Here is a 70921-nt window from a genome sequence, read left to right on the forward strand (position 1 = left end):
CAATATACCTTTGAGCATTTGGGTGTCCACTGTGCTGTGCAAGTATAGCGCCTAACCCAACTGGGTGAGCGTCGACAACAACCTCTGTATGAAGCTTTGGATTTAATTAGGCCATTTCAGCACCAGTTTCAATGGCTTGTTTGTTTTTCTTGAAACTTCTCTAACATTCTTGTGACCACTTGAATTAAACATTTTTAGGTCGGGCCTAGCGGCAGTGCGCATGCGCTGCTCGCTCGCTCTGCGAGGCATGCTGTATTAGGATTTGCACTAGCACCCACTCTCTGCCAACATTTGTCATTGTCCTTTTTAAATGGTGGCTTCTGATTCGTAAATAGGCTTGTTAGTCCCGTCTTGGTAACGCCTTGTCTCCATTTGTTACCGCCCATAACGACTGGACCTTTTACTTGGCTCATTACAGGGCCTGCTTTATCTAGTGGGTGAGCACTATTTTTGTTATTGCCACTGATGGGGAAAATGGCGGCTGCTTTTTTGGGTATTTGCATAATGAGCGCAGCACCAGCTTTAGGGACACCGCGATCATTTTAAATATTACTTTTATTAAACTTTCATGTTGAGTGCGGCGTCCACTTCTGGGACATTGTGCTCTGTTTAATTTGTTTTAAACTTTCATAATGAGCGTAGTGCTTGCTTCAGGGACACCGTGCTCTGTTTGTTTATTTTTTTTTTTACTTTAAAACTGACCACAGCACCACTACAAGGACACCATGCTCGGTTTCTTTTCGTTTTTTTTTAACTTTAACACTGAGCATGGCACCCGCTTCAAGGACTCCGCGCTCAGTGTTAAAGTTTAAAAAAAAGAAACAGAGGGCGGTGTCCTTAAAGAGGGCGCCGCGCTCAGTGTTAAAGTTAAACAACCGTTTGCATTGCAATAGGTCTCGCATTTACGTGAGTTTAAGCTATTGGCATTATAAATGACAATGCCTTTTATTTATGTTTTAAAAACCAAAGCAAAAATAATAGGCATTGTCATTTACAATGCCAATATCTCAAACTTGCGTAAATGCGAGACCTATTGCATTGCAAATGCTTGTTCTTTATTGCCTCTCATGATGGATCACTTATAGTAGCAACGTCTTGTATGTATCTTGAACAGTAACTGGCCATGCTAAGAAATTAACATATCATAGACACATCTTGTGGGAGATCACCATTTGACAGTACTTTTGCAGGACCAGGTGTCATACCCCGATCTGAAAAGATATGGCCAAAGAAATGTAATTTTGTCTTGTGAAACTCACACTTGTCTGCATTCAAAGTCAAACTTGCATCAGTACGTAAATGGCATACTTGTGTGAGGGCTTTGTCGTGCTCCTTATGTATAGCTCTAAACATTAATATATCATCGCTATAATTGAATGCATTTACAACAGGCTGTCTGACACGTCTTGGAAAAGTTCTGCAGCCGATGACTCACCGAAGTTGAGTCTCTTGTATTGAAACAGACCAACTTGTGTAGAAACGGTCACAATATACCTGCAATCTTCTTCAAGTTCTAACTGATGATAACCTTTATTTAAATCAAGGCGAGAAAAGACATTTGCACCATTTAATTGTGTTAGTATGTCAGCAATGTGAGGACCTGGATGTTGTTCTCGTTCAATTGCATTGTTTGCTTATTGCATGTCAACCCATATGCGCATAGCTCCTTCATTGCATTTTTTGGGCACTACCACTAAGGGAGAAACCTATGGCATCGGACCAGTTGAATGCTCAATAATTTCATGCTTAAGTAACGATTCAAGTTGTTTTTTCAACAGTATTTTGTAAATGAAAAGCAATTTGTCTTGGTCTCTGAGCATAAGGACCGACATCTTCATTATCATGCAACTTTACTTTCATAGTCTTAAGCTTTACTAAACCATGAAACAACAAAGGGAATTAACTTACTATTTTGTGGTGAGCATTCTTGTTGAAATTCACAGAAACCAGTCCCATATCAACAGCGTAACTGAAATTGAGCAGACAGGCACTTGACGCTGTATCTTGAAGCACATGGATGGGTGCTTGTACCTTCGTTTTCTTGTGTTTCATTGTCGCTACAAATGAACCTTGACTTTTATGGGCGTCGATGCAGCCCTTGTGTACACCTTGGATTTCGATTGTGTAAGTCAGTGCAATGGAGATAATTCATTGTATTCCTCTGCAGGCATGATGTTTTTCAATGCACAACTTGTCGATGATAAAATTTATCAAGCAACAATTTAATTTCGATGTAATCTTCGGACAATGTTTGTATGACTTTGGTGCTTCAACATGTCGACTTTTCTTTGACTAACATTTTTCCTCACATGCAGCCAGTCTGACATGCGCACGTTTCTCTGAGGTACACATGGCACAACCTTCTTCCTCACTTTCACTTGATATTGACACGGAAGAACTGTTTGACGAGGATTTCGTTTATGATCAAATTCATTCCGTGTCGATTTACCCCAATTGATGTCGCCACTTGACCTTGTGAGTGTGTGTCGAACGTTACTTCTGAAATGTTCTGGCGGCCATTTTGTTTTTGCGCCATGACGCACTTACTTTTGCCTTCACTTTACAAATCTTCACAAAATGGTTCTCTTTCCCACAACCTTTACATATTTGCCCAATGGCTAGACATTTACCTTTGTGTGGAAACGAAAATCCACATCTAAAATAAAACTTCTTTTTAGGTATAGACATCACTTTGTGTCCTTCAGTCTTTTGCTTTGGCTTACTTTTTATAATCATGACGGATTCACTCCAGGCACCTCTTGCCTCCATAGGCAATTGCAAAACAGGGAATCACAATTTTTGCGATTACCTATTTTGCTAATGCTTTTAGAGTATTGCAATTTGCGATTCCCTTAATGCAATGTAGGGAGTGCTTTTTAAATTGCGACCCTGCTTTAAGGAATCGCAATTTACCACCAACTTCAAGTTGGCTGTAAATTACAAATCCTTAGAAAAATGCTCAATTTAGCATTTTTCTAAGTGCCATGTGGCGCACATAAATGCCCTTAGGGTATGTATGTGCGCCACATAGGCACACATGCATGTTTCAGGGGTGCAACAGGATGTCCTTTTGGCACCCTTGAAATTGCATGTGCAATTTACTAGTACCAATTGGGTACTCGCAAATTGCTTATGCAATTCCCATTCATTCCTATGGGCCTCTAGGCCCATAGGAATGAATGTGAAGTCATTCCTTAATAGCGAATCGCAATTTGCGACTCGCTATTAAGGAAAATTTAGGAATCGCAAAATATTTGCAGAAACCTACATACATTGCATTTTGCGGGTCTTTAATAGCAAATCGATAAAACTGGCTATTATAGACTCGCAGAATGTTATCTTGATACATCTGGCCCCATATTAGCAGCTTGTCTTTCCGCATACTACTCAGCTCTGGCAGCCGTCAACACTCGCTCCAGACTAAGGGCCAAATTACGAGTCTGGTGGATTTTTACTGCCAGACTCGCGGCGGCGGACCTGCGGCTGCTGTATTATGAACCGGCCATTTGGACCGCCAACGCTGTGCTGGCTGCGCCAAGGAACCGCCGTTCCTTGGCGGTGGCTCTTCGGACAGGGGTATGCAATATGCAAGGTGGGACTGCCGCAGTCTGCCGAGCATATTGAGTTTCCCCATCGCCAGCCTTTTCATGGCGGAGAGCCTGCCATGAAAAGCCTGGTGGTGGGGAAACAAGAAGGGGCCCTACAGTGCTCCCAGTCACCATGGGTATGCATTAATGGGGGCTCAACATGTGCCTCCCTGTTTGCATGCACCCCAAGTTCCAGCATGGCATGGACTTAACAGTCCATGCCGTGCTAGAACTGCTTTTGTGTTCCCATTGCAGTACCTGTTTTCAGGCCACCACCATGGGAACGGAAAAAGAAAAGCCCGCCAAACACGAGTTGAACTCGTAATCTGGCAGGCGAACCATGTACAGCTTTGGCGGTGCTGTGCCGGTGCGAACTTTGCGCAGCGCCACCAAAATCGTAATCAGGCCCTAAGAGTTTCTCTCAGCATATGTCGTTATGCTATGTTATGCTATTTATTAGTTTTTATTGAGCGCATATTTCACCCGGAGTACTCAAAGCGCAAGCCTTGCGATATTCGCCTGTATGAGTCTGACATGCATCCATCAGTAACTTTTTCAGACGCATTGCTTCTTCATAATTAAACTCATTGAACTTAAAGTGTTTGATTAGTGTATTGAGTCTCTCCACAAATTCATCAATAGTTTGTTAGAATGGGTGAATACGATGTCGATGAATACCATATGTGTAGGCCCGACAACGGCAATACCATTAAATGCAATATCAACATATGCCATAACCTATGCAGCATACCAACGTCAATACCCATAAATGCAATGTCAATTTATGCCATAATCTATGCCCGCACAACAATGTTGATACCAGTAGAAACAATTTCAATGTATGCCATAATCCATGCACGCATAACAATGTTGATACCAGTAGAAACAATGTCAATGTACGCCATGATCTAGGCTCACATAACAATGTTAATATTAGTAAAGACAATGTCAATGAACGCTATGACAACTTTACACACAATATTGAGAATGTCGGTAAATATTATATCATTGACTGCCACATTATGTGTAGAAGTTCTAAAGAACGTGTATCATTGCTGTCTGATTTACCCAAGATGACCTCCCCATCAACCCCTGCGACCCCAACCCAACCCACGCCTAACAAGTGACAGGTAGTCACAGGTGGGGTCTCACTTAGCTCAAAGGTAAACGCGCACCCAGGGAAAAGCCCAATTAATCCCACAGGTAGATGGTTGCACCACAAACAGGTCCAATGAAATTGGCCCCAATAAAACGAATTCAGCCAAAAGCGCCCATTCCCCCCAAAAACCTCAAAGCTAGATGCAACATGTAAATAGAAACACTCAGCCAATCAGGACACAACATGTACACCACACATAATTATCATGCGTTCCCCACACCAGACATCTGGCACATATACACTGGCCCACAAGAGCTCTATCCGAGGTCGAGAGCCATCTGTGTCCTTATCAGATGTCCAAACTTGTTATTTACGACTAAGATGCTTTTTCAAGAATGGAGAATTGGTTTATTGCACCTCCCAAGATGTCTATATTGTCAGACGAAACTTTGTACAGGGATAGACTTTCTTCAGACGCACTATGCTGATACTCTCCCGGCTGCTGCATGTAATCTTCAAGTTACATTCATATCCAAGCAACAAGTTTCATAAACTTTTCAGCTGTCTTAACTGAAAATGTATCTTGTCGTAATCAAAATTTGGTACTGGATTGAATTTGGGATTCTGCATTTCTTTAATCTGGCAGTATGTGATTTCTTCATCAGTTAAGAGAATTTTCCTTATGACTTTTTTCACACCATCACCAGCAAGATTTTTGAAATACTTGATAATCTTTTTGATATCACTTTCTTCAAGTGCATCAATGAAGTCATCAAATGTCTCTTGCTAAGCAGTCTATCTATCGCCAAAATTTTGCTTTTTTGCTGTATCAAAAGGTGGTGGTGGTTTCAAGAAGGAGGCAGCATGGTAACTAGTTATGGGAGTGGCTGACATTGAGGGTGGATCTCTTTCTACTACAGTTGGCTGTCTAGTTGAGCCTGTGTCATAAGGTTTGTTTCTGAGGCCTTAAGACGGACCGGCCTTAGAGTTGTCATGGACAATCAAGGGAACTGTGACCTCCTACTTTGTCTCTATTGGAGCCCCTTCACTTGTTAGAGACCTGTGGAGTTGTTCTGAGCCATCACCTGGCAGCTTCGGCGGTGGGCCACTTCAGGTATCGGGCATCTCAGTAAGCAAAACCCTTCTTGGGCCTACTTGCCCGGTGCTGAGGTCGGAAAGCTCGTCTTATTGAGACTCTGGTAAGTGCAATAATGATCTACTTCTTTCTTACTAATTCTGTCAGCCAGCATTTCTATATTTTGTTGGTATTTGGTTACTGCAGTGTTTTAGCTTTTTCCTGTATCAATATGTAAACCTCATTTTGCAGTATCGCTCCGTCTAATGTACGACTTTATCTTGCGTGAAGCGGTACCATCAACGTGTAGATTATTTGCAATACTTCCGTTGTCTTCACCTGCTTTACAGTGGCTGGAGTTGCATTTTAACTTCACATGCATGAAACGCAGATTCAGTACTTTGACAGTGACACACGTGGCACGCACAAGCAGTTTGTTTGGACCATGGCAAACTCTCTGTGAGAGCAAGGTCGTTCGTAGGGTTACTTATCCCCTACCTCATCACCATTTTTATCATCCTCCCCAGCCTGGATATCTGTCAATGACTATGCCACACACGGAACTTAATATTACACATCTTTATTCGACTGCGTGTAACTGCAAACTCAGCATTCTGAAACAAGCCTTCATTCCATTCTGCTCTGACACCTATGTCACAACTCTACGGAGTCCGTTAGAACCCAAAAGGGTTCTATTATAAAACTCACAACACACTACACCCTAATTGGAGGGATGCACACATGTCTGCATGAGTACTGGCCGTTTCCTCAAAACTCAGACTCATCCAGCTTAATTTCCTACATGCAACCTACTTGACACCTCTGAGACTGTGGCGCGCAGGCAACTCCCGCATAGGGAAGTGTTTCAGTTTAGTATATTAGCTCATTATAAACTTAGAAACATTTATTAACCCCTCTCCTGACTATGGTGCCATGAGTGAACCAAATGTTAGCTGGCTTTTCATCATGGCCAATATTACTGTTATAGAAGGAGCAACATTACAGGCTATTATAGCACATACAAGAGAGTATTTCTATAGCGCCTATCTTAAACTGAACTATTTGAAGGTGCTCTCAAAAGTGACGATCAGTAAAGTAATTTAACTAAGATAAGATAATTTGGTTGTACATGGAAGCCAGGATTTGAATTAGGTCTCCTGGTCGAAAATGGTTTCTCATCATCTCCTTGCTTGTTATTTCACCTTTGTTAGCGCCATTCGCCAAATCACTTGGATGCACCTTAGTTCCAAAACTCAATCTCAGTGAAGATGTTTATAAACTGGTTAACATTCCCCCCTATTAACTCCACCTCCTAAAGAGAACTAAGGGCCTTGTTTAGAGTTTGGCGGGTGGACACCCAATCATAAAGTGAGAGATATCCTGTCTGCCGTTGTGTACAAGTGCATTAGCTTTAATGCACTTGTAATGTGACGGATTGGGCATCTGCCACGTTTTGTGATGGAGTATCCTGTTTGTTAAACTCTAAATAAAACCCGTAGGCCCTGATTCTGAGTTTTCTGTAATCAAGGTGCAATACATCACACATCATGAATTACAATACCCCAGGGTACATTATTTACCTTTGGTAAATAATGCACCGATAAATTGCACCTATTGCGAGATTTGGCGGAACAGCAGGCAGATTTTGGTGGGTTAAGTAAATATTGTAAAATAACTGCCAAGTTTCTGAAGTCCATGGGTGATGTATGTAGGAGAGTAGGGTCTGCTTTCTATGTTCACCCCCACTTTTTGCTTTTGCTTTACTGGTTTTCGACTTAGATGTGGCTGTGGGCCTGCTTATCAGACCCACAGCCCTGCTGTTCTCTCTCTAAATTAATACTATGTACTTTAGGTGCATAACCCATTTGGATAGGATCACCTTATTGGCCCCTGTACAGTGTACCTTAGGTACCCAGGGCAAGGTGTACCCTAGGCCTACTGTTGAAAATTGAAACAACGATGTGATTAAGCATTCACTAAAGACATGAATTCCCCTTTAGGACCGAGTTTCTTCCGTTATGTTGACTAAAGTCTGGACTCCATTTTGTATTGTCATGTCTCCACGTGCTCAGCACGAGAAGAGTCCTATCTTCGTGTTAGTTGCTCTTGTAATCTTCCTAGTAACAGTCTATAAATAGCTCCTTTTTCCGTCTGGCGCATGCCCAGGCTTGACCACATCTGTTATCAGTTAATCCACGCTTGACCATGTTTTCGCGGGCTTAGAGATGTGCTAACTCCGCCCACATATTGATTCTGTATCGAAAATGTCCATAAAAGGTAATGTTCTTCGTCTCATGTTGTATCCACCCACTTATGAGCCCCTCTGTTGTGTATAAAAGGGGACTGTGTTCGCAAGTTCTGTGTGCTACTCTATGCAATACCGAAGGGTGTTGTATGGATTGTAGGACCACCCTTAAGGGTTTATAAACTTTGTCTTTGTACTTTGCAGTTTCCGTGCCAACTTCCTTGTAGATTCCATTACAGGAGAGCGAACCCTTGTGTCCTGCGGGCCTAGCTGGGGCCTGTATTCATCACTACCAGGGGCTGCAGCATGTATTATGCCACCCCTGGCCTGGCCTTCCATTATGACACAACTGGCTGATCACTCAGCTGGGGCAAGGTCGTGTAATCACCCCTATTCCTATACCTATCTTATATATAGACACATGTGCACCTATCAGCCACTCCTATGGCAGGCCTTAACAATCCTGGAGGCAGAGTGCTTGGTAACATGTGAGATGGTGCTCTAGCATGAGCTGAGCCTGTCTGCAGCTTTCGGAACCATGTCCTTACAGCTGTTCTATGATATAGCCTACCATATACTCTTAGAGTGCCTTATAATCTTAAACGGTTATGGTAACTATGGTTTGGCTTTATCAAAACATGTCGTGTAAGGTGTCTAACACTTTGGAATAATACCCCCATCCCATTTCTGGGGATGAGGATATTATCCCTCCCTTCTAGAGGGAGAAGACATGTTGAAACCTACTTACCCGGTTAAAGTTAACCAGAGCCCCAGCATCACAAAATGGATGCTGCTGCCACGACACAAGTCTGACCTCCTGCTGCTGGGAGTGATCCCGGCAAGGGAGGCTTGGACAATAGGTTTCCTGCCTTGGGAGGTGCGAGCACCACCCCAGACAGGCCTTAGTGTATTGGGGCAGGGAGGGATGAATGAAACGAGACACTGCCTGGGGCACACAAGGTGTCCCATGCATAGTCCAGTTCAAACCGGTGCTGGGGCACACCAGCCCCAGTCCTGGCGCGAAACTGGACAAAGGGAAGGGGGTGTAACCACCCCCCTCCCAGGTCCCACCCATAAGGCGTGACCTAGCAGGCAACCCAGCCCCCCAGATTAGTATAAGAGTGGTAGCTGGGCCCCAGGAGATTAGATTATCCTGAACCTGCAACTTGAACAGAAACTCTGGACCTTCGACATTCGACGAAAGAAGAAGACTGAAGAATCTCCCTTGTGGCCAAGGAGTGGCTACCCTGTGCAAACAGGCACCATCAAGAGACTTACCCTTTGCTTTGCTGAAGTTCTACGAGGAACCGACTGCAGAGCCTGACCAGAGCCTTGACTTCCAGACTTCTCCGACCCTGATCCACACCCATAGCCGAGATGAGATCCGTGGAGGCGACGAGAGACGTGGGACCGGCTACCTGGGAAAAGTGGTGAGTATCTTCCAGCGCAGCTTCTGAGGTACCCTCGAAGTTGTGCACCGGGGATTGAGAAGCCCCAACCCCAAGCACCATCTGCACCGAAGATCAGCCCCCCCACACTCCACGAGTCCTGCGTGGGGCCCTTCTGCATTTTCCTGCTTGCCGCGTCTGTCCGGTTGCTTGCCCGTTGGCTAGCGGCCTTTGCGACGACACACCTTTAAATCTTCACTGCTGGTTTGGCTCCTCCAGACTGGCTCCCGCTTCTTTGCAAAAGAGAAGCACCCCAGACCTTCCTGGTCTGCACCAGAAGCAAGTCCTTCGTTCTTCGTGGGTTCCGCTTGCCAAGGCTTGGTGAGTCCTAGTTCAACTTCGACGCCGCCGACAGCAAGAGCATTCGTGGGACAGCTCGCCTCCTGGTCCTGGTCGTCCTCGACGTCTCCTGGCACCCGTGGCTGCTGCGACAAGCTTCACCCTTCACCTGCAATCTTCACGACATCGCCTGGTTCCTTCCTGGTTCCACGTGGTCACTGGCTAGTGACCTTGACTCTGTCCCTTCTGCTTGCAGGTACCCTTCCTTCTTGATCCCGGCCTTGGGATCCACCGGACACTCTGCACTGACTACCTGTCAGCAACTTTGCTTCAGGCATCCATAGAAGTCCACGACGAAACCCGACGCAAGTTCACACCTATGCACCCGCAGCCTGTGGGCTAGGTAACTTGGGTACTTCGGTGCTCACAAGGGTAGTGATTATCCTAGGGTCTAGTTTCCGAGTCTCGACTTTCTAGCTTTACCAGAAGTGTCCTAAAACTGCTTATTTCAAAACTGTACTATTTCTATCGATTATAAGCATTACGCGTGAGTGTTTCCACTCTGCACCTGAATCCCGTGGGCCTCCCACTTCCTAACTGTTTGTAGTGTAGTGTAGCCCCAGCGATTCCCTAGGCCTAAGCCTATTCTATTTCCGTGACAGTGGTCCTTATACCACTTCTTTAGTATATGGTTTGCGTGGCCCCTAGGGCCTAACTGTATTACTTACCTGTGTGACTTAATGTATGCTTAAATAAGACTGTGTTGTACTTACCTCGAATCTCATAAAGAGTGCTGAGGGTTTGACTAGAATAAATACACTTTATTTTATATATATCTGTTGTGGTGTCCTTTCATTTGGTATTCAAGGGATTATATATGGTAGCACAGCTGGCTTCACATGCCATTCAGAGTTTAGCCTTAAACTGCTCTTGTCCATGCTACCACTAGGATAGCTGGTCTATAAGGTTGACTTTACAACCAATCACCATAAGGGTTGTTTGGACTGATATAAGGTGTACACTAGAACTAGTGACATCATACATCAGGCCAACTTCTCACATTGGTGAGCAGCGGTTGGGATCTGAGCTTGCTGTTGTAATACAATTGTAATCTTGAGATACTAAATTGAAAGATCACACAGATATTGTTTAGGTACATATAACATAGATTATAATTCTTAAGTCCTACTGGACTTAGTTGTTGTAGGTTGAAGGGATTAACACACCCTGACTACAACTACTAGAGAGGTTTGGTAGAAACAACTAGTGTAGGTAGGTGCACACACCACACCCTCACTAGATCATGTCTCTGGGAGGAGATCAAGGAGATTCTCTCTCAGGAGGGGCAGATCTGAGAAAGATCCCCTCTAGATATGATACCCTAACTTTTCAGGAGATGAGACAATTGTGTACCTCCAGAAAGTTAAAACAGGGTGCAAACCCTACCCTCCTTCAGCTAGTGCAGCTCCTAGAGGAATATGATGCTCTTAGGGCCTCACAGGCTGGTACCCTAGGTACAAGGGAGGGTCTACCCACCACAGATGAGTGAGAGGGGACTTCAGATGAAGAGGTAGACAGCCAGGGCCAAGTAGGAAGACTTAGCCAGGCTAACCTAAGCTTACATGGGAGTTTGCATGGGGTCCCCTCATACAGACCCCCAAGTGGGCTTAACCAGAGAAGCAGGAGAGACAGATCCCCTTCAAGGGAATCCATCCACTCCCATGTCTCTAGCATCTCTAATGCCTCTTCTCAAAGGGGAATGACTTCCCCCAGAGAAAAGAGCATGAAGCCAGAATGAGGGAAGCTAATCTAAGGATTGAGAGGGAAGAACTTGCCCTTGCCAAGGAGAAGCTTGCTCTGGCTAGAGAGCAAAAGTTAAGTGGGTTAGAACCCACTGGTGGCAGCAATATCCCTAAGGATAGAGACAGGCACTATGATAATAGAAACCTGAGCAAGATTGTCCCTCCCTACAAGTGTGGGGATGACATCCACAAATGGATAACTGCTTTGGAGAGGGCTTGCAAAGTACAGCAGGTACCCGAAAGTCAGTGGGCAGCTATCTTGTGGCTCTCCTTCTCTGAGAAAGGTAGAGACAAGCTCCTCACAGTTAGTGATGAGGATGCAGACAATTACACTGTCCTGAAGAGTGCTCTAATTGATGGGTTTGGCCTAACCACTGAACAATACAGGTTGTTGTTCAGGGATACCCAGAAGACACAGACTCAGGACTGGACTGACTTTGTAGATTGTGCCACTAAGGCTCTGGAAGGCTACTGCATCAACACCTGATTGATTCTGATCTGACTTCTCCCCAAGAATTGGGAAAGAAGGCAGATAGATGGGTCAGGACTAGAGTTAAGCAGAAAAACCAGAACCAGGGCGGTGATCAGAAAAAGGCAGACCAGAAGGGTAATGATCAGAAACAAAAAGACCAGAAGTCTTCACCAGGCCCCCAAAAGGCTCAGGGGGATGGTGGTCCCAAAAAGGATAAAAAGAAAGATGGCCAAAAGAAACCATGGTGCAACTATTGTAAGTCCAACTCACATTGGTTTAGTGAGTGCACCAAAAAGGATAAGCCCCCAGCCACCATTGCCCCTAAGGCAACTGTACCCCCTAGTTCAGCTGTAAGTGGTGGTTCCCAGCAAAAGGGTTAACCCTGGGAACTGAGGAGGATTCTGGCCTAGTCAGAGTACCTACTCAGGCTGTTCTGATCTGTGATGGGGACATAGCTTTGTCCTCTACTGTAGGCCCCAGTAACCTGGGCAAGTACAGACAGACTCCTTTTATTAACCAAAGAATGGCTCAGGCCTACAGGGACACTGGGGCTAGTGTCACAATGGTGACACCTGCCTTTGTGGACCCTGGACAGATCATACTAGGTGAGAACTACCTAGTGGCCAACGCTAGCAATGCCACTACCTCCCATAGTGTGGCTATTGTTAACTTCTCCTGGGGAGGGGTAACTGGCCTCAAGAAAGTTGTTGTTAGTTCAGACCTTCCTGTAGAATGTTTACTGGGCAATGATCTTGAAACTTCAGTTTGGTCTGAAGTGGAGTATAGGACCCATGCAGAAATGCTGGGGATAGATGCACATGTCCTTGCTGTGACCAGGTCACAGGCCAAAAAGTGCACCACTGAACAAGTGCTGGATCCTGAAACTATGGACCAGTCACAAACCAAGAGAAAGAGCAGTAGGGTAAAGGCTGTGCCTTCCCCCTGCCTCAGGCACTGGATCAGCCCTCACAGGAGGATGATTCTGAGAGCCCTGAAGGAACTGTCCTAGAAGAACTTGAACCTGATCAGGTTGAGTTTCTTGGGACAGGGGGACCTTCAAGGGCATATCTGAGGCAGGCTCAATTAGACTGCCCCTCTCTTGAACCCCTCAGACAGCAGGCTGCTGCTGAGGCTGCAGGGAATGCTCAAGGTACCCATAGAGTGTATTGGGATGATGGGCTGCTGTATTCAGAGGCTAGAGACCCCAAGCCTGGTGCATCCAGGAGGTTGGTCATACCACTGAAGTTCAGAGGCTTCCTTCTTACCTTGGCCCATGATATTCCCCTTGCAGGACACTTAGGCCAGAACAAGACTTGGGACAGGCTTGTCCCTCACTTTCACTGGCCCCATATGTCAGAAGATACCAAGGAGTTTTGTCGCTCCTGTGTCACCTGCCAAGCCAGTGGCAAATCAAGTGGCACTACAAAGGCCCCCCTCATACCCCTACCTGTGGTGGGGGTCCCCTTTGAAAGAGTGGGCATAGATATTGTAGGACCAATGGATCCACAAACAGCATCTGGGCACAGATTCATACTGGTGATAGTGGACCATGCCACCAGGTATCCAGAAGCTATTCCCCTGAGGACCACAACAGCTCCTGTTGTGGCAAGGGCCCTACTTGGAGTATTCTCCAGAGTGGGCTTTCCAAAGGAGGTCATTTCTGACAGAGGTGCCAACTTCATGTCAGGATATTTGACTGCAATGTGGAAGGAGTGTGGTGTGAACTACAAGTTCACCACACCCTATCACCCACAGTGCAATGGGCTTGTTGAGAGATTCAACAAGACCCTAAAGGGAATGATAAAAGGTTTACCAGACAAGCTTAGGCGAAGATGGGACATCCTTTTACCCTGCCTTCTGTTTGCTTACAGAGAGGTCCCACAAAAGGGGGTTGGCTACAGCCCTTTTGAGCTTTTGTTTGGGCATCCTGTAAGAGGACCCCTATGTTTAGTAAGGGAAGGATGGGAGAGACCTCTCAGACAACCCAAACTTGATATTGTGGATTATGTACTTGGTCTCCGCTCCAGGATGGCAGAGTATATGAAGAAGGTTTCTAAAAACCTTGAGGCAAGCCAAGAACTCCAAAAAGCTTGGCATGACCAAAAGGCTGTGCTGACTGTTTACCAGCCAGGGCAGAAAGTGTGGGTGTTGGAGCCAGTGGCCCCAGCAGCACTCCAAGACAAATGGTCTGGACCCCACACTATTGTTGAGAAAAAGGGAGAAGTCACCTACTTGGTGGACCTTGGGACTCCCAGAAGCCCCCACAGGGTGCTTCATGTCAACAGATTAAAGGCATATGTTGACAGGGCAGACATGGGCTTACTCATGGCTACAGATGAGGGGCAGGAGGAAGAGAGTGACCCTCTCCCAGACCTGTTGACTCAGAACCCTGATGATGGCTCAGTTGATGGTGTGGTCTTTTCTGACAGCCTCACTGTCCATCAGCAACAGGACTGCAGGCAAGTTCTGCAATCCTACAGACATATGTTCTCTCTGACCCCAAGTCAGACAAACTGGTGCACCCATGAGGTGGACACTGGTGACAGTCTGCCTGTGAAGAGTAAAATCTACAGGCAACCTGACCATGTCAGGGACTGCATAAAAGTTGAGGTACAAAAGATGTTGGAGCTGGGAGTCATTGAAACTTCAGAGAGCCCTTGGGCTAGTCCTGTAGTCCTTGTGCCAAAACCTCACACCCAAGATGGTAAGAGAGAGATGAGGTTTTGCGTGGATTACAGAGGTCTCAATGCTGTCACTAGGACAGATGCCCACCCAATACCTAGGGCAGATGAGCTCATTGACAGACTGGCAGCTGCTAAGTTTTTGAGCACATTTGACCTGACAGCAGGCTACTGGCAAATCAGACTAGCTGAGAATGCAAAGGCCAAAACTGCTTTCTCGACCCCAGGAGGACATTATCAATTTGTGGTAATGCCCTTTGGTTTGAAGAATGCACCTGGCACTTTCCAAAGGTTGGTGAATCAAGTCCTTACTGGGTTGGATGATTACTGTGCAGCTTATCTTGATGATATTGCTGTCTTTAGCTCCACCTGGGAGGATCACCTGGTCCACCTGAGGAATGTTTTAGAGGCCCTGCAAAAGGCAGGCCTCACTATCAAGGCCACTAAGTGCCAGATAGGGCAGAGTAAGGTTGTATACCTGGGCCACCTAGTTGGTGGGGGTCAGGTTCAACCACTGGAGAGCAAGATCCAGACCATAAAGGACTGGACTCCTCCAACTACCCAGACTCAGGTCAGAGCTTTCTTGGGCCTGACTGGGTACTACAGAAAGGTTGTTAAGAACTATGGGTCCATTGTGACACCACTTAATGACTTGACCTCCAAGAAAATGCCAAAGAAAGTTCAGTGGACAGTAAGCTGTCAAAAAGCATTTGATGACCTGAAGCAGGCCATGTGCAGTGCACCTATTCTGAAAAGTCCAGACTACTCCAAAGAGTTTATTGTCCAGACAGATGCTTCTGAGTTGGGTGTGGGAGCTGTTCTTTCACAACTTAATATAGATGGTCAAGACCAGCCCATTGCTTTTATAAGTAGAAGGCTGACCCCTAGAGAGAAACGTTGGTCAGCTATTGAGAGGGAGGCCTTTGCTGTGGTTTGGGCCCTGAAGAAGCTGAGGCCATACTTGTTTGGCACTCACTTAAAGATTCAGACAGACCATAAGCCCCTCTTGTGGCTAAATCAGATGAAGGGTGAAAATCCCAAACTTCTTAGGTGGTCCATTTCCCTACAGGGGATGGACTTCACAGTGGAACATAGACCTGGGACTGACCATGCCAATGCAGATGGACTCTCCAGATTTTTCCACTTAGAACATGAAGACTCAACTGGTCAAGGTTAGTTTAATGTCCCTAAGTTTGGGGGGGGGGGGGGGGGTTGTGTAGGAGAGTAGGGTCTGCTTTCTATGTTCACCCCCACTTTTTGCTTTTGCTTTACTGGTTTTCGACTTAGATGTGGCTGTGGGCCTGCTAATCAGACCCACAGCCCTGCTGTTCTCTCTCTAAATTAATACTATGTACTTTAGGTGCATAACCCATTTGGATAGGATCACCTTATTGGCCCCTGTATAGTGTACCCTAGGTACCCAGGGCATAGGTGTACCCTAGGCCTACCAGGGGCTGCAGCATGTATTATGCCACCCCTGGCCTGGCCTTCCATTATGACACAACTGGCTGATCACTCAGCTGGGGCAAGGTCGTGTAATCACCCCTTGCTTAGGTGTAGTATTCCTATACCTACCTTATATATAGACACATGTGTACCTATCAGCCACTCCTATGGCAGGCCTTAACAATCCTGGAGGCAGAGTGCTTGGTAACATGTGAGATGGTGCTCTAGCATGAGCTGAGCCTGTCTGCAGCTTTCGGAACCATGTCCTTACAGCTGTTCTATGATATAGCCTACCATATACTCTTAAAGTGCCTTATAATCTTAAACGGTTATGGTAACTATGGTTTGGCTTTATCAAAACATGTCGTGTAAGGTGTCTAACACTTTGGAATAATACCCCCATCCCATTTCTGGGGATGAGGATATTATCCCTCCCTTCTAGAGGGAGAAGACATGTTGAAACCTACTTACCCGGTTAAAGTTAACCAGAGCCCCAGCATCACAAAATGGATGCTGCTGCCACGACACAAGTCTGACCTCCTGCTGCTGGGAGTGATCCCGGCAAGGGAGGCTTGGACAATAGGTTTCCTGCCTTGGGAGGTGCGAGCACCACCCCAGACAGGCCTTAGTGTATTCGGGCAGGGAGGGATGAATGAAACGAGACACTGCCTGGGGCACACAAGGTGTCCCATGCATAGTCCAGTTCAAACCGGTGCTGGGGCACACCAGCCCCAGTCCTGGCGCGAAACTGGACAAAGGGAAGGGGGTGTAACCAACCCCCTCCCAGGTCCCACCCATAAGGCGTGACCTAGCAGGCAACCTAGCCCCCCAGATTAGTATAAGAGTGGTAGCTGGGCCCCAGGAGATTTGATTATCCTGAACCTGCAACTTGAACAGGAACTCTGGACCTTCGAAATTCGACGAAAGAAGAAGACTGAAGAATCTCCCTTGTGGCCAAGGAGTGCAAACAGGCACCATCAAGAGACTTACCCTTTGCTTTGCTGAAGTTCTACGAGGGACCGACTGCAGAGCCTGACCAGAGCCTTGACTTCCAGACTTCTCCGACCCTGATCCCCATCCACAGCTGAGATGAGATCCGTGGAGGCGACGAGAGACGTGGGACCGGCTACCTGGGAAAAGTGGCGAGTATCTTCCAGCGCAGCTTCTGAGGTACCCTTGAAGTTGTGCACCGGGGATTGAGAAGCCCCAACCCCAAGCACCATCTGCACCGAAGATCAGCCCCCCCACACTCCACGAGTCCTGCGTGGGGCCCTTCTACATTTTCCTGCTTGCCGCGTCTGTCCAGTTGCTTGCCCGTTGGCTAGCGGCCTTTGCGACGACACACCTTTAAATCTTCACTGCTGGTTTGGCTCCTCCAGACTGGCTCCCGCTTCTTTGCAAAAGAGAAGCACCCCAGACCTTCCTGGTCTGCACCAGAAGCAAGTCCTTCGTTCTTCGTGGGTTCCGCTTGCCAAGGCTTGGTGAGTCCTAGTTCAACTTTGACGCCGCCGACAGCAAGAGCCTTCGTGGGACAGCTCGCCTCCTGGTCCTGGTCGTCCTCGACGTCTCCTGGCACCCGTGGCTGCTGCGACAAGCTTCACCCTTCACCTGCAATCTTCACGACATCGCCTTGTTCCTTCCTGGTTCCACGTGGTCACTGGCTAGTGACCTTGACTCTGTCCCTTCTGCTTGCAGGTACCCTTCGTTCTTGATCCCGGCCTTGGGATCCACCGGACACTCTGCACTGACTGCCTGTCAGCAACTTTCCTTCAGGCATCCATAGAAGATCACGCCGAAACCCGACGCAAGTTCACACCTATGCACCCGCAGCCTGTGGGCTAGGTAACTTGGGTACTTTGGTGCTCACAAGGGTAGTGACTATCCTAGGGTCTAGTTTCCGAGTCTCGACTTTCTAGCTTTACCAGAAGTGTCCTAAAACTGCTTATTTCAGAACTGTACTATTTCTATCGACTATACGCATTACGCGTGAGTGTTTCCACTCTGCACCTGAATCCCGTGGGCCTCCCACTTCCTAACTGTTGGTAGTGTAGTGTAGCCCCAGCGATTCCCTGGGCCTAGGCCTATTCTATTTCCGTGACAGTGGTCCTTATACCACTTCTTTAGTATATGGTTTGCGTGGCCCCTAGGGCCTAACTGTATTACTTACCTGTGTGACTTAATGTATGCTTAAATAAGACTGTGTTGTACTTACCTCGAATCTCATAAAGAGTGCTGAGGGTTTGACTAGAATAAATACACTTTATTTTATATATATCTGTTGTGGTGTCCTTTCATTTGGTATTCAAGGGATTACATATGGTATCACAGCTGGCTTCACATGCCATTCAGAGTTTAGCCTAAGACTGCTCTTGTCCATGCTACCACTAGGATAGCCGGTCTATAAGGTTGACTTTACAACCAATCACCATAAGGGTTGTTTGGACTGATATAAGGTGAACACTAAAACTAGTGACATCATACATCAGGCCAACTTCTCACAATGTACTATTCCAATCCAGGATTTCTTCTTTCAATTTTGAGACTAGGAGTCCCATAAGTCAAAGAAAGAAACCTGGACAGGAGAAGAAAATCACGCATGGACCTGGTAAACCTGACAGTGCTGCTGCACACTTTTTGCGTTAAATTTTGACAGGCTTGACCTGTCGAAATTTAATGAAGGGTAAAGTTTAATGCACTCAGGGTTTTTGGGATCGTTAAACACCACCCAACTCCAGCACCCCTTCAGAGTTAAGGTCAGCAGCCCTACCACTGGTGTTTTCCACCTCATGGTAGTCACGCTCTAAACATGCATTGACATAGCCAATAGGTCTCACCTATGGCTTTGCCAATATGTTGTAGCCATGCTGTACTCTAGTGTGGCTGCTATTCAGTATAGCTAAAAGTTATTGGTGTAAAGAGGGGTAGAGTGAAGTGTTTTAAAGTTGAGCAGAGTGTAGTGTTATGGAGAGGTGTGGAGTAGAGTGGTATAGAGTTGAGTTTAATAGTATGGTGTGTTTTAGAGTGGCATGTAATGTTGTGCAGTGTAATGTAGGGTGTATAGTGTTGTTTAGTGAAAGGGCATACAGTTGAGTGGAGTAGACTGTTAGAGTGGAGTAGAGTTTTAGAGTGGAGTAGAGTGTTGTGGAGTGCTATAGAGTATTGTGGTGTAGAGTGTTGTGGAGTAGAGCAGAGTTTAGTGGCGTAAAGGGTGTTGTGTAGATGGGTGTAAAGTGTTGTAGTGTCTTGTAGACTATGTGGCCTAGAGTGGAGTAGATTGTGAGAGTATAGATACATTGAGTGGAGTTGCGTAGAGTGGCGTGCAGTTGCATGGAGTGGCACTACACAGAGTGGCGTGGCATTGCATAGACTAGCGTGGCGTAGAGTGTAGTGGTGCAGAGTGGAGTGCAGTTGCATGGAGTGTCATTGCATAGAGTGGAGTGACTTTGCATAGAGTGGAGTTGCGTAGAGTGTAGTGGTGTTGCGTAGAGTTGTGTTTTGTTGTGTGGAATGGCATTGCATAGAATGGAGTGGTGTCTGGGGCGGCGTTGCGTAGAATGGCATTGCATGAAGTGGGGTGTTGCATAGTGGAGTGGTGTAGAGTGGAGTTTTGTGGCGCAGAGTGGAGTGCGGTTGTGTTGCTCCTAGAATAAAGTCATTGCTGCCCTGCAACCTTCTAATAAATTGTGAAATGGTGTCACTAAACTAACCGCGTTCGAGCAAATAACCAGAAATTCTAGTAGTGCAGGGCAAAAGTGGAGGCGACATGAAAGACCTCTGAGACTGGGTGAACCTCACCGGTGGTGAAAATGGGGGAAGGGCCCTTTTCAGAGACTCCCGTTTCACAGACATTCAAAGGCTTCAGTCTAAATCAGGTGTTGCATAAAGGGCAGGGATGCAAATCACTAGAATCCATGTTATGCCCCTGTTGTTATCCAGAAACTAAAGCTCAACTTTTTGCAGTATTAAAAACCGGCGCGATGCCTGTCATGCACACAAATTTTGTTTATGCAGCTTTCAAGCTTATACCTGAACATTTCTTTAATGTCTTTTACTTCATTGAAAACCGTGCCCTGGTAACTAAGTTAAAACGAAACGGAATCTAGAACACAGACTTTGAAGAAGCAAAAGGCAGATGTGAAAAAATCATGCTCACCATTACTCAGCACTTTTCTCTCTCGCACAGCGTTGAGTCGGTGCAGGGTGGTGGCTGGCGCCTTAGGCAACGTAACATGGCAGACATTTTACCCGACACCGAGCTCGGTGCCAGGACTCAAGGATGCACCCAATGCAAATCTATCTTTGCTCAGTCAACACTACGGGTACAGTGGGGTGACCAGTATCAGGGACACGTGGCGATAGGGCTGGAGAGATGTAATTGTCGAAGTTTGTTTAGAAAAGGAGACTGGGCGCCACGAAATAAGGAAAGTTGGGCTCAGCAGAAACAGGCATCTGTTCCCTGGCTCGCTTGAAATCTGTCCTTACTGCCAGCAGGACTTTGCTGGTCAGTGAATTTTACTTTCAACAGCACATCGGGTAGTTTGTTGAATCTAGCTAAAAGGTCACGCATTTTGCGAGCATCTTGTACAATAGTTGTAATAATGCAAAGTCAGCGCTCACAGGGGAAAAAACATAGAAAGCAGAATTCCGTGCTGCTCAAGGAATGTAAACTAAGCAGCCATACACCCCAAGCGTCAGCGAGGAGAGAACGGATGACCTGCAGATGGAGTGCTAGCTAGCTAGCTAATAAAAATAAAAACGAGATAAGAACACGATTTTCATCCCCGTTTTCATTTGCGCTTGAAATTGAATGGCAGGGTGTGCAGCTGTGCATAAAGAGAGCCTTCAAAACACATGCAGAAACAAAAGAAAAAAAATATTGGCAGGAACAAGCCTAAATGCACAGAAGTGGAAGGCTACACGTAATGGAGCGCTGCTCCGTGGGAGTGAACAACTGAGGAAAAGGAGGGACAGATAGAAAAGATTAACCCCTTGGAAGCAAGGATTTTTAAAGGACCCTGAAATAAAGAAATGAAAAGCAATGGGCTATACTCACAAATTATATACAACATGTGTCGAAGAGACAGCGCAAGCGCTGTCAAGGCTCGACCTAAAAAGGGCCTCCTGTAAAACACAGTTCAGACCTGACAACTTACACAGTGCAATTGTGTGACATGATATCGGCTCCCATCATACGGTCATCCAATATCACACTGTGGCAAGAAAAATAGTGGATTTCAGCTAATTTTCTGAGGCTTTATTTATTTATGTGTTTTTATATAGGCGTTACTTAACCCGAAGGTGTCAGAGCGCTTTACAATAGAACCAGTAACATTAGGTAATGAAAAGAGTACATGAATTATTATTATTTTTTTTCAAAAAACCTTTATTTAGAACACAATGTTCATACACAGCAGGATGCCTACAACCATACTTGGCCGGCAGCGTGTGATGGTAAGGAAAGGGTAGAAGTGTACACAGCGGATCGCCAACAACCCAAAAGGGCAGGCCGTGTCCACAAACAGAAACAGGTTTCGGTTTTTTGTTTTTTCCCCCTTTTTGGGGTAGAACTAGGGATCCCAGTCCCTAATGGTATTAAATAACAGTTAATGTAAACCCCAATCAACTAGCCTCATGGTGAGAGTGGTCTATAAGGGTACCTTAACACTTTGCTCAGAGAGCCGCCAGCACAGCAGGACTCAATCTGAAGTTCGCGGCCATTGCAGTGGGAGCCTCCCCAGCGTAATCAATTCTCGTATGTCCCAATGACAAGCCTTTCACAACCCACAGTAAGCTGTGTAACCGCCCCCAGATCCCTCAGTTCCCAGCCAGCCCCCGCCGATGTCCAGCACCGCAATGCGTCGAAGGCTACTGTCTGCAACCCCATCCACAGTCCGCGCCCCAGATGTTTCTCAGCACACTAGCCGGGTGAGGAGGCTGGAGGCGCCGCGTCAGATGCCTGCGGAGTAAGTAGTAGGTACGGTTTCAGTGGACCCCATATGTCTCGGGGTCGGGAGGCCGACGGAAGGAGGTCAGAGTACAGGGCAAGCTGCTCTTGCCAAAAAATCATCGTCTCGAGCCAGTCCTTAAACTTAGGTGCCCTCCCTCTGCCCCATCTACAGGCCACCTTCCATTTAGCAAGGAGGAAACAGAAAGAGGCGAATCTCCTGTGCACCACCGGGAGCCCCTCCGTGTACCCCAGTATGCCCATCAGCGGAGAGGGCGGAAGCGTAGTGTCCAACATTTTCCCGACCGCTTCAAATATCCGTTCCCAATATTCCTGGAGGGCCGGACAGCTCCAAGCTAAGTGAAGCAAGTCCGCATCATCAGCCCGACATCTATCGCATCTGGCATCCCCTCTCAGTCCGTATCGATGCAGGTGGGCGGGCGTGTAATAGTAGCGTTGCAGATATTTGTAGTGCGTAATACGCAACCTGTAGCTAGCAGCCACCTTCTCCGTCTGCGTACAGCAATAGAGCCACTCTCGATCGGAGATCTCCTGTCCCAGTTCGTGCGGCCATTTAGCTCGAGCAGCGCACTGCGGTGTGCCAATTGCTGCGTACAGGGACCTATAGAGGATGGAAACCAAATGAGACAGAGTTTTTGCCATCAGGAGTGTGTGCATCTGCGGAAGCACCTGTGGTTCCTGCGGATATCCCGGGGTACAAGCCCGTATTCCTTCCCGGAGACGGGCATAAAGGAATGTTTCCATCCCCATCGGCGGAGAATCGCCACACAGCTGTTGTAGCGTAGCAAATTTCCCGTTTTTATATAGGTCACCCCAAGTGTGGATTCCTCGTTGCCTTTTGAATTTTTTGAAAATACCCTCATGCAAGAGGGTCAGTTGAGAATGAAACTCCAGCGGCAAGCGGGGGGAATAGATCATTGGGGCCCTCATTTTGTGTACAATCCATCTCCATGCACGCACCGTGCAGTCCACCGTTGTGGGGACGCGCTCGCAACGCGACGTTTGTTGCAGCACTGCCCCCTCTATCGGGACAGGGTCTGCCAGCCAATGCTCCGTGGCCAGATGAGCAGTGTACTTCGGGCCATTAAACCAGTAGTACGCATAGTGCGCCTCTGCGCACATATAATATAGTTCGAAGTTAGGTAGCTCAAGCCCTCCCATCGCGTACGGACTAGCCAGCGTTTCCCACTTTATCCGCGGATGCTTACCGCCCCACACAAGTCGCAGAAGTTCCGTCCTCAGAGTATCAAAGAAGGGTCGTCCAGGGTGGTATGGGATATTCAGAAAATAGTAAAGGAACTTAGGTAGCACTATCATTTTGACCAGGGATATCCTGTCGGCGATGGATAGTGGCATGGCTATCCACCTCGTTATCGTGTCACGGAGCGTGTCAATAGCCCGACCGTAATTGTCGCGGATCAGTTCCTCCCTGTCTAGGGTGACATTTATGCCCAAGTATCGAACGGTGGCGTCGCACCACTCCAGCGGGTATTCGACCACAAAGGGGGTGACAGCCGGGGTCAGAGGAAGAATTTGAGATTTCGACCAATTAATCTGTATTCCAGAGAGTCCCCCAAATCGCACGAACTCCCTAAGAATCGGGTTGAGATTGTGCACCGGGTCCTTGACATAGAGGGTGACGTCATCCGCATACAGCGAAATCAGGACAGGGCGAAGCAGGCATCTCAGGGCCCTCTCCTGGTGATATTGGCGAACCTTGGCCGCTAGTGGCTCCATCGCCAAGGCAAATAGCAGCGGCGACAGCGGGCACCCTTGCCTAGTGCCTCGTGATAGTGGTATAACCGCAGACTCGTGGCAATTAATTTGCACTCGGGCCACCGGAGCCAGATAAATCAGTTTGATCCAGGCCGAGAATCCAACCGGGAACCCCATACAACGGAGCACTGCATGCAAATACTCCCACTCAACCGAGTCGAACGCCTTAGTGGCATCCAAGAAGACAGCCGCCAGTGGCAGCTGCGGGGCCACCTGTTGTACAATCGAGAAGAGGGTGCGAAGGTTATGGGAAGTGGACCGTCCGGGAATAAAGCCCGCCTGATCTGGTAGAATTAACTTATCCATTAGGAGGTTAAGTTGGTTAGCCAACAGTTTAGTGAGGATTTTACTATCTACGTTGATAAGGGACAGGGGCCGGTATGAGTCACACTTGTTGGCCGGTTTCCCCGGCTTCAGAATGGACATGATAAGGGCCTCTCTCATTGTGGGCGGCAGTTCCTGAGTCTCAAGAGCCTCAGCATAAACGTCCTGAAGAACAGGGGCCAGTTGGTCTAGGTACACTTTATAAAAGTCGCTCGGAAGTCCATCCGGCCCCAGCGCCTTCCCGGACCGCAGCTGGAGGACCGCCTCCCTGAGTTCATCATTCGTAAATGGCGCACATAGAAACTCCCTCTGATTGTCCTCCAAGTATCCCAGCGTAATGTCCCCAAAAAAACACGGGAAGTCGGATGTATTGGTCCCTTTAGATCTGTATAACTCAGCGTAGAAGTCAGTAAAGGTCTGCAGTATCTGAGCACTGTCCTTTTGGCAGTTGCCCTCCCCATCCTCAACCTCAAGGATGTAGTTAGCATACCGGGGCATTCTAATATCCTGTGCCAAGGCCCTCCCAGGTCTACCACCCTCCCCATAGCGCCGTGCCTGAGCATATTTCCCTCTGAATTTTGTCTCCCGCTCTGCCGTCTCCATATAATCGGTCAGTGTCTCCCTCAACTTAGCCCTTCCTTCCCCAGAGTCGGCCTGCCAGACATTCGCCTCTAGGGTCTTGAGTTCCCCCTCCAGCCGAAGAAGCCGTCAGCGGATGTCCCTCAAGACCCCAAAACTTTTAGACATACAAATCCCCCGCATGGTCACTTTAAACGCCTCCCAGAGAGTCCCCACCCATTCGACCGATCCCTTATTCTTTTCAAAGAAGTCAGCTATAGCCTCCCCCACCTCAGTTTTAAATACTTCGTCCAGCAGCGCCTCAGGGGCAAGCCTCCAGCACCTATGGCCGGCGTTCAAACTGGGGACAGTGAGAGTAATGCATACTGGGGCATGGTCGGACAGCGTACGGGCCAGATGATCCGCTCCCCGCACCCATGGGCAAACCCCACGGGAGCCAAGCTAATAGTCCAGCCTCGACCAGGACTCGTGTATCGACGAGTGAAAGGTGCCTTCGCGTTTCTCCGAGTGTCTATATCTCCACAGGTCAACTAAGCCTCCGTCCCCCAGCAGTCCCCGCAATGTGCCCTGGCTACGCGTGTAGTGGTGAGGCGAGTGTGAAGATCGGTCTCTGGCAGGGTCGCAGACCGTGTTGAAGTCCCCCGCCCATAGTACATGAGTGGCGCCAATGTCGAGTATCTGTCCCCACAGTGCAGTCAAGGTATCAGGGCTATCAAAGTTGGGACCATAGTAGCTAACGATGACCACCGAGTGGGCTCCTAGAAAGCCCCACATCATGCAAAATCTGCCCCCTCTATCATCTCGTGACCCTCCAAATCGAAAAGGGGTACCCCTCTTGACCAGGATTGCTGTGCCTCGGGCATACGTGGAGTAAGCCGAGAATACTCTATGGGATGCCCATCTGCTGCCGAAGGTCGGGGGTTCCTGGGGTCGGTGTGTGTTTCCTGTAGCGCTGCTATGCTGATGTCATGACGGTCTAGGTAAGAGAGAATTTGTCTCTGCTTCCTGGGATCCCGCAGCCCCCTAACATTCCACGACAGGAGCTTCACCGTGTCCCGTCCCGTCTCCTCCATGCGTGCATCCTAATGTAGGGCATGATGATTAGTGCAAGCGCGATGTGCGCTATTGTCTCTTTTTGTGGCCTTTAGTGTAGTGCAGTGTCCACTGTCCCTGAGCAATGATATGAAGCTATGTCAGTGCCTCGAGCACCCATCATACAGAGATCTCCTCCCACTCTCTCCTGAGGCTCTCCCCTAACCATCCCTCCCATTCTATCCACCCACATCAGCACCCCAATTGTGCCGGAATCCCAGAGCCCTCCCTCCCTTCCCTCAAACAAGAACATGTGCCCAACTCTAAACCTTGACGTCTAGCAAGAGAAGGACAGAAAGTTTTGAAACTACCTATCCGCAGGTAGTGGGGACCTCCCTCAATGGGGCGCTGGTGTGCCTCTTAAACCCTCGTGTCCCTCCGGTCAGCGGGACTCCCCAATGGAGCTGGGGTGCAGGAGGGTCAGGGTGGAGGGTGCCCGACCCACATTAGATGGGCCCCTGCTAGCCCACTCAATTTATGCATTTCAAGCGACCCTATGTACAATGATTCATTTCGAGCTGCCCCATATGGGATATTCCCTCCCTAGCGTGTACCAAAATAGATCAGTTCCAGTCCCAGGTACTCATCTGTCAGCAGGTGTGCAGCCTCAAGACCTCGTTGCTGCCAGTGTTGTCTGCGTGATTCAGTAGACGAGTCCGCCATCAGCAAATTTCCCACGTGCCAACCCTATCGCAGAAGACTCCCAGGTTAGTCCCTCCTTTCACACACCATGAGCCCTCCGTCCGTACACAGGAAGTTCTGTCTTTAGCAGCGGTGCTTCCGATGTGTCACTTTTAGTGGCCCACTACTGGTGATTGAGATCCTGAGCGTCCGCCAGTGTCGTCGTGCGCCGGGGAGGAGCGCCTTAGAGACTTGAGAAATTCCTCCGCTTGTTGCGGGTTGGTGCAAAAAATCGTGCAGTCTCGATGGCGTATCCTCAGCTTGGCAGGGTATAATAAAGCATACTCAACGTTTGCCTTACGCAGTTTCTGCTTCACCTGGACATATTTCTTTCTCGCCTCCTGGACAGCCAACGTAAACTCCGGGCATGGAGAACGTATTCCCTTCAAATTGCAGCTCAGGTATGTCTCGCGCTTTCCGTAAGGCCACATCGCGGTCTCGATAGTTAAGCAGTCGTGCCACTATTGGTCTCGGTGGTGCATCAGCCGGAGGTCTCGGGACCAGCGACTTATGAGCCCGCTCAACTATCAGATGCGCTGAGAAGGATTCCGCACCCAGCGCGGAGGTAAGTAGCCACTCCACATAGTCCTCCATGCGTCCCGTGACTGTGGTCTCCGGGATCCCTATCAAACGGATGTTGTTCAGTCGGCTATGTGCTTCAAGATCCTCATTCTTGGCCGCGATTACCTTAAGCAGCTTGTCCATTTGCGACATTTGCTTGGCCATGTTAGTAGCATTATCCTCTGTGCCGGAGATTCTCTTCTCAGCTTCTTTAAGCTGTTCTTCATGTTTGTCCACCTTCAACACCAAGAAATCAAGGCGGGTATTCATGGTGTCCATTTTCCCTGAGAGGGCATTCAAACTTTGCTGCATCACTGTAAGCATGACCTTCAGTTCCTCGTTAGGGGAGGCTTCAGGAGGAGTCTGCAGTGTCGCAGCCGGGCCGCCTGGGTCTTCAGTGGTGGAGCGCGTGGTCGCTTTCTTCTGCTCGAAAGGCAGTTTGGATTGGCGCGCCTCCGCTTTCCCCATGGTGCGCACCTCCCGAATGTATGCGCGACCAGGCACCGCCTAGTCCCGCTCCGGATCAGCGCACCCCACCAGGCGCCGCAACGTTCCGGTCCTAACACACTCTGCGCTCCCCTACTTCTGTCCTGGTATTGTCGTCTGTACCTGGGCACTGTCCGAGTATGGTGAATCCCCGTCACAGCTCCATGCACCATTGGCGCTCAGTACAGCAGAATCCCTGCCTTCAATGCGCTGGTCAAGGCCTCCCTCTATACAGTGCCCATAATGTATGCAGGCGTGCCCTCGTCCTGCGTCCTGCGCGTGTATCCTCTCTCCGCCGTCAAAGGCACGGCCCAGCCGCCGCGCAGTCCCCGCCGGCCTCACAGCCAAGCGACAGGCCGGACACTCACCACGTAGCCAGCAAGGCCAGGCGCAGTCCCACGTTCCTCAGCAGGCAGGGCGGCCGCCCCTCCACTTCTCGGCAGCCCACCGTTGTCCGGATAGCAGCCTGATCCACGCAGCAGCAGCCCCCGACCCTCGGTTCACGCTCCCAGGGACGTTTTAAGGATCTTGGGGGGCCCTGGGCCAAATGTATTTTGGGGGCCCCTGTTCGGAACAACTTTGATTTTATGATCCAGTTTCATCCCTTTCATGACCTCTTTGTTCAAATTCTACATGTGTGTATATCTAATATTCAGGAATAGTGATGTGTGTTTTCAGTATTGTAACACAGCAGCCGCTCACTAATATTACAGCAAATAATCTCTATCACACCCTCCCATTGCTCATATGTGAGGTCCTGTACTGATTTAAAAGAAACTTTTTATATGGATTTTGCATGAAATATAAACATATTTTGTCTGCAAATTGTCTGTAATAGACTCTTACACATTAAAAATAAATGATAAAAAAAACGCAATTTGCAACAATCTGCTTAAAAATTATTCAAGGTCATCAGAGCAAGACTCTCTGCAGAAGAGAGGTGGCTCCATCAGGGGGCCCTGAAAGGCTGGTGGCCCCCTGAGAATCTGGGGCCCAGGGCCAGAGCCCACTTTGCCCATGCCTTAAAACATCTCTGCACACTCCGGGTCGCCGCCCCGCACGGGGGTTGGGGGGACAGCAGCACCGCGCTCCTCAGCGACTGTCACACCCTGCCAGCCACCGGGGTGGCCGCTCCTCCGCTTCCCGGCAGCCTCCTGTTGTCCGGTAGGCAGACCGATCCACGCAGCAGCAGCCCCCCTGCCGCCGCACTCTCAGGGCAGCCGCCCGACTCGGAGGGGGGTCGGCAGCATCCGCGCTCGGGGGGAACCTTGAGTACCTTGTCGAGGGTCGCATCCGGCAGGTGCCGACTTCAGGGCCTGTGCAGAGGACCGCGGGGGACGCTCCGCGCCTCTACTGACTTTAGGCCCACCACCGCATGGCCGCACCTGTGCTCGCGTAGCGGCAGTGTCCTCTCCTCGCTTCCAGCCGAGACAGGCGTCGTCACCCCAGGCAGCTTCCGCAGCGGATATCTTCAGGGCATTAGCGCGTAGCTACGCCAAACTAACAGCGAGTCTTTATCTCCCCATGAGGTTCGCTTGCATAGTTGTTTCGCCTGTGGGCGAGGGGTCTTAATGCATATAATTGAAGGATCTGCAGGTCAGGCAGCCAGAGCCTCACGAAAGCGCGGCCATCTTGGTCCGGCGCCACCTACCGCCCCAGAGTACATGAATTATATATAAAATACGAAACGGATAAATGCGTCTGAACACAAAAAGAAAAACGTTACAATAGTGTATACAAAAGATGTGCAATTTAAACTAACGGCGTAGATACAATCTGCCAATACTGTCGAGAAGTAAGCACAAAGTATTGGCGAGAAGTGAGTGCAAAGAATATAGAAATAGCATAATGATATAATATAGCATAGCATTATGATATCGACTGGTTGGGAAGTTTGAAATACATCCCAAATAGATCCAAAGGCCCCGGCAGCCATTCCTGACCCCACGATCGGTCCGAAGGCCTTGCACGGTGCAGTCACCCATGCCCAAGCCTCTCATCCAGCCCCTGGTACTCGCTTTGCCAGCGCACGATCTCGGCAAGCACCAGGTCATGTTGATGCTCTTCTTGCGGCTTCCAATGATGCTCATCTACTCAGCCAGTAGCGAGTGGCTTAGGTGCAGGAAGGTGTCACCGGGGGAAGAGGTCTGTGGGGTTCGGTGGCTCGCACCGGGGGCACCTGGATTCGGACTCTAGCAGCATCAGATCCTCGTCGGGCCCCAGCTCCTTCAAGTCCTCGGGCTCCACCTCCTCCTCCTCCAGCCCCTGCAGTTAAGTTACAGCTGGAATTCCCATTTTCTCTGATCGGGAATGAGGTGAGGCTTTGAACAGCTGACACCCATTAAGGGGTGTGAAAACACCCCAGGAGATCAGCACCATCCTCAGCAAGCTTTTTCATTTTTTGGGGGGAGAAGGAACTTGGGGTAAGGGCAAAAGATATTGTGTTCTTGTCTTCTTTGGTTTTTCCTACCTCTTCTAGTCTCCTGTTTATTTTTGTAACGTTCTATTTTTTAACACTTCTCTTATGTAACGTAACTGGTTCTGTTGTGCAGCGCTCTGACACCTTCGGGTAAAGTCTGCGCTATATAAAAATGCATTAAATAACAAGCATTGGCATAGCCAATAGGCCTCGCCTTTGGGACCTTGTAAGTAAAAAAAAAACTGAAGTGTAAGACTTCACGTTTACATTTACTGCATCCTAAATACGAAGTAAATGTAAACCTGAAGTCTTATACTTCCGGTTTTTTTTTTACTTACACGGTCCCAAAGGCGAGACCTATTGGCTATGCCAATTCTTGTTTTCTAGTGTGACTGCTGTTAAAAGCCCCACACGAGTGCCTGGTGGGATTGCGAGTCCCCAAACTAGGACGAGCACAAATCTCTTTTGTTAATTGAGCATTTCTCACCTTCTTAGTTAACAACATTAAAGTTCAAAGAATATTGGAACGTGATTGTTACGCGGCACACAGCTGCCTTCCCCTCGCTCTAGATCTAGCGGATACGAGCTCCTCTCTTAAACCTTTGCATACATTTGTGTTTGCATCACTTAGCGGCGACCTGGGGTGTATTTTTATCCTGCTCCTCACAGCTGTACAATAACCCAGTTTTACGGTGTTTGCACATTGTGCTGGTGCGAGGCACGGGCTTGTCACTGACTAGCATTGTGCACACTATAAGATGCACGAATGTGCGCAGAAGTGCACCCTTACAGCTCTGTAGGACAGGTGAATGCGGGATGAAAGGGGGGTCTTGAGTCCAAACTCCGGCCCGGTGCCCACCGTGCGCCACACTCTGCATGAGGAGCACGCTGCGTGCCCCTCCTCGCCTGCCGGAGTTGACGGTCTGCCGGGAGTGCCCTCGGTGTGACAAGTGGTGCTGCTCCACCTTTGCCCACCAGCCATTTCTAAAGAGGAAGGGGGAGGGATTCAGACAGCAACAGGAGAGGGGCACCTGCAGGACGTCACAACACCATAGGGATACTTTAGAAAGGCCTTTTATACTGCTCTTGTACTGCTCCTGTAGTGCTCTTGTACTGCTTTTGTAGTGCTCATGTAGTGTTTTTGTAGTGCTCTTGTACTGCTGCAGTAGTGCTCCTGACTGTAGTGTTTTTGTAGTACTCTTACGTGCCATAGTGAATTCATGCCCAAACATTTAAAATGGAACGAAATTGAAATCTTCATCTGCTAGAAATTGAAATGACCGTGGTCATCCTTGCGCCTTACTTCAAAAGAAGGTGGATTCACAAAGACACGTAGAAGCTAAAGAGCTCCCCTCCGCTACTCTCTCGTCCTCATGACGGATGCTGTTCTAGTGTACCAGAGTCTCAAAACACAAGCCGCGAGTGGTGCGCTTGTGTGAGGGAAGAGGCCATCTGTATTGCATTATGGCGCACGAGTCTGGGCACGATAATGCAAAACAAATGTCGGCCGTGTGGGTAAGACACCAATAGGCCGTGGGCGGGGCAAATGCGGGACATGCGCCCGCATTTGCCCAATTGCTTGCTGTCTTTGTTAGAAACACACACGCAACGCCCAATAGCCTGCAACGATAACAAAACCACACGAACGAGCGTGGGTCAGCTTTCAGAAGCCCCTACATGAAGTCTCGCTGCGCGAGCAGTTCTGCTCACTGTAACGCTAGGCGCGAGACCTTAAAAAAAGTGCCTCTTAGGTACTTCTCGCATGAGCACCCGCCCTCTCCTCACACGGTGGTATTTTTGTTCAAGTTGGCAGGCCTGTCATTGCATCTCTAAAGGCATTAACACAAATTGCTACATGCTGCTTTCCAATGCAAAATAAACACGATCACATCATTACAATGCTAAACGATGAGCTGCCCTTACGTGAAACCTAAATAGAGCAGTGAGCTGTGGCTGACATCCACTCAAGGTGGCCGCCGCGGCAGGACGTGAACTATCTCCTTATAATAGTGTAGTACGCGTGCTTGTTATTTCAGAGTGAAAAGTTCCCTCAGGCTAGCCCCTGGCTCAAACATGGCGGCGCCCATCGGGCACTTCCGTACGGCACAAGCCCACTTCCGGCCCGCGCGCCGGGGGCGGGTCCTTTTTCGGCCGTCCACGGCCCGCAGCTGAAGTCGCTACCTGAGGAGTCCCGGGCAGAGCGGTCCAAGCGCACAAAATGGTGAGCTGCACCGGGCCGAGAGGGGATGTGCAGGTGCCCCGTGCTCTCGGGGAGGGGACACGGCCGCCTCCGCGGGACGATGCGGAGGGATGGAGGCAGATTGTCAACGTTGTCCGTCGGGGTCGTTAAGGGGAGGGATAGGTGAAGAGCTCTTAAAGTAACAGTACCACGTACAGGGGGGGGGGGGATAGGTGAAGAGCTCTTAAAGTAACAGTACCACGTACAGGGGGGGGAGTCTAAAGTGATAGTACAGTTTAAACGGACATTCGAATCCACATGGGAGAGCGCCTAATGGGACTGAGCAGCATTAAAGAGCCTGTACACAGAGCAGCATGAAAGGAGCTGCACATGGTATAGGGCTTAAAGTGGCTGTTCCCTGAGCAGCGTCAAAGGAGCTAGCAATAGAAAGCTTGTGAATTGACAGTACCCTGAGCAGCATTACAGGAGCCAGCAGGAGAGAGCTTGTAAAGTGACAGTATACTTGGGGACAGCATTAAAAGAGCCAGCAGTAGAGAGCTTGTGAAGTGACAGTACCCTGAGCAGCATTACAGGAGCCAGCAGGAGAGAACTTGTAATGTGACAGTACCCCGAGCAGCATTACAGGAGCCTGCAGGAGAGAGCTTGTAAAGTGACAGTATACTGAGGGACAGCATTAAAAGAGCTAGCAGTAGAGAGCTTGTGAAGTGACAGTTCCCCGAGCAGCATTACAGGAGCCAGCAGGTGAGAGCTTGTAAAGTGACAGTACCCCGAGCAGCATTACAGGAGCCAGCAGGAGAGAGCTTGTAAAGTGACAGTACCCCGAGCAGCATTACAGGAGCCAGCAGGAGAGAGCTTGGAAAGTGACAGTACCCCGAGCAGCATTACAGGAGCCAGCAGGAGAGAGCTTGTAAAGTGACAGTACCCCGAGCAGCATTACAGGAGCCAGCAGGAGAGAGCTTGTAAAGTGACAGTACCCCGAGCAGCATTACAGGAGCCAGCAGGAGAGAGCTTGTAAAGTGACAGTACCCCGAGCAGCATTACAGGAGCCAGCAGGAGAGAGCTTGTGAAGTGACAGTATACTGAACAGCATTAACGGAGCTAGCAGAAGAGAGCTGCACAGTGACGGGAAACTGAGGAGCAGCATTAAAGGAGCTAGCAGTAGAGAGCTTGTGAAGTGACAGTACCCTGAGCAGCATTATAGGAGCTAGCAGAAGAGAGCTGACAGTGACGGTATACTGAGGAGCAGCATTAAAGGAGCTAGCAGTGAGGAGCTTCTGAAGTGACAGTACCCTGCGGAGCATTAAAGGAGCTACACAGGGAAGAGCTTGTAAAGCGACAGTACACTGAGCAGCATTAATGGAGCTCGCAGTAGAGAGCTTGTGAAGTGATAGTACCCTGAGCAGCATTAAAGGAGCTAGCAGAAGAGAGCTGACAGTGACGGTATACTGAGGAGCAACATTAAAGGAGCTAGCAGTAGAGAGCTTGTGAAGGGACAGTACCCTGAGCAGCATTAAAGGAGCTAGCAGGAGATAGCTTGTGAAGTGACGGTACCATGCGGAGCATTAAATGAGCTACACAGGGAAGAGCTTGTAAAGTGTCAGTACACTGAGCAGCATTAAAGGAGCTCGCAGTAGAGAGCTTGTGAAGTGACAGTACCCTGCAGAGCATTAAAGGAGCTACACAGGGAAGAGCTTGTAAAGTGACAGTACCCTGAGCAGCATTAAAGGAGCTAGCAGAAGAGAGCTGACAGTGACGGTATACTGAGGAGCAACATTAAAGGAGCTAGCAGTAGAGAGCTTGTGAAGTGACAGTACCCTGAGCAGCATTAAAGGAGCTAGCAGGAGAGAGCTTGTGACGTGACAGTACCCTGCGGAGCATTAAAAGGAGCTACACAGGTGAAGTGACAGTACACTGATCAGCATTAAAGGAGCTCGCAGTAGAGAGCTTGTAAAGTTACAGTACCCTGCCGAGCATTAAAGGAGCTGTACATGGAAGAGCTTGTAAAGTGACAGTACACTGAGCAGCATTAAAGGAGCTAGCAGGAGAGAGTTTGTAAAGAGACAATACACTGAGGGGGGGTAGTATTAACTGATTAGTGCAATTAATCTCTTAAGGTGTGCATGCTGGGTCGGGGATGCTAAAGGAGTAAAACGCTAAAATGTTGGAATGAATTGACACAAAGGTTCATGGGATGGTTAAAGAGTCTACTTAAAGTGTTAGCTCGCTGGAGGACATGGGAGTGGGTCTGTTTTTGGTCATTCTTGTATAGCCCCAGGTTGTTAACTAATAGTTACTTTTAAGCTAAGTCCGCAAAGAGAATTGGGAAAGCTTACTAAAGTTACTTGGTCTACTCTAACTAGATACAAGGAAATGTCATTTCTTTAGTCTTCCAGAGCCACCTAATGACGTACAGTTGCTCCTTGGTGTGCCTCCCTGAAAAGTACAGGTGTCAGTTGTTTCCGAAAATGCAGATAGCTGGCTTCTCTACTTAGCCTTGGGCTCAGACCATTTCACCCATGTACTCTAAGGGACATCACTCCATGTTTCAGTCTTGTTGCCTGATTCAGTTTGTTGGATGTAGTGTGGTGGCAGCTTCTGCAATTAGCCGGTATTTTCAACCAGGTATAAATGTATGTATGTACGTGGTGCTTTTATAGCACACGCCTGGCGAAAAGGCAGCAGATCGCTCGCTATACAGGGCCCAAATCAAGCATAAAGTCAACGGTTGATAGGAGAGGCAACTGGTTTGTGGACGGTTAATCCTTTGTGATGTAGTGTTTGTTATTGAGGGGAGTCTTCAACTCTTTACTAAATTGAAGTAGCGTTGGGGCTGTCCTGATGGATACAAGTATATTTTTCCAGATTGAGAGTGCATTGATTAAAAAATCCTTCACATAGGTGCACAGCAGTGCTTTAAATGAACAGATGTTTCTAGTGGTTGAGTACCGCTACTCTCCAATTGAAAATATCTGTCAATATAAAGTACTAGTGCATGGCTGCTTTCATACACTCTTGATTCTAGGGATTAAGGCAAGGTTTAACTGCCGAGTTCTATGTGTATTCTGCCAGTGATAATCTTTGGAAGAACTGTCAAGCTGCTCATTTAATCAGTGCTCCAGTTAGTTTCTTGAAGTTTTGCATTTAAAGAAGTGGAAGATTTTCCAAACCATAGAAATTTGCAAGTTGAGTTCCCAAACTGTGGAGTTCATCTGGGCAGTAAGGAAGAGGTTGGTGTTAAAAATTACCCCCATATTTTTTTCTTCCTAAATCATCTGAGATTTTTTATTGTTGTGACCACATTGGGTCACAACAATAACAGTGCAGGGGTGACCAGTGCTATTTTAGTGTGGCACTAGTCACCCCTGCCCAGCATTTAATTTTTACATGTAATCACTTTTACATTGAAAAACAATAGTGAACTGGTGGTCGTGCAAAACGAGGAAATGAATATGAAGAACAGATAAAATATAGAGAGTTACTACAATCAACTATTCTAAGTGTGGTTGATAGAGATAGAACATTGTACTCTAGATGCGGATTCCCATCAACTGCCAAGGGAGGCCAGTGTCATCACTAGACCCCTATATGACGCAACCTATTTGCTAAAAGTTGCCGCTACATGTCTTTTTAATAGGATTGGAACAGAGATATTTAATAAACATAGTTTTCCCTGTCCAACTCCCTTTTTAAATTTTTCACTTGCACTGCACTTATTACACACAGTACCCTTCAACAGGAATACATATGGCCACTCTTGGCCGATTTCTCTCTTGAACTTGTACTCTGCTCTGATCTTGCCTACTACATCTGCCTCTTGGCTAAGAGGAGTAGTGACAAGAAGGAAGGATTACCAAGTGATGACACTGGCCTCCCTTGGCAGTTGATGGGAATCCGCATCTAGAGTACAATGTTCTATCTCTATCAACCACACTTAGAATAGTTGATTGTAGTAACTCTCTATATTTTATCTGTTCTTCATATTCATTTCCTCGTTTTGCACGACCACCAGTTCACTATTGTTTTTCATACGTAAAGATAGGGGATTTGAACTGTAGTTTTGGTCATTAAACTTTTCCCTTAGACCCTTTTTCCCCTCGGGGATTAATGTTGAAGATCACTTTTACATTCCCACCCCAGTAAAACCACTCAATAAGTCAGTGATAATGAAGATGATGAAAAGACAGGACTATCGTGGGTGACAGAGCGTTGCTGGTGGTAGAGGGCTATACATGGCATCAGTGGTCCCAACGCTAAAGGTTCAGTTTTGTGAGACAGTCTTTGAGCTGGATGCCAACAGCTTGACAGACAGTTGATCATTTTTGCCATTGTCCTGTTGTTTAAGTGCACAGAATAATGTTGGAGCTATGGGTTGTGTATGTGCTGACAGTGCTCCCAATAATGTAGTCCTCTATGGGCATGTTTACTTGTCAGAAATATGTCCACTTCTTTGAGTTCATAATGTTTGATTAGTGTTCAGAAACACATCAGTGGCTATGGGGTATCTTTTCTGGTCAGTGCTCATAACAGTGTCGGTGTCTGTCCGATAAGTGCTCAGAATGATGGCATACATGGGTCATCTACGTCTGGTCAAGATAATGTCAGCTGCGATGGTTGTCTATGTCCAGTCACTGCTCAAAATGTCAGAACCTTCTGTCTCTGGTCATTGCTCAGAAGACTGCTGGTTGTCTACTTCTGGTGTATGCCCAGGCAGTGCTCAGAATAATATCGGTGGCGATGGGTTGTCTGTTTCCGAGCAGTGGTCAGAATAATGTTGGTGGCCATGGATTATCTATGTTGGGGCCGTGCTTAGAATAATGTTGGTGGCAATAAGTTGTCTTTGTTGGGGCAGTGCTCAGAATAATGTTGGTGGCCATAGGTTGTCTATGTCAGGAAAGTGCTTAGAATTAGATCAGTGTCGATGGGTTGTCTGTTTCTGAGCAGTGGTCAGAATAATGTTGGTGGTCATGGATTATCTATGTTGGGGCCGTGCTTAGAATAATGTTGGTGGCAATAAGTTGTCTTTGTCGGGGCAGTGCTCAGAATAATGTTGGTGGCCATGTCAGGAAAGTGCTTAGAATTATATCAGTGTCGATGGGTTGTCTGTTTCTGAGCAGTGGTCAGAATGTCAGTGGTGATGGGTTATCTATGTCTGGGAAGTGCTTTTAGAATGATGTTGTGGCGATAGGTTGTCTTTGTCGGGGCAGTGCTCAGAATAATGTTGGTTGCAATGGGTTGTCTATTTCTTGGCTGTGCTCAGAGTAATGTTCAATCAGGATTTATAAAACGCTGCAAGTTGCGATTCTCCTATTAACATAACCAGAGAATCTGGATTTCATTAAAGACACGGAGGCTAACATTATGCATATCACTTTTAATGCGTCTCCAAGCAGCTGCATACATCATAAAGCAAGTGTTCCAAATAGAACGTTAATAATAACAAAAGGCATGAGACTACAACATTCAGCCTCTTTTAAATGGCGAAAACAGGATAAGTTCATCTTAAGTCCTTGAAACTTAAAGGAGTGGAGAGATGCAAACATCTTGCTAAAACAGTATGGAAGGCAGGAAACCAAGGATGAAGAAGGAGAAGAAGTCAGAGTCCTGAAGTTATGGGAGATTATCTGAAAAAAATAGAAAGCCATGTGAGTAAATATTGATAAAGTAAAGGACAAAATATGTGAGCAATCAAAGAGATTAAGACAAGCATAAATGCGAAAAAACATAAATCCGATATGTCAATAAATGTATATAACATTTCAATTCATAAATAATAGATATGTTATACTGAAGAAGAAAAAATTAAATGGGAAAGAGGAGGGAGGGATAATGTTAGCCTCCGTGTCTTTAATGAAATCCAGATTCTCTGGTCATGTTGATAGGAGAAACGCAATTTCTTTACAAGACCGGAGGCTACCATTATGCATGTTGGTAGCTTTGTAAGACTACGTCGGACATATGAGGAATTGGTTTGCAATAATGCTGAGCAAATGTTCTAGCATTTGACCAGTCAGCAGCAAAAGGATATCGTCCAACTTACCTCCAGACCAGAAAGATTTACTGGCCATTGCACCTCTGATAGAGTGAGCTTTAAAAATATTAAGATAAATACCTGCTAGGTTCATAACAAGTTTAACCCACCTAGAAATAGAACTAGAGTAGATAGCTTTGTGAGGTTTAACAAAGGAGATGAGTAACTGAGTCACACCTGAAGTACGAAGAGAATTCATTCTAGAATTGTATTTTCATACAATCAACCACGCAGAGTTTAGGGCAATAATCATACCAAGGGTAAAAGATGGAATCGGACATAGTTTTGGTTCTTTTAAAGAGATCAAAATTGACTCCGAACATGTTGTATGATCTATTCGATATTTCAAGAGCTTTAACATCAGAGACTCTACGACAGGAAATTAAGCAAAGTAAGGTAGCGAGTTTGATAGAAAGATTTTTATTGTTTAGAAGGATATTAGTAGGCCAGTTTGAAAAAAGGTCAAGAATTAAGTTGACATCCCAAAGGGATTGATATCTAGGTCTAGGGGGTCTCCCGAGTCTGATGCTTTTGAGAACTCTGCAAATAATTGCATTTTTGCCAATTGTCTTGCCATTAACGAGAGAATGACCAGCGGAGATAGCAGATCTATAACAATTGATAGATCTATAACAAAGGCCTCGTTCGAATTGTTCTACCAGAAAATTGATTATGTCAACGATAGTTGCTTCAATGGAATCCAGATTCCTTTCCAAGCACCAACGAACCCATGATTTCCAAATGATGTTATACCGGTAGTGTGTGCCGGGAGCCCAAGACTCCCCGAGGAGAGTTGAAGCTGTTGACGTAAGTCTTGAGAGATCATTGGATCTCCTGACACTCTCCAGGCAAGAAGGTTCAGTTTCCCTGATTGAACAATGGGGTGAAGATGACCGTCTATGTTTGTAAGAAGATCCAATCATCTGTGAGGGTCTCTGGAAGCTGGAGTTGCTAGCTGCGTCTTGGTGATCGGTTCATTTGAATAGCCAGGTCTTTAGTTTATCCTGAATCCTCGTAGCGATGAGGCGGTCCTGAGGTGCAGGGGAAGGGCGTTCCAAGTTTTGCCTGCCGAGTGTGAGAAGAAGCATCCTCCACTGTTGCTTAGGCGGACTCCGGGGGTATCTGCACTTAAGAGGGAGGCAGATCGTAGGTGTCTAGTAGGTTGATGGAAGGTCGTGTGTTGTTTGATTTATGCTGGTCCTTCGTTGTACAAGGATTTGTATGCTTGGGTCAGCATCTTGAACCGGTATCTCTTCTGGATCGGAAGCCAGTGTAGCTTCTTGAGGTGCAGTGTGATATGGGTTAGTCTTTCAGGAGGCAGTGGTACTGGTTGAGTGCCGTCTTGAAGGTGGTGTGATCTTCTGTAACTTCGCTGGTGCTTCAATTCCTTTCTAGTTGTTGGCAGTTGTTTGTTGGCTTTCAGTTCTGTGGTGACCCAGCTGGCTCTTCTGGCAGGTCCTTTGGATTATCTGTGATCTACTGGGAGATGTTCTTCGCGGCCTGGTCTGGGTTGGATGTTGTGTCTGGGAGGTGGGAGTTGAGAGCGTTGTTCCACTGGTCTTCTGATTTCTTCTTGCAGTTCCTGTTTGTGGGGCTTGGGGGAGCATGGTGCACGTGTTGGTAGGTTGTGAGATGTTGAAGTGGGCGTTGTAGTGGTCAGTTCACGTGAGCTGTGAGACGTGGTGGAATTTGACCCTGTCACTTGACATGAAGATGGGGTTAGTCGTGTGTCCTGCCATGTGGGTATGGTTGGTGACCAGTTGCTTGAGGCCGATGTTGCTCATACTTTCCAGGACGTTAGTTGTGTTGGTGTCGCTGGGGTTATTAAGGTGGAAGTTAATCTTCCTAGGAAGATATAGTGTTCAGAGTAGATGGCGATGAGGTCAGGGATGGCGTTGCAGAAGCTGGGATGTGGTCCTGGTGGTCTGTAGGGGAGGGTGTCTCTTATGTGTTTTTTTCCTTCTGTGAAGTTGAGATGCTCTATTTTGGGGGAGTTTCGCCTGAGGAGGTCATACAGCGGATGGTGTCCATGTGGATGAGTGCAGTTCCACTTCTGTGTTTGTTGGTTTGCTCCTGGTGTGTTCTCTTGTAGCCTTCGAAGGTGGCGATGTCTGATGCAGAGGTGGGGGTTCAGCTAGGTCTCTGTGATGTTCATGAACTCCAGGGCGTGGTATGATGTTGTGTCCCAGATCTCCAGGAGAAGTGGCAGTGCTAGCAGGAGAATGGTCCTCTGGTGTTGCGTGGAGATGTGCAGCAGCAGTTGTTGTCAATGCACCTGTAACACCGAAGCAACCAACAATGCTGCAAACACGTGCCCACCACGCTGACCGAGACTGCCACGGCACCACTCCAGTGCATTTTACTCAACGCACGATAGGGCTGCAAGCATAAGAGGCACCCCAACAAAGCAAGGGGAGAGGAGTTGGCCTAACGGCTAGGGCGCTCGAGCTCGGACCTGGGGAACTGGGTTTGAGTCTCGGTAATGACACCGAACATCCTGTGATTCTGGGCAAATCACTTAATCTCCCCGTGCCTACCAAAAAAAATGTTTTTATGTTTGTCCTCATGTAATGTAACCGGTGCTATGTAAAGCACTCTGATACCCGAATGGATTTGGGTCAAGTTTGCGCTATATAAAACTCTGCAAAAAAAAAAAAGCAAACTAACCATGAACAAAATAAGCAAAGAGCAGTGGGCAAATAAGGTTACTACAGGCAAAAGACTAGTTACAGACAGAGAGACAAAGTTGTTGGCATTCCATTGGCTCACTAGTACATGCAGCGAGCAACTGATTTACTGGCAGCGAATGAGCTGCGGCAGAAGCATGTTTTAAATGCACAACGGAGGACATGCATGGTGGATCAGAAGACCTGCTGGCAGTGTACTGGGAGTGGATCGAAAATGTTGGTGGCGATGGGTTCTATGTCCAGCCAGTGCTGAGAAGTATGTCGGTGGCGATGGGTTGTCTGTCGGGCCAGTGTTTGGAATACAGCTTTGTCCCTCTTGAGGCAGTGCTCAGAACAATGTGAAAGTCGTCAATGTCCAGTCAGTATTCTAAGGTCATGGGCTCTGTGTTCCTTCTGGTAGCCCCGATCTACCCACTCAAACCTAGAATATCAGTGAGAGGTTCTTCACAGGCATGCTCTTCTAACCTCAGAGCGCCTCATTCACTGCCCTCCTAGTGCCTAAGTGCAGCTATTACAGGCTGGTGATGACATTGGGTCTCTTTTGTCCACAGGGGTTTGTAAAAGTTGTCAAGAGCAAGGCTTACTTCAAGAGGTACCAGGTCAAGTTCCGCCGTCGCAGGGGTAAGTGCAGTGTGGATGCCGTGCGCCCTCCTTTAAAAGACCTTGTCTTTGAACATTGCTTCAATCGGGGTCGGGGGGTGCATTGTTGTGATTTATGAAGCCGACAGTTGCACATGGGCTCTATGTACATACCTTAAGTCAACAAAGGTTTGTCTATTTTAGTGACCTTTGAACTTGTACATTGTTCTGGCCTAAGTTCTTTTAAGTTGCTTGTGCATTCGCTTATATTGTCAGCATGCCTGTTTGTGACCTTCCCCTGAGTGGAGTGCAGTTCACCCCTGCTCACGATTTTGGAGGTGCATTGCATCCCACGCTCTATGGAAGGAGATACTAAAATCTGAAAAATGAGACTTCCCCAAACTTTTTTTGCCTCCCCAGAGGGAAAGACTGATTACTATGCACGGAAACGCCTGGTCATCCAAGACAAGAACAAATACAACACCCCTAAGTACAGACTGATTGTGCGGATCACCAACCGGGATATCATTAGCCAGGTGAGTGACTGTAGCATCGAGTGAGTAAGAGTGGCACTAAAGGGGGTGGGGGGGGGAATAAATGCAGATGTTCTCCTTATACCTACCTTCTGGAAAGGGCTGTCGCTAAGCTCTACAGCAAGTGCAAAGGCGGCAAAAGCTTTCCCTAGTCCGCAGAGAAAGGGGTCTTCGTACCTGCAAAGCCGTGCAACAAGCCTCCTTCAAGTAGAAATCTACAGATGTAGAGGTAGTACTGAATTGTACTGCTGACCAACTAAACGCCGTGACTCTCAGACTTGCACATCATGATGCTTTCCAGCACTCAAACACTACTCTACCACTTATTTTTAGTGCTGACCTAGAGACCGCTTTAATTGTTTATCCAGCCTCTTGATTTTCCAAAAAACAACCCTTAATAAAAAATTACATGCATCTATGGAATTGCAGAGGAGCTTTCGGTCCGCCCTCTTCAATCATTGGACTGTAGTAGTGTCATTAAAATTGTGGTTCTCCACCACATCCTATAGCATGGATCATTGAGTCAGCAAAGTTCAGCCATTGGTTTTCTTCACTGTGAATGGCAGCATTTTCATCCATACACATGTGCACATCCACCTAGAAAGTAGTACACTTCAGTTAAATGGCGGTACTCTCAAGCTCTGATTTTACTTCTGCTTTCATTTAAATTCATGTTTTAAGAAAAAAATATTTATTTTTGTGATGGGTCGTTTAAAATCCACATCACCTTTAGACAGTGTCATCTTTATTACTGTTAGACATTCAATTTCTCTTGTTTATGTTTATAGAAAAATGTGCAGGCTTGTCAAGCCCCGAGTTTTGGCTTAGCCAGTGCTTGGTTATAATAATCTGCTCTGAGGAAGGGTAAAATGTCTCGTTTGGCTGAAACCCTAAGAACAGTTCAAGCGAGAATGCCATTACTACTGATCATGGGCCCAAGTCACAAATGTGTCTGTCCTAGTGTTGCTGTAGTACAACTTCACATACCTTAATTTCAATGCATAATGATACCTAGAGATCTATGCACATGCACTTCCTATCTTATGTGCAAAACTTTATGCCGTGATTCCGTAGAACGCTCTACACCTAGTTCTACATTTTAATTGCAGATGTGGGAGTAGTACGGATGAGAGGCTGGAAAATGTATATATATACTCTATAAGGTGGGAGGAGGAAAAAGGAAATCAAAGGGGCTAAGGGGAACATGCAAATACAAAAAACTACAAAATGGTAAGTCATTTGCAATTCACCAAAGTTACATCCACAACTACTCCATCCAAGCCTTTACGTAAGCTACACACCAAATGGTTGGGAATAACGCTACCAGCCCAAACACATCACCTAAAAAAATAAAATAAAGAAAATGGTTCTGTAACTGAACATTGCAGATGCTTATGTTCATAATAAAACATTTTTTTTTTAAAGCATTAAAACAATTATAATGATGTAAAAAATGGACATAAAACCATGTACCTTGCATACACTATTCACATTGGACAAATGTAGAAAAATGAAAAAGTAAATACAATAAAACATTAACGTAAATGAATGGTCATGTGCCTTTGCATTGCAGACATCTATATACATCACATTATGAAAAATATAAACAACTGATGCACATACTTGGAAAATTACAAATATGTAATTTGTTTAATTCTAAACAAAACTTCCACATCTAATGCTACTGTAGATGCAATCGAAAACACACCACTTTGCATGGCACATACACACAACACAACTGGTGCTGTTTGGCTCCACAAGGTCTCGCAGCACAAGAATAAGCACCCGCTCCCAGGGTGTAGGCTGTATGGATGTGCCTCCAGTAGTAATGTTTGTTAGGGTGTGTATTATTTTCCTCAGTTGATGCCCGTTTCCCTATCTTCAGTTCCAGCGCGACGCGTAGCGAGGCAGTGATCTATGCCTGCATAACATACTACTACATTTGGCGGGTTTATGCCTAACACACACCCATAAAGCTGGTGGTAGTGACTTCACAGTTGTATTTTGAATTGTACGTGTCTCCACGCTCTACTTTAAAGGGAATGTGGGGGCATGTAGTCCTAGAAGCACATCCCAGAGTTGTGAATTGCGTTTGTGGACGTTTACTCCTAGTTGATGGAGGAAGGAAGTAGTGACAAGCAGCAAAGAGGTGTGTGTGTGTGTGTGTTGCACGACTGCCTGCCTTTTGAATCTCCTGCAGCATGCGCATAGTACTTCTTGGTTAGTGGAGGCCAGGACCGCTCATACGACTGCCTGCCTTTTGAATCTCCTGCAGCATGCGCATAGTACTTCTTGGTTAGTGGAGGCCAGGACCGCTCATACGACTGCCTGCCTTTTGAATCTCCTGCAGCATGCGCATAGTACTTCTTGGTTAGTGGAGGCCAGGACCGCTCATACTTCCTGCATTGTTTAGCCCAGTCACGATGTGTAAGGTGAAGCCTTCCCCACGTTTTCCAAGGTGTGCGCCAGATGAGGTGGGAAAGCAAGTATGGTTGAGCAAGGGATGGCATAGTTAAAACAACATAGGTTTTGTTCTGAAACTCGAAGGTGGCGGAGAGCCAACTGGCCCAGCACCGCACTGGTGGCCACCACTTTATTGAAGAAAGTCCAGTCATCTGTGCTCTTCTGCCACTTGTGCTGGGGAGTGTCTATGTGTAGGTACTCAGTCAGCTTTCAAAGAATGTTTGAGCATATTCATTCCTTAAGATACTTAAAGCAATACAAAGACACTTTGGTTGGAGATCCTTGGCTGGCATTGTGCAGGATCAAGGGGCTTTTGTCTACTGGCCCCTGATTTCCACGTACACTGGCGAAGTAGAAAATGACTTCACATGATGTGATGATAGCACAATGCAATGCCGGCAGTAAGAAAGCAGAGCACAAATGGTGGTTTTCACTTGAAATCATTTATGTATGGTGTGAAAGGCTTGTAAATATGCAGGTGTTTCACAAGGTGAACGAAGCCCGATGTGTTGGATATTGGCTACAAGCGGAGTAACATGGTGCAGATAGCTGAACCTGGCAGAGACTATTACATCGCATGAGAGGAGAAGGAAAAGGAATGGGGAGGATAGAAAGAGAGCACTGTGGAAGATAAATGTCATAAACGTTAGTTTGTGTTACTTTTCGCTACATTGTATTGTCTTTGATTTAAGTGCACAGGGAATACTGTGAGTGCTACTTATGTTAGGCCGTAAAAGATATCTCTCTCTGATACCCTTAAATCTTTGTTATGCGACCTTAAAATCCAGTGAGCTTAGTGCTGCATTCATGGGTTGGCGAAGGCATGCATGAGTGTGTTAAAAGATGCTTGTAACTATAAAAATGTTAGTCTGCAGTGAATCTGTTCTGTGTAGGATGTCTGAAGGAAGACCTCACAAGGTGTGGTGTGAGGAGTTTTGGCAGCACTCATTCTTAGGCATGTTTGTGCTTTTGCAAGACTTGGTCTCACTCTGTGTTTACTCCTGCATTAAGTTCTGTACTTCTTGTTCTCCCTCTGCAGATAGCGTTCGCCAGAATTGAGGGAGACATGATTGTAAGCGCTGCCTACTCCCATGAGCTCCCCAGATATGGCGTGAAAGTCGGGCTGACCAACTATGCAGCAGCTTATTGCACTGGCCTTCTCTTGGCCCGCAGGGTAAGACTGAAGACTGCTAGTTTTGCTTGCTGCTGTTGTGGTTGCTGTTCACTACCTTTTGTAGAACCTTTGATCTAACACTATTAACCCTTTTGTGGTCAGCACAGAGACTGCTGGTGTCCATTAACCCTGTGGTACATCCCTGCTGCACATGGGGTGCCTGAATGAAACCGTTGCCATAGAGATAGCCTTCTTGTCCTGCCTGTGTAGCGTGCTTGTGGTTTTAAACATTCATAAGCTATGTCGACCACGCGCTAGGTGATATGCGAGTGACTGCTGCCTTAGTAGGCCCTACATGTAGACTACTGCTATCATTTGTTTATGTGCCCTCATCCATGTTCTTTAGTAGCACTGTCTGAGTACAGTTGCATTGCTCGTCTTTGTGTCTGTTGTTCATTTTCCCTACAAAAGTACTGGTATTACCACACTCTAATCGGTGCCCTGCAACTCTCTTTTCAGCTGCTGAATAAGTTTGGACTGGACAAGGTGTACGAGGGACAGGTGGAGATCACAGGGGATGAGTACAATGTTGAGAATGTTGATGGTCAACCAGGTGCCTTTACCTGCTTTCTGGATGCTGGGCTGACCAGAACCTCGACTGGGAACAGGGTCTTCAGTGTTCTGAAAGGGGCAGTGGACGGAGGGCTTTCCATTCCACACAGGTATCCATAGAGTACCTGTGTAAATGATGCTATTTGCTATGCTCACTCTTGGTTGCTGGGGCTTCACACATTCCTCTGTTTTTGCAGCATGAAGAGGTTCCCTGGCTACGACTCTGAGAGCAAGGAGTTTCACGCAGACACGCACCGGCGCCACATTTACGGGCAGAATGTGAGCGACTACATGAAGCAGCTGGCAGACGATGACGAGGAACTCTTCAAAAAGCAGTTCTCACAATACATCAAGCATGGTGTCGCTGCTGACATGGTAAGTGTGAAGCTAAGATGGCCTTGTGCAGCAGCACACGCATTGTACTCGCCCATACTCATGGTATTGAAGTCAAGTCAACAACAATGGCAAGTGTTTAGTGTACAGGCGCAGTCGACTGTCTGATCTGTGTCTGCATTGCCTGTCCTGTGCTTTTCTCCCGAGAGCTATCCTGCACCAGATCTTGGGTAAAAAGGCTAGACACCTTTACACTGCACGTGACAGGATACAGGCGTGTCTTGCACTCATCCATCACCATGTACGTAGATCATATAAATGGGTATTACCACATTTGCAGGAGCATTGCCATTTTACCAACATCAAACTCTAAATGCAACTGTTCACAGAACCCTGATCACCCATCCAACACAGTTTTGAATTTCCATATAGTTGAGTAACAAACTTTTAAAACAACACACCAGATAACACATTGCTTTACAGGACTCCATGAGGTGTATAGGGTGGTGCAGAGCAAATATGCAAATAGTCCTAAGAAGTCCATGTTTATTCGAAAGTATGTTACATTAAATACCAGACAACAGAACTCATTATAATGGACACAACGCGCACATGACATAGCTTGAATCATCCAAATAGTTGGATCTTACCGAGCTCATAAACGTGTCCCATATAATCTTAAACATTCACAACCTCCAACCTTCACAACACATTAGTTGTAACAAAGCTCTCAAATGTAGCCTGTTATAAGGGCGCTATAGCTGATATCACCAAGCTCACCATTGCACTTTGTGAATGCACAATTCAGGAGGTACATTTGTCTGTTAATGAGTGACAGCAATCAAACGCAGAAGCGGAGGCATGTTTATTTAAGCTCAAGCTTGAGGGATATGAAGCGGTCAGCTTCCAAGTATGCTCTGCCAGACGCGGCTGGCGCAATCTTTATCTACTGTTTGAACTATATTGGCATACATAGAAATAGCTGAGGCAGCATGTATGCACAGTTGGTGTCGTAAGTTAAGCTTTATAGAAACTCAAGTAAGAATCTTAGCAAAGCATGAATACATTCTCACCGTGTGAGGAAGGGTGCTGTTTCAACATCAGCTGTTATCGTCTTTATCTACCTGTTCCTTCAGTTCTTGGAAACACAATGGAAGCTAAAAAGTATAAACTGACTTTACCCACCCCTCCTCGTGCAGAAGACAGTTTTTCAGCTGCATGGCTCATGAAATCATGGTGAATACATAAGGTGGAAGAACAATTGGTCAGTATCACATTGATTCTCCCACAACCTCACTTTCCGTAAAAATATATACCTCTGCAAGACACCACTTGGCACACTAAATCAAACCCCACAGGTAGTCCACTTTAAAAGACGCCATGAGCTCCTTTACCCACAACATATCATTTAATGATGCACCCAATAGTGGTGATCCCTGTAGGATACGTGCTTGTGCGCTCGCCCGTCCTCTCTCTTCATTACGCGCACCGGAAGAAGCCCTGATGGACTGTCCATTAATATTCTCATGTTTATTGCTGTTCGCCGGGCTGCATGAAAGGTTTAGGTTTGTTGACCAGATGTTTTATGGCAGTCTCCCTGTCAAGGAACTCCTTATTGAGCTTAAGTAAAGAAATCAAGCATGATGATGTATTGGAAATCACCCTTGCACTATAGCACCAACAGCGAACAGCGAGAAATGAATGTTTCTTTAATAGAATCACAGCCTGACCTTTAACTTTTTGAAATGCTCACAGTCTATTGTTGCCTGCCTTTGTCTAGCTGAGAATTACCTCTCGAAGCTTCCAGTTTACCATTCATTTACAGTGACTCTAAACCTCTTACTAACGCTTAGTGAAATCAGGCGGGTCATTTGTTGACCATCAAGCTTTCCTCCATCAAGCTTTCCTCCTTTTACGCCATGTAAACCAAAACAACCGCCCAGTGAAAAGATAGGGATCAGTAAACTCGCGTCAAATACTCATCTGTGCGATAATCTTTCAAACGAGGAACCACCCTCTCAAAACCAAGCAAGCGACGCACGTTAACGGGAGACATGGTACACAGGGCCATAAGGCAGTCCTAAACGACGTCATTAATGAACCATCCTTGCCCATTCCATCTTCATTCCCCTACACCTGCTTCCACCACAGCCCTGTCGTGGCGAGCATGTTATAATTTTGCATATTCAGATGAAATGTAAAAAATCTATTTCATACAATGTTTCTCTGTAATCTACACATGGCACATTCCTCTTGTCTGAGTCACGTTATCAAGAGATTTGAACCCGGAAATAAGAAAGCACCTATACAAGTGTGCACGAATTCGAAGATTAAACATGCATGAAAAGTGACAAGATGCCAAATGCATGACATCTTGTTTAAATTTGGTAACGTTTAAATATAAAAATGCACTAATTCAAGGTTTACAACGAAGGAGAAATATCAGTGCGGTAAAAGTACCTTTTGTTACTGTGGTCCGTTAACACCTCACTGCAAAGTGGGCTTCTGGGAAATATTTGGTATTAAACACGTTAACTTGACAGTAATGTTTTGTCTTTGTACTGTAATAGCCATGCAGTTAACATAATCATTTATACTAGCAAGGAAGTAGAGATTGATTTTATATTGCTTGAAACATGTCAAAGGCAATACTTCGAGTAGCCACGAGGTGAAGAGCAGGAATCACCGAATAAACTTCCAGCACCATAATACTTGGGTAGGATTTATTTGAATAGTCTTTTAAGGCCTTAAATGTCCCTAAACTGATGACTAAATGTTACCTCAATGTACTTTCTTTTGCTCCACACTGCTCATATCTGAAGGAGAACATTTCAAGTTTGAGTGATCAGAAGGCACCACCATTGCACTTCTTTCCTCAGTGTCACTGCTTGTATTTTGTCTACATTGCAACTACTTCCCGTTAGTCTCCTGCCCCACTGCTGCCTGCTAGCTTAGGCCTTCACGTTTGCTTATTGGCACAATCTGTGGTCCTGTAACTCATCTACCACGGCTGCCCTTGTCACCCAGTAACCCTTCTTACCCGAGGGCATAAAGCATAGGTGCAAGGAAAATTAGAGAGTGTTCATGAGTATCTTCATTTTAGATTGTCTCTGGTTAGACCTGGTAAGGCCAGGTACGGCCTTCGGCTCAGAACATCGGCCCTATTTCTACTCTGTCTCTCTATTCTCCTACCTCTTGACACCTACTATTTTCCTCTCCAATGGCAAGAGTTTTAAAAAGTGGCGGTTCATGCACCACATTCGCTCGGATTGAGCTACTCACTACTTTTAACTCTGCACACAGTCGAGTCCCAGTAAACATACTGGTTCAGAGGGAACATTGGTGGCGATTACTGCATTTTTAAGCATTCACAATTTTGGTAGATAAAAAAGATAGCCTCAGTTCAATAGCTTTTTTTCTTTTTCTTCTTTTTTTGGGGGAAAGCTGCCCTTTCTCCATATACTCTAGGACTGAAGTTAGAATAGTACATTTTACCTCCCAGTGTGTGCCATAACAACTGCTACCCTGAAGGTGCAGCTCAAGGCAAGTAACACATATGTGCCATTTCTGTATATCCTGATATCAACACAGTTGCCATGGCATGCTTGGGTCTGCCACACGAGCGGCTTTGCTGGTGACCTTTCAGTGTCTCGCAGTTAATCATATTTTTGCTGACACAGCTTGTAATGGGCTAACCACTCACTGCTTTGGGTACTATTGACTGTTGTCGTCCAGTGTTACCCCGCGCTTACTTCATTCCTAGTCTTTTACTCCCCCGGTATGATAATATTTAGTGACACTGTGTAGCCGTCTAAGCTGTGAGATGGGACAAACATGTCCGTGCTTTGTGCCTCTATGAACCTCTTGAGGGTCACTCTCTCTGGTCTTGACCCCTACAGATGGAGGCAATGTACCAGACGGCTCACTCTGGTATCCGCTCTAACCCAGTGATGGAGAAGAAACACCCGAAGGAGGTGAAGGTGAAACGGTGAGTAGTGCGCCTAAGGCTGTGTAGTGGACGGTCTGAGGAGAGTGCTGAACTTAACTACCCCTTTGGTAAATAGAGCTCCATAGTGTGAATTTGTAATGTGTCTAACCTGCATCTTTTTTTGCATGCAGCTGGAATCGGGCAAAGTTGTCTCGCAGCCAGCGTCAAGATCGAGTGGCGCAGAAAAAGGCTAGCTTCCTGCGAGCCCAGCAGGCAGAGGCTGGAAACTGAAGAGCGCCCACGGAGGACTGAAAGCGCAGAACTACCCACAACTCTACACTATGTCAACCGAAAAATAAAGATGCAACAAAAAATGGATTTCTCATGATATTGTGTGTTGTTGTAGGCAGTATTCTATAAGAAGGTCTAACAGTCAAAGAAGGCTGCTAACCAGTTGATGCCTAGTTTGTGGTAGGTGGGAAATGTGGCACTAAAATCCAAGTAGGTAAAGCAGTACCTCTGGCCTTGAGCCATTGTTCTGTGAAAGTGAAAACTCATTTTTCTCCCGCTTGAGTAGAGTGCCTATTCAGTTTATTCTTTTTCATAGGTTTAGAATTGGTGGCATTGTGTAGAGGTTTTAGATAGTGCTGGCTAGACCCAGAGGTTTCGGAGCGCTTTACATGAGTAAGAAGATGGCAATGGTATAGAACAAAAATTCAACAGCATGGAATACCAACAAGTTAACAAAATAGAAACGTCTTGAATTTACACATATCAAATAAACAGAGCGGCTATATACATGTATAACATGGAAATGGGAGATCAGATTTTGTATAATGGTATGGGATGGAGAAAGGCAGGAAGGGCAGCAGGTAGTAGGAAGTTAGATGTGAGAAAGGGGGGAAGGAAGCAGAGGGGGAACATTTGGTAGGAGAGGGGGTAGTGGGAGGGGGATGGGAAGGACTGTGAGAGGTAGCGTATGAGAGAAGTGGGGAAGGGAGAAAGCTGGGCCAGTGGAATGTAGAGGGAGGGGAGGAGGAGAGAGACAGTAGGAACATGGGGGGGGGGGCAGAGAAGTGGAAGGGGTTAGGAAGAATTATGGGTGTTGGTTAAGACCCCCAATATTTATTGAGGAGGTGCATTTTGAGGTCTTTTTTAAAGCTGATGTAGGAAGGGTTGCATCGCAGGTCTTTGGGGAGGGCATTCCAGGTGTTTAGGGCATTACCGGAGAAGGAGCGGGATTGTGTGGAGTTCTTTTTTAGTAAGAGTGGGACTAGGAGGAGAGCATTGGTGCTTCTCATGGGTCATGTGCTGCCCGCTTTGCAGAGTTTATTGGCGAGGTATGGCGGTGTATTTTGATGGAGGACCTAGTGTGTAATGCAAGCAGTTTTGTAGGCGGATCTGCCTTCGATGGGGAGCCATTTAAGGGATTTGAGGGCTGGGGAGATGCGGTCGAAGCGTTTGCGGTCGGTGATTAACCTGGCTGCAAGGTTGATCACAGATTTGAGTGGAGCAAGGTGGACCTTGGGGATTCCTGTGAGGATGTCGTTACCATAATCAATACGCGAAAGGACCACAGATTGGACTGCTAATTTAAAGTCATCAGAAGGAATAAAGGGCTTAATTTTCTTTAGATGACGGAGAGTGAAGAGGGCTCCTTTAGCTGAGATTTTGATGTGTACATTGAGAGTTAGGCTATTATCGATGGAGATACCAAGGGATTTTACTGAGTTGGACAAGGAGTGTGCAGTTGAGGACATTCAGGTCGGAGATCCAGGTTTGAATGGGCAGAGGGTTGTTTTTAGGGGAGAAGAGAATGATTTCAGTTTTTTTGGGGGGTTGAGTTTGAGATGATTTAATTGGAACTAGGATTGAATCGTAGAGAGGCTGTTGTTAAGGTGTAGGATTTCCGCGAGGGTTTTGATCTTGTAGCAAGAGTTAGGTGTCATCGGCTTAGAGGTGTAGTTGATTCTCTCTGGTTTAAGAATGAGGGTGAGGGGTTCCATAAAGTGGTTAAAGAGCGAGGGAGAGAGAATGGATCCCTGGGGGACTTCTAGGGAGACCGGAGTGGGGTTTGATAAGCAATCGAGAATTTTTATTTGCTGTGTTAGGTGCTGGGGATAGGAGACGAACCATTTATGGGCAGTACCATTGAGAGTAACAACAGAACAACATAGGGGGAGGTCCAAGGGAATTTTTTTTTAAGAACTGCAGGTTGCGTATCCCTTAATTGTGAACACTATAAACACTAAATCAACCCGGGTCTGGTGCTGTATCAAGAAAGAGAAAGTATACTGGAACGTTCCGACATCTCTTGTTAACAGAGAACCCTTCTTGGAACAGAACCCATCAATCACCGAGGAGTAGTATATTTGTCATCATTTGGGTCTGTATATCTCGATACAACGTACCAAGTCCTGATGGAACGACCTGGTAGCGTGTAAAGAGAGATGGCATACAAGGGTTGCTGTCAGATCTCCAGTAATAACAAGAATGTGATGAGTCCTCAAATTAGTGAATGGGGTCCTAAAAGTGCAGCACTAAATCATAAAGGTGACAATAAAAATGGCTAGTGGAACTCGAATGTGCTTTAATTAGTAGAGTGCGACTGCCACTGTTAAAAGGCAATATGGCAATTTAGCATAAATAATTTGTCATTATGCTCAATATCCATAGTATTCGGTCGACATGTTTCTGCCCATATAGATCTACACAGTATCAGGGGCATTCATCAGGCTGCTACTATGTGAGAAAAAGTGAATCAACTGAAAATGAAAAAATTCACAGACAATCCTACTGCACCGGTCAACTCTATACAGATATCGAAACCGGATACCCAAACATTTTGGGTGATACCCTCACCTCAACCTGGTCTGTGCTCAGGGAAAGGGGCCCCGCTCTATCCATCGGTACCCCGAGGCGGTCTTTGAGTCAAGACCAGAGGTCCTCTGGTATCCGGTTTCGATATCTGTATAGAGTTGACCGGTGCGGTAGGATTGTCTGTGAATTTTTTCATTTTCAGTTGATTCACTTTTTCTCACATAGTAGCAGCATTTTGAGGTCCTGATGAATGCCCCCGATACTGTGTAGATCTATATGGGCAGAAACATGTCGACCGAATACTATGGATATTGAGCATAATGACAAATTATTTATGCTAAATTGCCATATTGCCTTTTAACAGTGGCAGTCGCACTCTACTAATTAAAGCACATTCGAGTTCCACTAGCCATTTTTATTGTCACCTTTATGATTTAGTGCTGCACTTTTAGGACCCCATTCACTAATTTGAGGACTCATCACATTCTTGTTATTACTGGAGATCTGACAGCAACCCTTGTATGCCATCTCTCTTTACACGCTACCAGGTCGTTCCATCAGGACTTGGTACGTTGTATCGAGATATACAGACCCAAATGATGACAAATATACTACTCCTCGGTGATTGATGGGTTCTGTTCCAAGAAGGGTTCTCTGTTAACAAGAGATGTCGGAACGTTCCAGTATACTTTCTCTTTGTTGATACAGCACCAGACCCGGGTTGATTTAGTGTTTACAGTACCATTGAGGCCAAAGCGATCTATGAGAACGTTTAGAAGGGCTGAGTGGTTTACTGTATCTAATGCAGCGGAGAGATCAAGGAGGATAACTAGGCAGGTCTCGCCATTGTCGAGGGTGTGGCATTATCACGTTGTAGGGTCCTGTACATTAACGCAGTTGTGAGTTGCTAGTTCTGTTTATGTTTCTGTAGTGTCTCCACACCAGTAGTGTGGGTAGTCCCTCATCACACTCCCCATCTTTTAGCCACATTGTGTGCACTTTTAAGGAGTTTACATGTTGAAAAACATTAATAGTACTAAACTTATTTTTTTCACTAGTTTTAAACGACCACAAATTACATGTTAACATTCTTTGAGTCGTACTTGTGGAACTTTGCCTTAGTGCTATTTTGCTCCCTAAGATACATTGGACAAATATAGCAGTGGCAAGACAGGAGCAAATTGGTAAATGACTGAATTAAAGACACAGGATAGCCAAAGTTAACGTGAGTCACTGAATAGTGTTCATGTGTTTGATTTTTTAGAATTAGAAGAAAGGTCATGGGTTGCATTGTCCTGGCCACTGTCTATGCACCCTCCTGTTCAATCTGCTGGAATTTCTGATATAATGCCATTTAACTGCAGCATCCCTCCCTCCTACCCAAGGGGTTTTCTTCTGGGCGAGGAATCTGTAGGGACTTGCAGGTGTGAGTTAAGCCCATCTACTCCTGCAGGTCTGTAATTTCAGTTGCCAGGATTTTACTGCTATAAGGAGCACTTTAAATGAGCCTGTGTGGTTGGTCAGCTAGGACCTTTTTCGTCCCGCTGTTACTTTCGAGTTACTGCAGTCAGCTTTCATTGTTAAGGTACTATCCCTCCGAGCATGGGCTTGAGGGAGCTCATAGTATTGTGTGCGTCTTTAAAACAATTGATGGATGAATCCATGCAGTACTTTTAGACTTGTCCGAAGGTTTGCGTTCTTGCTCTCTTCAGGGGCCTGAAGGTGAAAATAAAGGGTTTAGTAAAGGTGAAGAGATTGAAGGGTCTGACACTCGGGCTGTTAAGTTCTGTGCAATTAAGGTTTTTATGAATTAAAATGCATGGCTGAGTTTTGCGGAATTGAGGAGTTTTGCATTGGAAATTTCTCAAGGCTTCTGGGTTTAATTTCTCAAGGCTTTTGGGTTTAAGATGCATATCTTTCATGATCACTGGTTTGCTTTGTTAATGCACTTGGCATAAGAGTATCCTGGCCTACTTCACTGCTTTGTAATGACCTCTTCTGCATAGTTTGCTTTTCATTTTGTCTCCGCAGTTGCAGATTCCTTACTTTGCTCTTTGTGTTAAGTATCTCCCCGGTCCATGAATGTTGGAATCGTTAATCCATTATTTTGTCCTTTTCTGTAAAGAAAGACAGAGGTTAGTTATTTTGTATTTGCGGCAATCCTCTAGGTCTTATGTCACTTTCTTGGGTTTTTAGAAGTGGGTAATAGTTACTCTGTCATGTTGCCTTACCAGGCTACATTAGCCTGTATGGCACTGGGATCTCGGTTACATAAATGGAAGGTAATGATTGAGTGGTGTGACCATAGAGAGGTGTGTGGTGCATGAGTGTCAGCTGCTCAGGTGTGCTCAGCTATGAATTATTGGCAACTATGTTCGAGCCCACGACGTTCATGTTTTGCATTGATCAGCTGTTTGCCTGTTCTCCAGGCTATCCACCCACGATTTGTAACCCCATCTGCCCCCCATCAGTAGCATACATTTTCTTAACCAACTTCTTTAACTGTCATTCCAGATCCTGAACCTCGCAGGGAGAAAGTGTGTGTGTTAGATAACTATGATGGAATGTTCGCATTGACCGCGTTTTGTTGCCATATACTTTAATGAGATTTTGTTTTTAATTAGAACTTGCTTAGCGCTCATTCTGCCTCACAGCATAGTTTATTTGTAGCTTAGCGATAACACCTTATTTACAAGAATTTATCTCTTCGCTTTATTTCTTCTCTAGTTGGTTTTTACACTCTTAGGAAATGGCTAATCCATATGAGGTTATTGAGCCGGAGTCAGAATTACTGAATTATTCTGAAGTCTCTGTAATTTTGGCTGGTAGCCGTTGGACCAAGCCACAGTGGTTCATTTCTTAAGACCATTCTGCTTGGCAATCAGAGTAAGGGGGTCCTTCCCACACCTTTTTGGACTACATTTAGTTTGTGGAAAGTGTATTATGTTCATCTGCTACAATGCTATCTGTGAGAAAGTGGATGTTCGAGGCATGTGATTTGTCGATCACATGCTTTACATTCTCCAGCCATCTCGTGTTGGGTCTGCATGTTTGCAAGTTGTTTTTCTTCGAAGAAATCTTTCCAGTCACTAAGTGGGTGGCTCCTTACGGTGATAGTGCATATGGGTATCGACTTCAGTGTTAGATTGTTTTTTTCCGGCATCTGGTTCGGACGTGCATTGCTGTGCTCCGGTTCGCAACGTTCTTCGGGTCCCCCTCGCATGCAATCCACTCTACCTGCGTCGGTATTGTTTCAAACGCGTATCCCACTTCTCCGCTTATCGTACCCGTGGAGGAAAACCTCTATTTGATCGGAAAACTTCGGGAAGGCCTAACCGCATCGGTCCATCTCTAAGTCTATGGGATGGACTCCATTCAAATTCTGTCCTCTGCCACGCGAAGTATCTGCTCACCGACTCACACAAAAGATGCAGCTTGTGCTCGTCTCCGGAGCACAATGAACAGGACTGGCAAGCATGCAGATCATTTCTGTCGAAGAAAACTCTCCGTGATCATCGGGCTCGACGTCGCGAAATGCAGAGGCAAAACGTTGAATACAAGCTGGACATCTTCGGTGAAGGATCCGAGCACGAATTCGACGCACAAGGTGCCGCGGAAGAACAAGAAGGGACTTGGACTCTGAGATGGAAGACAACTTACCACAAGGTCAACGTCCCGTGAGTACCGAACAGCCCTTGCCCCAAAATCCAACTCTGGCAAAGGAAAAAAATTCGGTTCCACCCCTGCCTTTAGGCCACGGTCAGCACCGAGAAGATGTGCGATGCCCCGCCCTCAGGCTCGGCACCAAAACACATCGCTAAGCCTTCTGGCTCGGGATCGAGTAGGCCAAAGTCAGGCACCGAGCCGAAACCTTCAGGCTCAAAGTTGAAAGCCTCTTCGCAGCTGAAATCCTTGACACCGAAATCCAAGATGGCTTCGGAGCCGAAACCTTCCGCCCTGAAAAACTATTCCATCGTGGCACTGAAATCTTCGGTACCGAAAAATATTCCTCCAAAGCAACAGGTTCCGATTTTCGATATCCTGCCACCCAAATTGGACCCAAAACAAAAGGAACTTTATATTAATCTAGATACAGGACATGTTCTTACTAAACCGCCTCAGAAGCGCAAACCTGAGTCAGAGGACACACTTTATCATATTCCTTTTTGAGGAGGAAAATGGAAGTACTAACCCCTCTCCTCTCTGCTTTCACCACGTACCCCGCAAAAACCAAAGGAAATGATGGACGGAGTGTTGAACATTGCAAGCACTCACCCCCAGTCAACTGATCTGGGTTTAATCCATCACCGTTCTTTAGCCCACTCTGCCACCCCAGTTCAGACATGGCCATATGCAAATCAGTCTGACCCTGTGCCTCATGGGAACAGTCCAGCCCGAACTGCCAAGCCATGTCTTCCCTGGACCGGAAACAAGCTTCCTAGGACCGGTTACTGGCATTTCAGCCATCTTCAGCCAGGCTTGCTTGAATCCAGTGGCAAAGTGAGCAAGGGACTCACGTCTGAGCATACCCTGCCAACTTATGGCGAACATAGCAAAAACCAAAGGAAATGATGGACGGAGTGTTGAACATTGCAAGCACTCACCCCTAGTCAACTGATCTGGGTTTAATCCATCACCGTTCTTTAGCCCACTCTGCCACCCCAGTTCAGACATGGCCATATGACTGGGGGAGAGTGTCTGCATTGTCAGCATTCCGTCCATCATTTGTTTGTTGTAACGCTTTTCGCCCTAAGTGGGATGGGTATTCCCAGACGTGGGACCCGTGCTCACTACGCCACTGGAGTCAAGCTATCCTGGCTGATGACGGCTGATAGCCAGAAACCGGTCCTAGGATGCTTGATTCCGGTCCAGGGAAGACATGGCTTGGCAGTTCGGGCTGGACTGTTCCCATGAGGCACAGGGTCAAGACTGATTTGCATATGGCCATGTCTGAACTGGGGTGGCGTAGTGGGCAAAAGAACGATGGATTTAACCCAGATCTCTTGACTGGGGGAGAATGTCTACATTGTCAGCATTCCGTCCATCATTTGTTTGTTGTAACGCTTTTCACCACGTACCCCTGCACCACCTTCCCCACCATTGGAGCATTTATTCATTGCACCAACTAACTCGCCACCACCACCTGATGATGATGGAGATGGGGGGGGGGGCAATATTTTACCAACAGATCCCTGGAAGGACTACAACACTGATTCACCCACAGATACCGACCCAGGTCTTTACTCCGCAAAGCCTTCCGCTCCTGATGACAATGTGGGAAATCTAGAATTACTTGCAAGAGCTGTGGAATATCATGGGGTACAGATACACATGAAATCTCTAGAGGAAGATTTCTTATTTGAAACGCTCAGTAACACACAAAGGGCTAGCCAGACTCTCCCTATGCTCAAAGGTATGATGAAGCAAACACAAGGACGTGATGGGCAGAGCGTTGAAACTTTTCAGACACTTACCCCCAGTCACGGATCTGGGTTAAATCCATCATCATTCTTTAGCTCACTTCGCCACTTCAGTTCAGGCCCAGCTATATGCAAATCAGTCTTGACCCTGTGCCTCATGGGAACTGTCCAGCCCGAACTGCCAAGCCAGGTCTTTCCTGAACTGGAAACTAGCATCCTGGGACCGGTTTCTGGGTAACACCCTTCATGACTGGTTTGCATATGGCTGGGTTCAAACTGGAATGGCATAGTGAGCAAAAAAACGATGGATTTAGGCCCAGATCTCTACTGGGGTGAATGTATAACATTGTTCTACATTCTGTCCATCAATTGTTGTTTTTGCATTTGTCACCCCGAGTGGGACGGGTATGCGCCAGCGTGGGTCCCGGGCTCTCCATGTCACTGGAGTCAAGCTATCCTGGCTAATGAGGGCTGAATCCCCGAAACCGGTCCTAGGATGCTTGTTTCAAGTCCAGGGAGGGCCTGGCAGTTTGGGCTGGACTGTTCCCACTGGGCACAGGGTTAAGGCTGATTTGCATATGGCTGGGTTCAAACTGGAATGGCATGGTTAGCAAAAAAAACGATGGATTTAGGCCCAGATCTCTACTGGGGTGAATGTATGACATTGTTCTGCATTCTGTCCATCAATTGTTTTTGCAAAGGTATGATGAAAAATGCCAATGATATTTTCAAAGACCCTGTCCATGCTCGTATTCTCACCCCCAGGATAGACACCAAATATAAGCCTGCTCCCTCTGATCCAGCTTTTATTAAAGGCCAGTTACCACTAGACTCTTTGGTTGTCTCTAATGCCCATAAACAGGCCAATTCGCAAGTTACAGGGGATGCCCCCCTCCAGACAGAGTCAAAACTGTTAGACATCTCTGGCAAAAGAATGGCCGCCCAAGCAGCAAATCATTGGCACATTGCCCAGGCCCTACTAGCCAGGTATGATAGAGCACACTGGGAAAAAATGGAGCAATTGCTCCAATATCCCCCAGATGAGCACAAAGCAAATGCTCAGGATTTGGTGCAGGAAGGGAAGCTCATCACCAATTCATCAATTAGATGTGCTTTAAATGCTGCTGACACTGCAGCTAGAGAAATCAACACTAGTGTGCTACTAAGGAGGCATGCATGGCTGAGGATTTCTGGTTTCAAACCTGAAGTTAAACAATTATTTAAAATACTCCAATTGACAAGAAACATCTCTTCGGGCTTGAAGTAGATAAGTCATTTGAAAAAATGAAAAAAATACGAAGTGGCCACGTCTACGGGAGCTCGGCAGTCTCCTAATACTGGCTCCTTTCATCGCTCCTTCTATCGTGGAGGGTGGAAGACCATATCCTCAGATAATACTGCCACCTCGTACAAAGGCAACAATCAATCTTCCTCTTCAAGAGGCTTCTTTAGAGGAGGATACAGGGGTAAAACGGCACAGGGAGGGGCAAAGCTTCCACACCACGTAATTCCCTTAACAAGCAGTGACTTGCCTACACTCCCCCGCCCCCAACATCATCTAACACCTGTCCAGGGACGCCTTCTACAATTCTTCCCCATTTGGCAATCAATAACCACAGACAAATGGGTGTTAGGAATTATCCAACATGGTTATTGCCTGGAGCTTACCAACAATCCTCCAAACATTCCACCACGCTCTCACAAAATGTCACCAGAACATTTACACCTCCTCGAACAGGAAGTCCAGTCTCTTTTATTAAAAGGAGCCATAGAGCCTGCACCGTTACAATATCAAGGGACAGACGTGTACCCCCTGTATTTTCTAATTCCCAATAGTCCTTGAGACCTATTCTGGAGCTCAGAACTAAATTACTACATACTGTCAGAGCATTTTCACATGGAGACACTTCAACAAGTGCTCCCACTTCTACAGCAAGGCTACTTTATATCTACCCTATACTTAAAGGACACATATTTCCACATTCCAATTCATCTCGCTCATCGCAAATACCTCCAATTCATGACAGCGAGTCATCATTACCAATTCAAAGTACTACAGTTTGGCGTCACCACTGCTCCCAGGGTATTTACCAAATGCCTCGCAGTAGTCGCAGCCCAACTGAGAAGACAGTACGTCCATGTCTTCCCATACCTGGACGACTGGCTCATCAAGGCCAGCACTTAAAAAATGTGTCTCCAACACACTCAAGCCACTATTCACTTACTACACCAACTAGGGTTTACAGTTGAAGCCTCATCTACAGCCTTCCAACACACAAATCTGGGAGCCACAATAGACGCTCAATATTCAGTTCCTTCTCGCTCAGTTTCAGCCCAATCAATCTTTACTAGCAAGAGTATTCATGCAACTGCTAGGAATGATGGCGTCTTGCATCGTAATTGTTCCCCACGCAAGACTTCACATGCGTCCCCTTCAAAAATGCTTAGCAAGTCCGTGGAACCAGTTGCAGGGTCCGTTGACCAATCTAGTGTTTGTAGATAGCCGTACCCATTGCTCTCTGCAGTGGTGGAACCCACGAAATGTATCCAAAGGGTGGCCCTATACGACCCTGTTCCACGGACAGTGCTAATAGCAGACGCATCGCTAACTGGTTGGGGTGTTCACCTACACAATCACACAATCCAAAGGTTATGGAGTCTAAAGTACAAGAGTATCCATATAATCACCCAGTGCTACTAGCAGTGTTTCTAGCGCTCAGAGCTTTTCACACTCACCTCATAGGCAAAGCTGTCCTAGTCTGCACAGACATGACAGCTGTGTACTATATACCGAAACAGGTGGGACACACTCTCTCCTCCTGTCACGCCTAGCACAAGCGGTTTGGAAATGGGCTGTACTCCACAAGCTTTATCTCCTGGCAGAACATCTTCCAGGAGTAAACAATCAGATTACAGACCTTTTCAGCAGACAGCAATTCCACGAGTGGGAACTTCATCCCCAGATTCTCCTCCCCTACTTTCAGGAATGGGGATTTCCTCACATAGACCTGTTCGGCACAGCTCAAAACGCCTACTGCGCAAGCTTCACCTCCAGGTTCCCACACCCACTCTCCAAAGGCAGTGCCCTATGGATGAACTGGTCAGGGATATTTGCCTACATTTTTCCACCTCTCCCACTCCTTGGTTCACCACCCTACTGGAGCTCTTAGTAGTTCCACATCAAAAGCTGCATCTCAACTCCAGTCGCCTCACTCAGGGCCATGGAGAAATCGGGCATCCAAATCTCTTAAAACTCAACCTAGCGATTTGGCTCCGGAAATCTTAGAGTTTGGTTATTTAGAATTAACACCAGACTGTATGAATATCCTAAAAGAGGCTAGAAAACCTACTACTGGGGCATGATATGCAGAAAAATGGAAATTGATATCTATCTCCTTGATGCTTTGGTGCAAAACATCATCTGTTCTCTTACATTTACAGCAATCTGGACTAGCCTACACATCCATTCCCTTGCATCAAGCAGCAGTAGCTGCATACTTACAAAATAGACAATACTTATCTCTATTCAGAGTACCAGTGGTTAACCCCTTCGTTGCTAGGCCTTTTCCCCCCGCTGTGCTAAGCCTTTTTTGGGCTATTTGGGGTAGTGCGCGCTTTGGCCCCTGTAACTTTTTGACCACATAAGGTATCCACGCCAAATTTGCGTCCTTTTCTTCCAACATCATGGGGATTCTAAAGGTACCCAGGGTTTTTGGATTCCCCTGGAGGGGTCCCAGAAATTAGGCAAAATACAGCAATCTTTTTTTGGGGGGGGGGGGGGGGGGGGGGGAATGGGGAAAAAGAGGCTGCAAATGAAAGCGTCTAGGTTTTTCTCTGCATATGGTATCAAAAAAGAGTTTGTGGGGCTGAAATCACCATTTTCCCAGCTTTTAGGGAATGACAGACTTTTGTCAGAAAACCAACATTTTTTACACAGTTTTGGCCTTTTTCTGGGACATAACCTATTTTTGCTATTTTTTTGTGCTTTCAACCTTTGGTTGCCTGTGTAGCAAAGGGTGCATTTCAAGGCCTTGTGCCTAACCCACAAAATCCTTCAGGGAAAAGCCCCGTCAATCCTTAAGGACCTTGTTGTCCCGCATACCACGTCTAGAACTCTTCGAACGCCCATCTAACCCAAATTCCCAGGATAAAGAAAGCTCGCTCGGGAGGCCGGCGCCTTTCCTATCGCGCGTCCAAGCTGTGGAACACCCTCCCGCTTGACCTTCGGGCCCAACACAATCTGCTGCCTTTCCGAAAGTTACTAAAGACATGGCTGTTCCCATAACCATCTGCTCCGCAATCGGCTGATCTCTCTGGTGCATCTTTTAGCGCTGGGACGCTCAAGGGCAGCCATGCGCTCTAGAAATCTCATTACAATTACAATAATGGATCCTGGAAAGCTATACATTTTAGAAAAGTAGATAAAATTCTGAATTAGGCAAGGGGTCATTTTTGTAGATCCATCAAGGTTTCTTTATAGAAACTAACAGTTAAATATAGGAAAAATTGAAAATAAGTTGAGAAAAACAGCCTTTTGTGTCAACGTTTTTACCTGTAACTTCTTCTATTTATGACATCTCTTTGAAAGCAATATACCCTTACATCCGCTGGACCTTCCTGGTTGTGGGGATATATAGGACTTGTAGGTTCACCAAGAACCCGACGAACCCAGAGTCAAAAAATGAGCAGCAATTTGAAATGGTTTTTTATTATGTTCCGGGTATATAGCAATTATTGTGGGAAAATGTATACATGGAAAAATCGGTATGAGAGACACCTATGTATTTCTGAAATAGGAACAAATTATAGAGTTTAGAAACAGTACATATTTGCACATTTTCGAAATTGGGAATACTCATACTATCATGAGACTTATCGGTCATTTTTCAAAATGACTTCTTTTTTACACAAAGTCTTTCACTTGGAAGGCAGAAATGCATCAAAAATCAATAGGTAATAACAGTTGCTTTACAAATCAGAATTACCCGAAGTCTCCCGATAAAAATGGTACCTCACTTGTGTGGGTAGGCATAGTGCCCACAACAGGAAATGGCTCAAAACCCAACGTGAACACACCACATTTTCACAATAAAAATTTACCCTTTTTTTTGCGAGTGTCTAGCTGTAGTTTTTGAACCATAGGTCTGCCGGGACCTAGGGAAACCTAGCAAACCTATATATTTTTGAAAACTAGACACCCAGGGGAATCCAGGATGGGGAGACTTGACTGCCTCCCACCAGGTTTTGTTACCCAGAATCCCTTGCAAACCTAAATAATTGTCCAAAAAAACAAAAATTCCCCATATTTCTGTTGTGGAAAGTTCTGGAATCTGCGTGGATCCACAAATTTCCACCCACCCTGCGTTCCCCTAAGTCTTCTGAGAAAAATGGTACCTCACTTGTGCGGGTCGGCCTAGTGCCCTCAACAGGAAACTACGCAAATCGCAACGTGGTCACACCTCCATTTCGCAATGAAAAATGACCCTTTTTTGGCAAAGTGCCTAGCTGTAGTTTTTGAACCCTAGCTCTACGGGCACCTTGGGAAACCTAGCAAACCTATACACTTCTGAAAACTAGACACTCGGGGGCTTCCTGGGAGGTATGGCTTGCGTGGATCCCCCAACGTTTCCTTACCCAGAATTCCCTGCAAACCTCAATTTTAGCTGAAAAAATCACATTTTTCACACATTTTTGTGTGGGAAAGTTGTGGCATCATTGGGATCACACAAATTTACCACCACCCAGTGTTCCCCCAGGTCTCCCGGTAAAAATGGTGCCTCACTTGTGTGGGAGGCACAAGTACCCACGACAGGCAAGGGCCCAAAACATAGTGAGGCGACATCAAAATTGACTATCTCAAAACCACCTGGTTTTGCAAGGGGGGTCACCTGGGTTTTTGGCCCGGTGCTCGGCGGCCATCTAGGGAAACCTACCAAACCCATACATTTCTGAAAACTAGACACCCAGGGGCTTCCAGGGAGGTATGGCTTGCATGGGTCCCCCAACGTTTCCTTACCCAGAATCCCCTGCAAACCTCAATTCTAGCTGAAAAAAATCACTTTTTTCACACATTTTTGTGTGGGAAAGTTGTGGCATCACCGGGCTCACACAAATTTCCCACCACCCAGCGTTCCCCCAGGTCTCCCGGTAAAAATGGTGCCTCACTTGTGTGGGAGGCCCAAGTACCCGCGACAGGCAAGGGCCCAAAACATTTTTTGATAGTCAATGTTTGTCGCCTCGCTACGTTTTGGGCCCTTGCCTGTCGCAGGTACTTGGGCCTCCCACACAAGTGAGGCACCAAAAACAACACATTACAACATTCACAAAAAGGGACAAGGTACACCCTGCTTCAGAAAGACAAATATTACTGCACAGCCATCAAGCACACACACATACTGGTTGGATTTGGCAAAAGGGTGAGTGATGGTTCAGTATATACAATTGTATAAGCAAGTGATTTCACAAAAATGAAATGCACTGTTAATAATTGAAAGGGTGAGAAACTGAACCATTGACTCACAGCTCGTGAGCTGTAAAGCCACGACAAGGCGCCAACCTCTTTACAGTCCATTCATACACCTTTCATATGTGTGACACAGCCAAGCGCCAGTCCAGGCCCACCGCCAGCCAATCGCCAGTCCAGGCACACCGCCAGCCAATCGCCAATCCACGCACACCGCCAGCCAATCGCCAATCCGCGCACGCCGCCAGCCAAGCGCCAGTCCACGCACACCGCCAGCCAAGCACCAGTCCACACACACCACCAGCCAATCGCCAATCCAGGCACACCACCAGTCAATCGCCAATCCGCGCACGCCGCCAGCCAAGTGCCAGTCCACACACACCGCCAGCCCATGCACACCACCCGCCAAGCGCCAGCCTACACACACCGCCATCACATTTAGGATTTTTTTTAGACAAAAATAAAAACACAAACAAATTGCAAATAGATACAAATCTACTAACACAAAATCCGAAACTAAATACGTTGTACTAAGGACAACCTTGAAACAGAATCAATTTTTTTAAAGAATACAGACCAGGCAGTTCACTTTACCACTCATGGATGCTCCCAATTTTTTTTTGCGTGTGGTACGCTCTAAAACAAGCGGGGGGACACAGCCCAGGGTTAGAAGGACACTCGTGGCAGTACATACGACTCTCCTTCCGCGTACCTATTCGCCAACAGACTCTACGTCTCCTAATGGGAAAGTCTTTTGAGGATGTGGGAAGAATGAAATCAGGAAAATGGCGATTTTTCAATCGAGCCACATCCTCCACCACTCCAACTCTAGGAACACTTGCCTGTTCCACAACAACAAGGCTGCCTATCACAGACTGCTGAAACTGAACAAAAGTCAACTTTGATGCTGGAGAACACTCCTTGAACACAACAAAAGCATTGCAAGTTGCTAAATTAAAGAGATGGATGGCCAACTTCTTATACCAAACATAAGCCTTACGAATAGCAGTGTAAGGTTCCAACCTCTGATCTACTCTATCAACACCACCCATGTGCTTATTGTAGTCTAAAATGCACACAGGTTTGCGCACTTCAGAAATCTGACCCCAAACAGCCACAGGTGAAGTACTCTCATCATGGATGGTAGTCAGCATGTACACATCCCTCCTGTCCACAATTTTCACAGCTAGTAGTTCATCACTACGCAAGGAACTGCACTGCCCCCTCTGAAGTTTTCTGCAAACAAGCTCTTTTGGATAACCTTTACGGTTAGAGCGGATTGTGCCACAAGCAAAAGTGTCCACTTTGAACAATTCCTTAAACAATTTCACAGCAGTGTAGAAGTTAACAAGGTACAAATGGTGGCTTCTGTTAAACAGTCCTCTAGCAAGATCCCACACAATTTTCTCAGAAACTCCAAAAGTGGACGGACAACCAGGGGGGTCAATAGTGGAATCCCTACCAGTGTACACACGGAAATTAAAAACATATTCTGTCCTACTCTCAGACAACATATACAGCTTAATTCCATAGCGTGCCCTCTTGCTAGGGATGTACTGCCTAAAAACCAAACGGCCCTTGAACAAGACCAAAGACTCATCAATAGATATTTTTTTTCCCTGGAGTATAGATCTCTGAAAATCGATCTACAAAGTGATCAAGAACATGCCGAATCTTAAAAAGACGGTCACAGTCAGGGTGATCTCGTGGCATTGCCAAAGAATTATCAACAAAATGCAGCATCTGTAGCAAAAGCAAATACCGATCAGGAGTCATAACTGCAGGAAATATGGCCGTTGCCATCAAGGGACTGGTAGACCAATATGGAGCCATGGACGGCTTCCTTATCAAACCCATCAATAAAGTAAAACCCAAAAACTTCTTCATCTCTTCCAAATTTGTGGGAGTCCACCGGGTATCTCTAGAGTGGGGCCTAAGTTTGTCACTGTTGTCCCTCAAAAACTGTTCAGCATACAAATTAGTCTGCTCAACAATCTCACCCAAAAATACATCATCCATAAACAACTGAAAACATTGTATAGGCAAAAAATGTTCACAATCCACTCTACACCCTGCATCACCACTAAAGGCAGGCAACACCTGTTGCACCATGCTTGGATCAACCCAGAGTCCAGCACTTCCAGTAGGAAGCCCAGCAGCCTCAGGCTGCAATCCAGATGCCTCTTGCACCATCAGCACAGCAGTATCCTCCTGTAAAACAGGCACTTCATCCGCACTGAGAGTAGCTTCATCTGCACTGAGAGTACCTTCATCATCCGATGATTCCATGTGGAGAGAAAACTCACTGCCTGAATCTTCCCCTCCCTCCTCTCCCTCAGACGCACTGTCAGTCTCATAATCCTGCTCCGAGGAAGATTCAAGAAGCATACCAACCACCTGCTGAGCAGTCATTCTATGGCTAGCCATACTGCTTACTAATAACAGTAACTTGTCAAACAAGTCAACTACCACTTTGTAGGGGCGCTAGGTGGCGCTAAACCAAGATGGCCGCACTGTAGTGAGGCTCCTGCCCGACCGGGCATTATCACCATCCTTCAAGCTATCCTGACCGGCCTGTCCCTACCACAACCCTCACTGATGCACGGGTGAGAGCCTGCGGACTCCAACGGTGCTAAAAACGGAGCGCTCGCACCCTGGCGAGCTGAGATACTCGCGGGTGTGATGGGGAGCGGAGGACGGCCCCAGCGCGGGACCTGACCTGGCCGGCTGCTGCCCGCTGGGAGACCCCGGGGATCGGGGGCCTGCTCCGGACTGCGGAGGCGGAGACCCGCTGAGTGCGCTGAATTACTGCGGAGAGGGCACCGGGCTGCCTACGGCGCTGCTGCCTGACTGATGCCGGGGTGAGGGGAGCTGAAGAGCGGGACGCATTGAGGATTCTTCCCGACCGCTGGCAGCTGCTCCGGACCGCTGGGTGAGGTTCCCCCATCCCGGAGGTATTCTCCTTCGCCACGAGACATTGCGCCCCGTTGCACTGACCCCGTCCACTCCGACCGGGCTCGCTGGCTGCCGGTCGCCCTGCGGGCCCGGGGGGAGGGCCTCGGACCTTGCACTGCCTGCCGCTGGTGGGGGGAGAGGTGCTGCCGCTGACTTGGGAGCTGGGGAGCGCGTGGGACCCCCCGGGAGGCGGCCGCGTCCTAGCCGCCATCTTGACTGCCTGCCTGCTGCATCGTACGGCCCCCCCCCCCCGGACTGGCTGGACCCTCTTTGCCCCCAACGCCCCACACTGATTGAGGCCTGGGACGCTTCCGTGGCCTGGGCTGGTCCCCCCCCCCGAGACGTGGAGGGTGCTCCCCCATTCGATACAACCTCCCTGAACTTCGCCCTTGGGTGAGTGGCGTATCCTGAAGAGCGACCGCGTCGCGGGAACTGCTGTGGTGTCCGGCCGCCTGGGATTGCCTCATGGGACCCCTGATGGGCTCTGGCCCTTCCTTCCACTGAGCCTACGGCCCGCACTGCGGACGCTGGTGCCCCCGACTAGAGTGCGGCGGGAACCTGGAAATACTGCTGTCTGCCCCTGGGCCATAGGACCTATACACCCGGTTTGGGCCCGGGCTGCGCTACGGACTCCCGGCTGGGCCTGCGACGACCCCTGCTGTCCTAACCCCTTCACCCTCATTTGCCTGGCTTCCATTGACCCTACCGGACACTTGCCTGAGCCTGGACTGTTTCGGACCCCCGTCGCCTGCCAGTTGCTTTGGGGCCGGGCTTGATCGCCGTCTGGACGGCTGGGGACGGAGGGCTCTCCCCGCTGGGCCCTGGTCGAGCCTCCCCCCCTGACGGAATAGCAGGATTAACGGTGGGGTCGACACCTCATCGCGCCATGGCCCGCAGCGACACGCGTCAGACCAAACTGCCCTATGAGGCCAAAAGAAACCCCCCTCCGTCGGGTGGCGCGGAGGGGGGACCTCTGCTCGCCGAAGCCCCGGACGAGGAATGGAAGTCCCTACTGCTGGGCATGAAACAAAGCCTCTCCTCCATCGCCTCCAAAATCGACACCATGAATGCCCGACTGGATGGAGTCGTGGCTAAACTAGATCAACATGACGCCCGCATTCAGGAGACTGAGGAACGAATATCTTCCCTTGAGGACGGCGCTGCCTCCTCGGGCAAACAGCTGACACAAATGGACAGGCTCCTCAAAATCATCGCGGACAAGAATGAGGACTTGGAGGCCCGTTCCCGACGCAATAACGTTCGCATTCTAGGCCTTGCGGAATTCACTAATACTGGGAAGGTTGAGACCTTTGTTGAAAACCTGGTGATTGAGCTCTTTGGAAGGGACTCCTTTTCCCCACACCTTATCGTGGAGAGGGCACACAGATCCTTGGCTGCCCGCCCTCCGCCTGGGGCTCTTCCGCGGCCCATCATCGCTCGATTCCTGAATTACAGGGACAGAGATGCCGTACTGCGCCGGGCGCGGGAAGTGGGCACCGTGCGCTACGGCAATGAAACCTTATCCTTCTTTCCCGATTTCACCGCCACTGTCCAGGAGTCTCGGCGTAAATTTGCTGCTGTCAAGAAGAAATTGCAAGCACAGGAAATACCTTACGCCATGCTGTATCCAGCGAAACTGAAAATAACACACCATGGTAAACAACTCTTCTTTCAGCAGCCTCAGCAGGTGGAAGACTTTCTTAAACGCCACAAGAGAGACACTGCTCGAGACAGAGATGGACAACATCGCTCTAGATCGCCCTCTCCGATGGCACAGCAGGATTGACCCCTCCCGCTATAGTGACACTGACATTCTTATGTGCCACTGCTGCATATATCTGCTTGAACTGCTACACATCCCGGTGAGGTAACCCTCTACTGTTACCAATGCCTGGGCTGGTCACTGTAGATTTATTTGCCCGGTTACCCATCTCCGTCCCACATTGAGAGGCTGGACTAGCTGTCTGGTTCTCGTGGGTGTAAGTAGGGAGATGGGAGGCTGGTTGGGCGCCCCCTGGGCACTATTCCCCCCGTCGGGCGAACCCCATTGCACCCCTTCCCCCCCCCCCATGCGGGGTAGGGGCTGCTGCTCTGCAGGTTTTTTTAGTTGGGGTGGTATTGTTTGGGAATGGGTGGGCAGGGTGGGGTCCTTATTCCCGGCCAGTTGGGGTTGCCGGTGTGGGTGGGCATGTATTCTGTTTTCGATTTCCTATCACGAACTCCCTAGTTACTAAGGGGTGGGGTTGGATATTTGAAGTTGTCCCCAGGAATGTCCTTTCATATCGTTACCATGCTTGCTATGATTTGTCCCATGCTATGTCTACCGGTCAGGTGCTATTGGGCCTGGATCCATGGGGAGCATAGAGAACACTGAACCAGCACAGCAGTTTCAGATAGTCTCCTGGAACGTGCGGGGGCTGAATGACCCGAGAAAGCGTCGCCAAGTCCTGGGCTACCTAGATAGGCATAAAGTATCTGTTGCCATGCTTCAGGAGACGCACTTGCGGCCGGGGGGGAGCCCCCCCTTCGCATCGCGGTGGGCTGCATGCAGGGTCTTTTCATCTTATTCGACTTATGCGAGAGGGGTGACCATATTGGTGCGGCGTGGGGTGGGGTTTATACCAGCGGGTACTGAGGTGGGGACGTGTGGCAGATATTGCATGATATGGGGGAAACTACACTCACACACCATACTGTTTGCATGTTACTATGGCCCCAACGTAGATTTATTTATTTATTTATTTATTTATTTAATGCCATTTATAGAGC

At 47.2% G+C, this 70921-nt stretch overlaps 1 protein-coding gene across 1 annotated transcript; it reads left to right on the plus strand.

Annotated features, from left to right (window-relative positions):
• The first annotated feature begins 32158 nt into the window (after nt 1-32158).
• Nucleotides 32159-50872, plus strand: LOC146869856 (large ribosomal subunit protein uL18B-like). Its single transcript, XM_085623434.1, has 8 exons — nt 32159-32238; nt 41484-41553; nt 41932-42047; nt 45547-45681; nt 46141-46343; nt 46431-46608; nt 50466-50554; nt 50686-50872. Exons 1-8 carry the CDS (start codon nt 32236-32238, stop codon nt 50783-50785), a joined length of 894 nt encoding a protein of 297 aa, XP_085479560.1. The 5' UTR covers nt 32159-32235; the 3' UTR covers nt 50786-50872.
• The last annotated feature ends 20049 nt before the right edge of the window (nt 50873-70921 follow it).

The sequence above is a fragment of the Triturus cristatus genome, chromosome 1_1 (assembly GCF_964204655.1).
Source record: "Triturus cristatus chromosome 1_1, aTriCri1.1, whole genome shotgun sequence".
Lineage (NCBI taxonomy): Eukaryota > Metazoa > Chordata > Amphibia > Caudata > Salamandridae > Triturus > Triturus cristatus.

What these genes read in the sequence shown, in the direction of transcription:
- LOC146869856 (XM_085623434.1), top strand. An exon ending in GCCTTCTCTTGGCCCGCAGG is followed by an intron (nt 45,682 to 46,140) that starts GTAAGACTGAAG and finishes CTCTCTTTTCAG; the next exon opens with CTGCTGAATAAGTTTGGACT. An exon ending in ATGGTGTCGCTGCTGACATG is followed by an intron (nt 46,609 to 50,465) that starts GTAAGTGTGAAG and finishes TGACCCCTACAG; the next exon opens with ATGGAGGCAATGTACCAGAC.